This window comes from Heterodontus francisci, chromosome 3 (assembly GCF_036365525.1).
Source record: "Heterodontus francisci isolate sHetFra1 chromosome 3, sHetFra1.hap1, whole genome shotgun sequence".
Classification (NCBI taxonomy): domain Eukaryota; kingdom Metazoa; phylum Chordata; class Chondrichthyes; order Heterodontiformes; family Heterodontidae; genus Heterodontus; species Heterodontus francisci.
In genome coordinates this window covers 36,351,051-36,423,139 of record NC_090373.1, presented here as the reverse complement: position 1 = coordinate 36,423,139, position 72,089 = coordinate 36,351,051, and the positions used below count along the sequence as shown (strand labels likewise).

Below are 72,089 nucleotides of genomic sequence, written 5' to 3'. Positions count from 1 at the left end.
ATCTATTCCATGGTACCCAAGAGAATGCTGAACAGCTTCAATATTTTTCATAATTGGACAAGCCAGGTGCATTCAGAAACCTATTGGTGCTAATTCTGCACAGATAGCCTACTGTACAGGACATGTGTGAGCAGCATGAATTTAATTTCTTATGCAATGCCTGATGATAAATGGGATTATATATTTCATTTTGTTTTAACAACATTGAGTCTCAAGGCTAATGACTCAGATTTGCTCTGTGACTCACTGAAGAGCCATTCAATGTGTCTGTTACTTTATATCCACTTTGCAATAAGTTTTTACAAAAACATGGTCCTCCCAGTATTCCTACAGCTTTCACCCAAAATATTTGCAGTTTTTGCCAAACCTCTCTCACATTAGATAATCTGTGTCTACTGGAAGTGTGTGACTTTTTTTTCTCGCAGGAATTTACTGAAGGAGTAACCCATAATGACAAGATTAGCCATTTAGATATAACACCAAAATAAATTAACCATGGAAAAGCAGGCTAAAAGGTTTGGGCGAATCTATTACCCAATGATTGTGGAGCTGATACTCTGACTCACAATGACAACTGGTTTGTGCACCTGACAATCTGTTGTTACCGCAACTCATTGGGTAACATCCAATTGGATCATGTGACTGGTGAGATGGTTGCGAAATCAGTTTTGGATAGTCTCACCCTGTTCTGGGTATATTTAAAGAAATTTTACTGCAGAATATTGTGCAAAGACACATTTGGTGATGCAATTTAGTATTTGTGTAACCAAACACATTTCAAACTTCAAGTGTATTACTTTAGTGTAAGTTTCCAGGGTGGCCCTGGGGTTCAGTTCATTGGATAAAGGACATGGAGACCAGAGTGAGGGGAAGGGGAGAAAAGATTGCCCCCAATATGTTCAATGGGGATGGGCTGAAAAGTGGCAGCTCTCCACTGCCAGCGTGCCACTTAGGATGGAAGTTATAAGGGGCAAAATCTCAGTGGATCCAGATTTTGTCCCAAATTCTGATACCCTGATGTCAATCTGCCTGTTTACCGCCCTCTCCCATCCCAGAAATGTCAGGCTCCTAGAATTTTGAGTTGAAATTGATCATCATTGCACCCACTTCCTGGATAGAAATGACCAACGACCCTGTGGTCCAAGGATGCATGAAAAATATCCAATGTCACATTGGCTTCAGATGGCTTTCAGGCATCCAGAGTGGATGCCTAAAATGAGCATTAAGCTCCATTCAGCTGCAGCCTAGCAAATGGCCACAGACTAAAAGGTAGGTATATATATATTTACATTTGAGGTAGATCATCAGGAGAGCTCCTCTTAGCTCCACTTCCAAGGGCTTCTGCTGACCTGTGATTGGCTTCTTCATGTTGTCCTCTGCCCCGTCCTTTCCAGGAGGCTACAGAGGTAGACGCAAGTGGACACAAGATTGTGAATTTAAAATTTGAGGCACTGGGGACAAGAAATTCAATGTATGTTAGAGAGGACAGAGGTAACAAGTGAGCAGGACTTACAGCAGGATAAGAAATGGAGAGCCGGGATTTTGATGAGCTGACGTTTACTGAGAGTGGATGTTGGGACACTGGCAAGAAGAGCATTGGGAAGGGTCTGGAAGTTGCAAAGGCTGGGATGACGGTTGTACAGCATAGACTGAGATGCGGTGGGGATAGGAAATGGAAATTAATGGGGTTAAAGGCTGACAAATCCCCAGGGCCTGATAATCTACAATAATAAAAATAAGAAATGCTGGAAATACTCAGCAGGTCTGGCAGCATCTGTGGAGAGAGAAGCAGAGTTAATGTTTCAGGTAAGTGACCCTTCTTCAGAACTGACAAATATTAGAAATGTAAAAGGTTTTAAGCAAGTAAAGCGGGGGTGGGGCAAGAGATAACAAAGGTGAAGGTGTTGATAGGACAGGGTCACAGAGAATAACTGACTAGAAGGTCATGGAACAAAGGCAAATGGTATGTTAATAGTGTGCTGAAAGATAAAGTGTGAATGATTGTAAAGCACAGAGCACTCCAAGCACAAACATAAAAAAACACCTTAAAAAAAAACAGTGGGTAAGCACAGTGGAAACAAACTAATCAAACTGAAAAACCTAAAATAAAATAGCAAAATAAAAAAGGGAAAAAACAGAAAAAATAACTATGCATAAAAAGGGGGACCTGTCATGCTCTGAAATTATTGAACTCAATGTTCAGGCCGGCAGGCTGTAGTGTACCTAATCGGTAAAGAGGTGCTGTTCCTCGAGCTTGCGTTGATGTTCACTGGAACACTGCAGCAATCCCAGGATAGAGATGTGAGCATGAGAGCAGGGGGAGTGTTGAAATGGCCAGCAACTGGAAGTTCAGTGTCATGCTGACGGACTAAGCGGAGGTGTTGTGCAAAGCGTCACCCAATCTGCGTTTGGTCTCCCCAATGTAGAGGAGACCACATTGTGAGCAGCGAATATAGTATACTAAATTGAAAGAAGTACAAGTAAATCGCTGCTTCACCTGAAAGGAGTGTTTGGGGCCTTGGATAATGAGGAGAGAGGAGGTAAATGAGCAGGTATTACACCTCCTGCGATTGCAGGGGAAGGTGCCGTGAGAAGGAGACGAGGTGGTGGGGGTAATGGAGGAAAGAACGAGGCTGTCGCGGAGAGAACGATCCCTTCGGAATGCTGACAGGGGAAGGGAGGGGAAAATTCGTTTGGTCGTGGCATCACGCTGGATGTGGTGGAAGTGGCGGAGGATGATCCTTTGGATGTGGAGGCTGGTGGGGTGGAAAGTGAGGACAAGGGGAACCCTGTCGCGGTTCTGGGAGGGAGAATCACATCCCAGAGTACTAAAGGAAGTGACCCTGGAAATAGTGGATACATTGGTGGTCATCTTCCAAAATTCTATAGACACTGGAACAGTTCCTACAGATTGGAGGGTGGCAACTGTAACCCCACTATTTAAAAAAGGAGGGAAGAGAAAAAAACAGGGAATTACAGACCAGTTAGCCTTACATCAGTAGTGGGGAAAATGCTAGAATCTCTTATAAAGGATGTGATAGCAGAACACCTGGAAAGCATAAACGGGCAAAGTCAGCATGGGTTTACGAAAGGGAAATCATGCTTAACAGATCTACTGGAGTGTTTTGAGGATGTAACTAGTAGAATAGATAAGGGAGAACCAGTGGATGTGGTGTATTTGGATTTTAAGAAGGTTTTTGATAAGGTCCCACACAAGAGGTTAGTGTGCAAGATTAAAGCACATGGGATTGGGGGTAATATACTGGCATGGATTGAGAATTGGTTGACAGACAGGAAACAGAGAGTAGGAATAAACGGGTCTTTTTCCGGGTGGCAGGCAGTGACTAGTGGGGTACTGCAGGGATCAGTGCTTTGGCCCCAGCTATTCACAGTATATATTAATGAATTGGGTGAGGGAACTAAATGTAACATTTCCAAGTTTGCAGAAGACAAAGCTGGGGAGGAAACTGAGCTGTGAGGAGATGCAAAGAGGCTCCAATGTGATTTGGACAAATTGGGTGAGTGAGCAAATGTGTGGCAGATGCTATATAACATGGATAAATGTGAGGTTATAAATGTACTTTATATATACTTTGGTTGTAAAATCAGAAAGGCAGATTATTATCTGAATGGTGATAGATTGGGAAAGGGGGAGGTGCAACAAGACCTGGGTGTCCTTGTACACCAGTCACTGAAAGCAAGCATTCAGGTGCAACAAGCAGTTAGGAAGGTGAATGGTATGTTGGCCGTCATTGCAAGAGGATTTGAGTACAGGAGCAAGGATGTCTTACTGCAGTTATACAGGGCCTTGGTGAGACCACATCTGGAGTATTGTGTGCAGTTTTGGTCTCCTTATCTGAGGAAGAATGTTCTTACAATGGAGGGAGTGCAAAGAAGATTTACTAGGCTGATTCCTGGGATGGCAGGATTGACGTATGAGGAGAGATTGGGTCGACTAGGCCTATATTCACTAGAGTTTAGAAGAATGAGATGGGATCTCATAGAAACCTATAAAATTCTAACAGGACTTGACAGGCTAGATGCAGGGAGGATGTTCCTGATGACTGGGGAGCCCAGAACGAGGGGTCACAGTCTCAGGATATGGGGTATGCCATTTGGAACCGAGATGAGGAGAAATTTCTTCACTCAGAGGATGGTGAACCTGTGGAATTCTCTACCGCAGAAGGCAGTGGAGGCCAAGTCATTAAATATATTCAAGAAGGAGATAGATATATTTCCTAATGCCGAAGAGATCAAGGGATATGGGGAGAAAGCAGGAACAGGGTACTGAATTAGACGATCAGCCACGATCTTTTTTGAATGGCGGAGCAGGCCCGAAGGGCCGAATGGCCTACTCCTGTTCCTATTTTCTATGTTTCTATGTTCAATGTTTCTAAGATGCGAGTTCAGAGCTAAGGCATGGGGGAACTTTAGAAGAAGTTTGGTCCGGTGGGCTAGAGACAGGGACGCAGCAGAGGCAGCTAATTGATGGTCTCAATCTTAGTGACAAAGAACTCATGACCTCCTCACGCTTACTGTCGGAGGTGAAGGTGGAAGAATCAGGGGACAGGGGTTTAAGAAGACAGTTTGCATTCGAGAAAAGAAGCCGTGGGTTATCTTTGCATTCCAGGCTGATCCTGGACTAGTGAGCAGTCTTGGCAGATGAGAGCAGGACCAGATAGTGTTTTATGTGTTCCATCCAGATCTGGGGTTGAATTTTACCGAACCCCCGACCGATGTCGGAGGTCGTGGTGGGGGCGATGGGCTCAGAAAATGCCTCCGGGAGAGGCCCACCACAGGCCTCAATGCGGGGAAGGCCCACACCACATATTACCGCCGGCAGCGAGGCCTCGTGACAGCCCCCCTGCTGCTCAGTGATGGGAGACACATTTAAATATGGTAATCATTGTAAATGAATGAATTAATGAATTACCAGGTGTTGCCGGCCATCCCACTCCGATATTGCGGTCGTCAGCTGGCACTCCTGTGCTGTCTGATTTCCGACCAGTGATGGATGGCAGAACACTGGTAGGGAGGCGGGAGAAGGTAAGTATATCATTGCGGGAGGGGGGAGCGGGGTCAAACTTACCTGATTGATCTCGGGGGTGATGGGAAGGGGTAAAGTTAAAAGTTTCTGACGTTTGGGGGGGGAAGGGTCAAGTACACAAGGTGAGTATTTTGGGCGGGGAGAAGGCAAGGGATGAAATGTAAGTTTATTGGGGAGGTGGGAGAGAGGCTGGGAACATTAATTTAATAATTTGTAATAAAATTTAAAGCAATGTGCCTTCAAAACTTTAAATGAAATATAAGGGCTTGAAGCCCTTTAAAAATGGCGCCAGTGCCTGCGTAGTGGCGCCAGACGCCATTGCCAGGAACGGAGCATCCACCCCCTCCATCGCGTGGGGCGGTCTGCCCCGGCCATGTAAATATGCTGCAGTGTTTAATATCGTGGCAGCTCCCCGGAGCAAATCCCTCATGTGTGCCGCACCCCCCACCACCCACCACCCACCCCCCACCCCAATTTTTGAAGCTGGTCAAATTCAACTCCTGGTGGTAAATGGCTAAACCAGGTGCTCACCATATCCATTTAAGTCTTCGTACCTTAAACATAACGTACCTTAAATTTAAGGGAGCAGAGATGAACATGGTACCAGGGGCACACACAGGGTGAATGAGAGCAATGGGCTTAATCACATGAGGGAATTGAAGGTGGAGGTGAGGGTGTGGTTGAGCAGTTCTGCAGCTGCAGAAGTGTCGTGGCGAATGGAGGGCCAAGGACTAGACAATTAGGATTTTGAAAGTGCAGTTTTAAGTGAATTAGGAGAGAGGTTTTTTAACAGGGCAGACATAGAAGGAAGTGGGGTTGTGAAAGGAAGTGGGATTCGGGTACAGAGTGATATGAGGAAGTGATCAGAGATGGCCTTCTCTGTAATTAACTCAATGGTAGTAGCGGGACTATGTGAGATGTGAAGGTTTAGGGGGTGGCCATGAATATGTGTTGGGGAGTTTTACGGAGGGAGAGATTAAGGGAGGATAAGAGGGCAGTGAACTCTTAGGAGAAAGAGCAAGATGAGTTGAGATGGTGGTTGAAATCACCAAGGATGAGAAGTCGGTCATTGTAAAGGCTGAGGGAGGAAAGCAGTGAAGATATCTCAGTGAGAAAAGTTTTATGGTATTAATATTGGGAATCTGCTGTTCTGTGATTTGGCAATGTATGGTTCAAATTCTAAGTAATGTTATTTTGGCTTTGACATAGTTTTGCCTTTTAAATGTCTCTTTCAGTTATACATTTTGCATAAGAATCATTACTAGTAAAACTTTCAAATTCCCTTCAGCTTGCAATGATTCTTGTAAATGTCTGACAATACGAAAAATATTGCTTAAACGAGACTGCATTTCATTTTTGTGCAATTGGTTTGATGGGAAATGAGATCATGGGGATTACTTTCCATTTCAGCAGAGGTGGAAGACCTGCAGTGCTGAATCGACCACTTGTTGTACACCCCACCTAGTTTTCCTTCACATTCAACCCAGGACCCCAATTTTACCTCCCTTCTGCCTGACCGAGGGAAGTTAAAATTAGGGTTTTCACTGACCTCCTCTGATTCTGCTGTGTCCCGATATTTACCTGCTTTTTTGTCCAGGCAAGCAGAACGTCGGCAGGAAGGAAGCCGTTGCTAAGTGGTAGCACTCTCGTCACTGAATCAGAGGGTTGTGGGCTCGAGTCTTACTTTCAGAGGTGTGAGGGAGACTGGTGAATGTGGACCTGGAGGTAGGTAGAGGGAGATTGTGGGCTCAGAGGTAGATGGAGACTGGAGAATGGGGCTGGGGTATGATGGACGTGAGGTCCAGTATTTCCCACAGAGTTGGGAGCAGCAGCAGCTGGTGAATGGTGGTGGTGCGGAGAGAGGAGCATAAGTATTGGGGTAAGTGAAAACTGGGGACCTTACCGTAGGTAAATAGGGATGGAGACTGAGGGTTCCCCTGGAAGAACCAAGTGGAAAGAAAGGATCTTGAACACAGGGCTATTAGACCATGGCATGCTTCACCATGTAACTATTGAGGCAAACCTGACCGTGGTTTAAAAGGGAATGGGATAAATGTTTAAAGCGGAGGATCACAAAATGATCTTGGGGGAGGTGGGAATGAGAGAGCACCCAGCACTGAGGGCCGAATGGCCTTCTCCTATGCTGTAATTTCTATAGTTCAATGGAAAGTTTCCTTTATCGAGTCGCATGCAGGAATTGGTTTAGAAATATTGGTGCTGATCTGAGCTTAAGACAATGAGCCCTGAGAGAACTGCTCCAAATACAGCCCACGGTCCTATGTGCAATCTTTGGATTTGGTTCAGGTTGGTCAGTACCGGCCACTTTTGACATGTGGGTTTGGATTTTTGTTAGCGAGACAGGAAACAGGATCCCGAGTGTGGTTGCTGCAGTGTTCCAGTGAACATCAATGCAAGCTTGAGGAACAACATCTCATTTACCGATTAGGCACACTACAGCCTGCCGGACTGAACATTGAGTTCAATAATTTCAGAGCATGACGGGCCCCCCAGTTTACTTTTATTTTAAGTTATTTTTTTATTTTTCCTTTTTTTAATATATTTTTTTGTGTGTTTATTTTATTTTATTTCATCTCAGTTTGCTTACCCACTGTTTTTTTTCATGTTTGTACTTGCAGCTGTTCAATTTTCAGTCCATTAACACCCTATCTGTACTAATGCTTTGTCTTTCAACACACCATTAACATATTGATTGCCTTTGCTCCACGACCTTCTGGTCAGCTATTCTGTGACCTTGTCCTATTTACACCTTCTCCTTTGTTATCTCTTGCCCCACCCCCGCTTTACTTGCTTATAACCTTTTACATTTCTAATATTTGTTCGTTCTGATGAAGGGTCACTGACCTGAAACGTTAACTCTGCTTCTCTCTCCACAGATGCTGCCAGACCTGCTGAGTACTTCCAGCATTTCTAGGGTTTTTATTCCCGAGTCAGAAACCCGTCTTTGGTGGGAAGGTGATTCAGATTGCAATTTTCAAATGGGTAAGCCATTAATTGGAATGGAGATGGGTTTCCTGTCTCTTACAGTCAGTGGGGTTGGGAATGGAGGTGAGTCAGATGAAGTGGGGGACTCATGTCAATTTCCACGGCAGCCATCACTGAGGCTGCTGGTTGTCCTGAGGGAGAGATCTGCCTTCCACAGCAACAGAGACTGGCACTAGGAGCAGGGCAGACCTTCGCTTCATCGATGCCCACCTGGATCTAATGCTGGAGGCCGTGAGGGAGAGGATGAAGGTCCTCTTCCCAGAGGATGGCAGAAGGTCACCTTGTCGTGCAGTAGGGGCACCTCTCTGTTCAGTGTTATCCCCCTCCACCCCTTCCTCCTCTCTTACCTCCTGCTCTTCCCCCAATGAGCTGTCTCCACCCAGGGTCTCATTGTCCTCCAGGTCTACACCTCTCTGGAGAGTCATGTTTTGGAGGGCGCAGCAGACCACCACAATGACCAAGACCCTTGCAGGAGGGTACTGGAGGCCACCACCTACTGGTCCAGGTACTGGAATCGTATCTTCAGAAACCCAATGGCTTGCTCAATGGTTGGCCTGCTGAGTAGGTAGCATTGGTTGTTTTGCCTCTGTACTTCTGTCTTGGGCTTCCATAGAGGGGCCAGTAGCCATGTCTTCAAGGGATTTCCCTCATCCCCTTGGATCCAACCACACACTTTGGGGGATGGAGTGACAATCTGAGACAGCCTGGACTGGCGGGGGTGAAGGAGTCATGGCAGCTGCCAGGAAAGCAAGTGCACACATGGAGGAAGCTCTTATTGTGGCCACAGACCAGGTAAGCATTGGGGGAGTGGTAGCTCTTCCTGTTGATGGATCTCACGTGCCGGTCACTGGGTGCCTTGAAGGCCATATCAATGATGCCCTGTATGTGGGGGAATTCAGCAATGGAAGTGAAATCTAATACCCTTTGTGCCTGTGCAGGCCCATCTGTTTCAAAGTGGATGTCGTCCCCTGCCCTCTGGAATATAGCATCCATGACCTGCCTGATGGCATGATGAGCTGCCAACTGTGAGATGACACCCAGGTCCACAGAAGATGCCTGGGATGACCCGGTTGCATATAAATTCAGGACAACGGTGTCATTGATGGCTAAGGGACTGCCATGGGAGATGCAAGGCCTCAGGTCATTGTGGATCAGAGCACAAAGGTCCGAGACCATCTGCCTGGATAGGTGTAGCTTCCTATAGCCCTGGCACACTGTCATTTGCAGGTAGCTGACTCTTGGGCCATAGACCTGATGTCTTGGGAAGTGCCTTCCTTCCCTTGCAGCCCCCTGCTGTGCTCCTCTGGCCTCCTGCTGTCCAGCAGGTTGCATCTGCTGAAGCTCATTCTGGCTGCTCTGTTCAGTGTAAGAGAAGCCTGTTCCCATCTGAACTCCCTCAGCTGGGCTTTGTATATTCACCAGGCCTTCCACTGCCAACCCCAACTGCCCAAGTGATGCCACTGGGCTCATGTTCCTCTCTAGATTTCTGTGACTCACCACTAAGAAAAGTAAGTCTTTCAGCTTCAGCAATGACCACTCTGTGGCGCCTTTGAAGCTGCTGAGCTTAATTTTGTGCCTCAGCATTATTTTAATCAGCCCTTCCCAAAGCCCTCCTGGTCCCCTGCAGTGTTCACATCATGTATACACTGCTGTGTTCCCCACATGGTGTTCTCCCCATTGCCTAACTTTAAAAATCACAAATTGTTGCTGACAAGCCTCTTAAGGAGCTCCACAATGAGCTCAATGGGAATTAATTGGAGATGTGCAAGGTTGCTATTCCCTCCCTCCTAGCCTCCCTTTAATGATGGCTTCACACTGGAGGCGTAGGGTACCAGTGCTAATCTCCGAGAACGTGATTTTTAAATCGCGCTTGCCCCCGCACTCAGCAGACTTTAAAAATCCAGTCCCTGTAGTCCAAGTCTGGAGCAGTTCTGACTGATGACCCTAGCTCATAATTGTCACCTTCACATGGAACTGGAGCCCAAACCTGAGTCTAAAGAGATAGGGAGACAGATGAGACCCATTAAAAACTAGATCAACTGGGAGACCTGACTGCACCTTGTACAGTGTGGGGGATTTATGGTTACATCTTCAAGTTGAACTGTCAGGGAGTTATGGAATGACCACTAGTTACAGACAGGATATTGGCATTTTATATCTGTTACTACCAATTACTTATAGACTATCAGTGAGTTATTGTATTTATGTTGGTTATGAGGGCAATCTGAGTATGATAATGGGTTATTGGAGCAATTTCAATGAGTTACTATTGTTTACTGGTAGAATCAAAGTTCCTTCCTACAAATCAGTCTCCCTTCAACAAAAGCAACTACCGCAATCTCTGGAGTTAAACAGAAAGTGTATTTAAATGATAGGAACAATACCGAGTTTGGTGAGGTTATTCCCCAACTGTATCCATGTAGGAGCGCATGTGGTAAGAAAGTCAATTGAACCGGTAAGATTTTCCCATCCACTATCTTTAATCCTGTGGGTTTCAGTGACCATCCCAATATATTTACACCCGGCAGATGAAGATCAGTGCCTGGAGGGCAAATTTGTAATGATTGACTGCCTCAAAAATGCTCATTAATGGTTCACACATCTGCTCTCTTGACTTTCTCACTACTCTTGGAGAAGTAATCTATCCATGGAGAATCATTTGTTGACTGACTATTGACTGACCACCTTGGCATACTCTGGCTACAATTAGAAACCCCATTGGAGGAAATCATTTCCTTAAATGGGGCCTTGCTGAGAGGGGAGATCAGCCAGACTGTGGTCTTAATTTCTGCCACACACAATTGACACAGTAATGGCTGAACAAATTGCAAGAATGCTGAAGATGCTGGAAATCTGAAACAAAAACAGAAAATGCTGGAAACACTCAGCCAGTTAGGCATTATCTGTGGAGAGAACGAATTAAGTTCTGATGAAGGGCCCACGCCTGGAATGTTAAATCCCTGATGCTGCTGATCTGTTGAGTCTTTCAAACATTTTCTGTTTTTGTTTGTGATGAAATGATCTGTTTTGGTGTGTTTAACAAGTGCTGCAGAAAAAAAAACATCTCAAGAACTATTATTAAAGCCTTTAAAATGTCTGGTGAAAGACAAGTATGAATCAGCAGTCTGAATATGGAGCTGCATTTTGATTGTAAATAAATGTACTGTGATGATTCCATGAATAATTAAAGAGACAAAGATAAACAATTTATTTTTGAATTTATAATTGTATTGAGGTAACCTTTGCTTAGCTGTTTGAAACCGAGTCATATTTGTATTAAAATTTATAATTCACTTAGTGTTATTAAGCCTTAATGTGTTATTTTTATTCATATCATACTCTTTCAGATCAAAGGTATTTGACATTTGAATGAATCTATTGAAAACCAAAACCAGGATTTTTCCCATATAATTGTCACACCAATGCCCTTTGCTTAAATAATAATTTTCTTTAACACGCTGACTGGAGATCTAAATTTATATTTTTTGAAGAAATTTTAAAAAGAACAGATAAAAAAGATGACTTTGCTGGCAGCTTAGTATGGCCACATAATTTTCTCTGTATCCTACATTGCAAGGCCTGTGAGGAGGGAGACATAATGGCTGCTCATATCCCAGCAAGAACCAAGACCCAGGAAGTTTAAGGGAACTACCTGTTCTTTTTTGCAAGAAGAGAAACACTGCTACCATGTTTGAATCACTGGGTGACTGTCATATGACAAGCCCCTCCCTCTCTCTTTCTCTCTCTCTCCATTTCAGTTTGTAAGCTTTGAACTCTGCCTATTGACTGATCACCTTTGCATACTCTGGCTACAATCAGAAACTCCATTGGAGGAAATCATCCACATCGCTATCTCCAAGAGATCCACCGAACTAGTCATCTACCTCTTCAAACTAAAAGCCTCAAGAACACTGAATTCAGCTAGAAGCCAGCCGAATCACTAAACCCCACAGATTGTATACCTCTTTTTACTATGGACTCTAATTCAACCAATCTACCTTTCCCCACTCTGAAACCTATTTGTGTGTGTGTGCAAACCTCGAGTGTGTGTACGTAGTCTATTATTTTCATTAGTTCGGTTTAGGTACAATAAAGTTAACTTCTTTCTTTGTTAATGTCTTTCTTTTTAACTCAAGAAAACCTGTCTGGTTGGTTCTTGTTATGATCATAGCAAGTAAGTAATCAAACACCTACTGAATTGGTCAGTGCATCCACTTTAAGAAAGAGTTAAACCTGTTGTGGTCAAACAAGGTGAAGGAAAAGAGGGAAGCCCTTCGACCCCACCTCACTTGACTGTAACGTAAAAAGAACAGAAAGTTCTGGAAACACTCAGCAGGTTTGGCAGCATCTGTGGAGAGAGAAACAAAGTTAAAGTTTCGAGTCTGTGACCTTTCATCAGAACTGAGAAAAGTTAAAACATTAATTGGTTTTCAGCAAATGAAAAGGGGGAAGTTGGGAAGAAGAAAAAAGGGAAAATCTGTGATGGGATGCAAGTCAGGACAGATTAAATGACAATAGGTTTCATGGTGAAAAGCCAAAGGGAGTGGTAATGGGACAAGTAAAGAAACAAAATATGTGCCTGGATGAGGTGTGAATGGCAGGATAGCAATGGTCCAAACACAAAGTAAAGGGATTAAGGAAGAAGCAAGAGATAAAACAGGGACTGCAAAAAAAATGCTACAAAATGTGGGCAGAGGTTATGATGTAAAATTGTTGAACTCAGTGAGGGGTCCAGAAGGCTGTAATGTGCCCAGTCAAATGATGAGGTGCTGTTCCTTGAGCTCGTGTTGAGCTTCATTGGACAGAAAGGACAGAAAGGTCAGAGTGGGAGCAAGGAGGAGAATTGAAATGACACGCGACAGGAAGCTCATGGTCATGTTTGACTGAAAGGAGGTGATCCACAAAGTGGTTACCCAGTGTGAGTTTTCTCTCACCAATGTAGAGGAGACCACATCATGAGTAGTGAATACAATATGCTAAACTGAAAGAAGTACAAGTAAATCACTGCTTCACCTGGAAGGAGTGTTTGGGGCCTCAGACAGTAAGAAGGCAAAAGGGCAGGTGTTACATCTCCTGTGCTTGCATGGAAAGGTGCTCTAGGGAGTGACTGAGGAGTGCACCAGGTTGTAGTGGAGAGAGCTGTCCCTTCAGAATGCTGATAGGGGAGGAGAGTGGAAGAAGTGTTTGGTGGTAGTTTAACACTGGAGGTGGCGAAAATGGTGGAGGATGATCCATTGAATATGTTTCTGGTGGGATGGAAGGTGATGACAAGGGGAACTCTATCATGGTTCTGGGAGGAAGGGGAAGCGGTGAGAGCAGAAGTGCATGAAATAGAACACACACAGTCGAGGGCCTTGTCAACAATGGTGGGGTGAATCCTCGGTTGAAGAGAACCCACAAGCATTAGTGTGGAAGGTTGCATCATTCAAACAGGTGCAATGGAGACAGAGCAATTGGGAAAATGGAACAGGAACCGGGATGTGAGAAAGTGTAGTCAAGGTAGCTGTTGGAGTCCGTGTGTTTGTAGCGAATATTGGTTAATAATCTATCCCTAGGGATGATACAGAGAATTCAAGGAAGGGAAGAGTCGAAGATGGATCATGTGAAGGTGAGAGAAGGGTGGAAGTTGGAAGCAAAGTCAATGAAATTGTCCAGTTCAGGATGAGAATAGCAAGCGGCACTGATACAGCAATAAATTCTGGCCTTGCCAATGATGCCCACATCCCGAGGACAAATAAATTTTAAAATACAAAGCCACCGAAAGAAATCTATCTAGAAAGCCTAGAGGAGTATAAAAAATGCAGGGGTCAAGCAAAAAAGGAAATTAGTAAAGCAAAGAGAGGACATGAAAATTTATTGGCAGGTAAAATCAAGGAAAACCCAAAGATGTTTTTATCAGTATGTTAAAAGCAAGAGAATAACTAAGGAAAGGGCCTATCAAAGATGTGCAAGGGAACTTACACGTGGATGCAGAAGATGTGGGCAGGGTTCTTAATGAGTTTTTTGTCTCTTTCTTCACAAAGGAGAGGGTTGATGCAGACATTGTAGTAAAAGACGAGTGTGAAATATTAGATATGATTAGCATAATGAGGTCGGCAAACGTTACACCATTATTTAAAAAGAGTTCGAGGGTTAGGCCAAATAATTATAGGCCGGACAGTCTGACCTTGATGGTGGGTAAATTATTAGAATCAATTCTGAGGGACAGGATAAACTGCTACTTAGAAAGGTACGGATTGATCAGGGATAATCAGCATGGATTTGTTAAGGGAAGGTCATGTCTTACTAACTTGATTGAGTTTTTTGAGGAAGTAACAAAGGGGATTGAAGGGGGTAGTCCAGTGGATGTGGTCTACATGGATTTTAGTAAGGCATTTCACCAAATCCCACATAGCAGACTGGTCAGTATAATATAAGCCCATGGTATACAGGGGAATGTGGCAGGTTGGATCCAGGAGTGGCTCGGTGACATGAAATAAAGGATAGTAGTCGACGGATGTTTTTGTGAATGGAAAGCTGTTTCCAGTGCCGTTCCACAGGGCTCAATGTTGGGACCCTTGCTGTTTGTGGTATATATTAATGATTTGGACTTAAATGTGGGAGGCATGATTGCGAAATTTGCTGACGACACAAAAATTGATCGTGTAGTTGATATACGATAGCCGTAGACTCCAGAATGATATCAGTGGTTTGGTTGAGTGGGCGGAAAGGTGGCAATTGGAATTCAATCCAGAGAAGTGTGAGGTAATGCATTTGGGGAGGGTAAATAAAGCGAGGGAATACACAATAAACGGGAGGATATTGAGAGGGGTAGAAGAATTGAGAGACCTTGGAATGTATGGCAGGACAGGTGGATAGAGTGGTGAAGCAGGCATATGGAATGTTTTCATTTATTAGCCAAGGTATAGAATACAAAAGCAAGGATGTAATGCTGGAACTGTATAAAACACTGGTTAGTCCACAGTTGGAGTATTGCATACAGTTCTGGTCACCACATTACAGAAAGGACATAATTGCTGTGGAGAGAGTACAGAGGAGATTTACAAGAATGTTACCAGGACTTGAAAGTTACAGCTATGAGGAAAGATTGGATAGGTTGGGGTTGTTTTCCTTAGAACAGAGGAGGCTGAGGGGTGAATTAATTGAGGTGCACAAAATTATGAGGGGCCTAGAAAGAGTAGGACCTGTTTCCCCTAGCGGAGAGATCAATTACCAGGAGGCACAGATTTAAGATGATTGGTAGAAGGATTAGAGGGTACATGAGGAAAAACTTTTTCACCCAGAGGGTGGTGGGTGTCTGGAATTCACTGCCCGGATCGGTGGTGGAAGCAAAAACCCTCAACTCATTTAAAAGGTACCTGGACATGCACCTGAAGTGCTGTAACCTGCAAGGCTACGGACCAGTTGCTGGAAGGTGGGATTACATTGGGCGGCTACATTTTTTGGCCGGCGCAGACACGATGGGCTGAATGGCCTCCTTCTGTGTTGTAATTTTTCTATGGTTTCTATGATTTCTACCTTTCCAGGGGTCTCAAATACCGGAACTGGTTTCCATTGTTTGATATTATTACCATTAGTCATAAATTTACTATATAAGATTACGATGATTTGTCAATACACTTTAAGATGTTAATCCATGCAAATGTAAAGAAGGTCATAAGAACTAGGAGCAGGAGTAGGCCGTCCGGCCCCTCGAGCCTGCTCCGCCATTCAATAAGATCATGGCTGATCTTTTCGTGGACTCAGATCCACTTACCCGCGCTCTCACCGTATCCCTTAATTCCTTAATTGTTCAAAAAGATATCTACCTTAGCTTTAAAAACGTTTACTGAAGAAGCGTCAACTACTTCACTGGGCAAGGAATTCCATAGATTAACAACCCTCTGGGTGAAGAAGTTCCTTCTTAATTCAGTCCTAAATCTGCTCCCTCTAATCTTGAGGCTATGCCCTCTTGTCCTGGCTTCACCTGCCAGTGGAAACATCCTCTCTACTTGTATCTTATCTATTCCCTTCATACTTTTATATGTTTCTATAAGATCCCCCCTCATTCTTCTGAATTCCAATGAATATAATCCCAATCTACTCAGTCTCTCCTCATAAGCCAACCCCCTCAACTCCGAAATCAACCTAGTGAACCTCCTCTGCACCCTCTCCAGTGTCAAGTCTTTCTCAAGTAAGGAGACCAAAACTGCACACAGTACTCCAGGTGCGGCCTCACCAGTACCTTATACAGCTGCAACATAACCTCTCTGCTTTTAAACTCAATCCTTTTAGCAATGAAGGACAAAATTCCATTTGTCTTCCTAATTACTTGCTGTACTGCAGACTAACCTTCTGCGATTCATGCACAAGGACACCCAGGTCCCTCTGCATAGCAGCATGCTGTAATTTTTTACCATTCAAATAATAATCCTTTTTACTGTTACTCCTACCGAAATGAATGACTTCACATTTATTAACATTGTATTCCATCTGCCAGACCTTTGCCCACTCACTCAATGTATCTATGTTCCTCTGCAAAGTTTCACAATCATCTGCACACTTTGCTCTGCAACTCATCTTAGTGTCATCTGCAAACTTTGACACCCTACACGTGGTCCCCAACTCCAAATCATCTATATAAATTGTAAATAATTGCGATCCCAACACCGATCCCTGAGGCACACCACTAGTGACTGATTGCCCACCAGAATAGCACTCATTTATCCCCACTCTCTGCTTCCTGTTAGTCAACCAATCCTCTATCCATGCTAATACTTTACCCCTAACACCATGCATCCTTATCTTATGCAGCAGCCTCTTGTGCGACACCTTGTCGAAGGCCTTTTGGAAATCTAGGTACACCACATCCACTGGGTCCCCATTGTCCACCTTGCTCGTAATGTCATCATAGAATTCCAAAAGATTTGTCAAGCATGACCTGCCCTTCATGAACCCATGCTGCGTCTGCCCAACGGGACAATTTCTATCGAGATGCCCTGCTATTTCTTCCTTGATAATAGACTCAAGCATCTTCCCCACTACAGAGGTTAAGCTAACCGGTCTATAATTCCCCATCTTTTGTCTACCTCCCTTTTTAAACAGAGGCGTCACATCTGCTGTTTTCCAATCTGCTGGGACTACCCCAGAGTCCAGCGAATTTTGGAAAATTACCGCCAGTGCACCTGCTATTTCTCCCGCCATCTCTTTTAGTACCCTGGGATGCATTCCATCAGGGCCAGGAGACTTATCAATCCTTTGCTCCATTAGCTTGCCCAACACTACCTCTTCCGTAATAATGATTGTTTCCAGGTCCTCACCTACGTTCGTGTCTTTGTCAATTACTGGCATGTTATTAATGTCCTCCACTGTGAAGACTGATACAAAATACCTGTTCAATGCCTCGGCCATTTCATCATATCCCATGACTAAATTCCCCTTCTCATCCTCTAAAGGACCAACGTTTCCTTTAGCCAGTTAAAGACAATTTGCTTCAGCTGAATGTGCTGTGTCTGCCCTGTTCTGGGCATTAGACTGAGAGGAATTGGGCCATCCATATCCTTTCAAAGATCATGTTCAGGAACAATGAACAAAGCAGTGTAGGGAAAAACATTTTGTTGTTTTCAGGCTATTTCTGATCTGATTTTCTCTACCTTTTGTTTTTTGTTTTTTTCTGTCATTGCACATAGTTCTCATTGACCTTTGTGTTTAACACTTTATTTCGTTTCTCACAGGATAATTGTAGCCATCAATAGTAAACCGCCTATGGAAGTTGCTGTGAAGAAGAGGAGCTCCTTGAATGGATGGCAGGTGGATTATGACATACAAGATCTGCTCTGGACCTTTTCACCATTCCCCATAATGAAGAACTGCAGATTAGTCTTGTTTTATTCTTCTGCCTATGTGTAAATTTCATACTTGACAATAAATCTGGTAAATTTTAGTCTGAATCCTACAGTTTGACAGTGTGAAATCTATCACATTCCACAGAAGACAGAAGAGTCTAGTGGATAGCTCGTGTGGTGTCTGATGCATCATGCCATAATAAAAATGCCACTGTAATTTTGTGACACGCTGTGCCATTTACCGCATGCATAAGCTATAGGTCATGGGAAATCCAGTCTGTTCATGGCAACTACCTTTTTTTTGTCAACACAGGATTGAAACTTTGAGATGCAGCCACAATTTTGAAAGGCAGAATAATGCATAAGAGTATAGGACAATGCAGCACGGATGCCAATATCTAAATAGATGTCAATGCATTGCGGAGAGAAGGGGAGCAAACTGGAATTTCTGTAGGTGATAATTACAGCCAAATGTTTAATGCATTAAGATAAATGGGCTAACACCTTGCATGAAATAGCAGACAAGGCTGTTAATTGTTTGCTATTAGCTTCATATTAATTTCTAGCCTCAAATAAACTATTAAAACCTAGGTTTTTATGCTGAATGAATTTTTGAAGATATATCTTATTACGACCAGGTGAGGAGGGGGTCAAAAGGCCCCCCTCTTGTCCCTCTCCTTGTTTGATCGCAACAAGGTTTATTCCTGTGCATGTGAATTAACAGTGGATGTGTTTGTTTACCAATTCAGTGTGTGTATAACCCTTTATGTGCTATGATCATAAAAGAACTAATCGGACAGATTTTCTTGAGTTTAAACAAGAAAGAGGTTAATTTATTGTATTTAAAATTAAAACCTGATCTAAATGAAAATAATAAACTACGCTCCAACTTTCACACACACACACACTCACACGAGAATCACACACACACAAATAAATTACAGAATGATGAAGAATAGTTTGGCTCGATTAGAGTCCAGAACAAATAAAAACAATATATAGTCTGTGGGGTCTGGTAATTCAGTTGTCTTCCAGCTGAAGTCGTGATCCTGAAGTTCCTGGCTGGTGGAAGAGCACTTGCAGCTGGTCCACCTGGTTCAGGGTTTTCTTGGAAACAGTGACGTATGTGGCTTTCTCCCCTGGGGTCTCTGTCTGTAGCGATGATAGGCTTAGGCAGGATTTGACGCTTGCAGTATACCTGGAAGGGGGGGGGGGGTGCGGTGGAAGAGAGAGAAATAGACAGCTCCACTGGGGTCCTGCACTGATCAGCACACAAAGCTTGTCTGTTATGTGTAACAGAAACTTCAAGTTTGTCCACAGGCTGGGAAGATTGTTACATGATTCTTTCAGTGTATTCTTTTGTTCACTTTAATGAGATCCAAAGTCTAAGAAACATAAAACTCTCTCAGCCAGCGGAAAAGCCCCTGGGAAGGACAGCATTACCCCTGAAATAATCAAGAGTGCCAAGCCTGCTATACTCTCAGCACTACATGAACTGCTTTGACTGTGCTGGGACGAGGGAACAGTACCACAGGACATGCGCGATGCCAATATCATCACCCTCTATAAAAACAAAGGTGACCGCGGTGACTGCAACAACTACCGTGGAATCTCCCTGCTCAGCATAGTGGGGAAAGTCTTTGCTCGAGTCGTGCTGAACAGGCTCCAGAAGCTGGCCGAGCGCGTCTACCCTGAGGCACAGTGTGGCTTTCGTGCAGAGAGATCGACCGTTGACATGCTGTTCTCCCTTCGTCAGATACAGGAAAAATGCCGTGAACAACGATGTAGATGCCCCTCTACGTTGCTTTCATTGATCTCACCAAAGCCTCTGACCTCGTCAGCAGACATGGTCTCTTCAGACTACTAGAAAAGATCGGATGTCCACCAAAGCTACTAAGTATCATCACCTCATTCCATGACAATATGAAAGGCACAATTCAACATGGTGGCTCCTCATCAGAGCCCTTTCCTATCCTGAGTGGCGTGAAACAGGGCTGTGTTCTCGCACCCACACTTTTTGGGATTTTCTTCTCCCTGCTGCTTTCACATGCGTTCAAGTCCTCTGAAGAAGGAATTTTCCTCCACACAAGATCAGGGGGCAGGTTGTTCAACCTTGCCCATCTAAGAGCGAAGTCCAAAGTACGGAAAGTCCTCATCAGGGAACTCCTCTTTGCTGACGATGCTGCTTTAACATCTCACACTGAAGAGTGCCTGCAGAGTCTCATCGACAGGTTTGCATCTGCCTGCAATGAATTTGGCCTAACCATCAGCTTCAAGAAAACGAACATCATGGGTCAGGACGTCAGAAATGCTCCATCCATCAATATTGGCGACTACGCTCTGGAAGTGGTTCAAGAGTTCACCTACCTAGGCTCAACTATCACCAGTAACCTGTCTCTAGATGCAGAAATCAACAAGCGCATGGGTAAGGCTTCCACTGCTTTGTCCAGACTGGCCAAGAGAGTGTGGGAAAATGGCACACTGACACGGAACACAAAAGTCCAAGTGTATCAAGCCTGTGTCCTCAGTACCTTGCTCTATGGCGGCGAGGCCTGGACAATGTATGCCAGCCAAGAGCGACGTCTCAATTCATTCCATCTTCGCTGCCTCCGGAGGACCGTATCTCCAACACAGAAGTCCTCGAGGCGGCCAACATCCCCAGCTTATACACACTACTGAGTCAGCGGCGCTTGAGATGGCTTGGCCATGTGAGCCGCATGGAAGATGGCAGGATCCCCAAAGACACATTGTACAGCGAGCTCGCCACTGGTATCAGACCCACCGGCCGTCCACGTCTCCGCTTTAAAGACGTCTGCAAACGCGACATGAAATCCTGTGACATTGATCACAAGTCGTGGGAGTCAATTGCCAGCGTTCGCCAGAGCTGGCGGGCAGCCAGAAAGGCAGGGCTAAATTGTGGCGAGTCGAAGAGACTTAGTAGTTGGCAGGAAAAAAGACAGAGGCGCAAGGGGAGAGCCAACTGTGCAACAGCCCCGACAAACAAATTTCTCTGCAGCACCTGTGGAAGAGCCTGTCACTCCAGAATTGGCCTTTATAGTCACTCCAGGCGCTGCTTCACAAACCACTGACCACCTCCAGGCGCGTATCCATTGTCTCTCGAGATAAGGAGGCCCAAAAGAAGGAAAGAAATTCTTTTGATCACTTTAATGAGATCCAAAGTCTAAGAAACATAAAACTCTCTCAGGCCTTTCTTTTTCCTTTTTAAAGTGTGACATTTCAAAGGCCATTTGGAGTTTGATCGACTGTGAGATACAAGCTTATTTTACATATCCTTGCAGTTCTCCTCTGATATTGCTCACAGCAAATTGTAGGATACAAATACAGAAGGATTATAACATGTAATAGAATGTATCATGGTGGCATAGGTTTGGAGACTTTGGTCCCAAATGAAGAAATGAATGTGAAACTAATGAAATTATGTGTAGAAATTCTATACAAATTGCAATGAAATATGATCATTATTATTTTTATTTAGTGAATGCAAATCCCTGGAGCCAAGCGATAGTCTCCTCATTTGCTGAATTTAAAGTAATTAGTCCACCACTTAGTCTGTAGAGGGGACACTGCTCGGTAATGTGCAGCATTGTTTGTGTGTCTCTCCAAAGATGCACAAAGGGTTTGTACTGAGGTCCCAGCAGTGGAGGTTGACTGTGCAGGGGCTCTGGCTTGTCCTGAACCTGTTTATTCATGGTAGTTCAAAGCCTGCCATTTGAAAGATGGGGTTTGTCACAAGGAACTTGTTAGTACCTTCCCATGTTTCACATTCCTTGATCCAAAGGATGTCTGCTGGTCGATCTTGCTCAGGAAGGTTGCTCCAAATGGGGCACTGAGATGGAAGGTGGGCAGTAGGTTTATTGAACATGTCATAATGGAACGGTTAGCGAGGTGCAGCATGGATGGTTTTAGTCAGCTTGTGGGTTTTCGTCAGTCGGCGGATGTGTGGGCAAGTGATGTTTGTGAGGATAGGAAGCCAGGGGAGGGGTGTTGAGCGGAGGGTTCCAGTTATCATGTGCATTGAAATATGAAGAGTTTACATCTTATTCTTTTCTTTTGGGCCTCCTTATCTCGAGAGACAATGAATACGCGCCTGGAGGTGGTCAGTGGTTTGTGAAGCAGCGCCTGGAGTGGCTATAAAGGCCAATTCTGGAGTGACAGGCTCTTCCACAGGTGCTGCAGAGAAATTTGTTTGTTGGGGCTGTTGCACAGTTGGCTCTCCCCTTGCGCCTCTGTCTTTTTTCCTGCCAACTACTAAGTCTCTTCGACTCGCCACAATTTAGCCCTGTCTTTATGGCTGCCCGCCAGCTCTGGCGAATGCTGGCAACTGACTCCCACGACTTGTGATCAATGTCACACGATTTCATGTCGCGTTTGCAGACGTCTTTATAACGGAGACATGGACGGCCGGTGGGTCTGATACCAGTGGCGAGCTCGCTGTACAATGTGTCTTTGGGGATCCTGCCATCTTCCATGCGGCTCACATGGCCAAGCCATCTCAAGCGCCGCTGACTCAGTAGTGTGTATAAGCTGGGGGTGTTGGCCGCTTCAAGGACTTCTGTGTTGGAGATATAGTCCTGCCACCTGATGCCAAGTATTCTCCGAAGGCAGCGAAGATGGAATGAATTGAGACGTCGCTCTTGGCTGGCATACGTTGTCCAGGCCTCGCTGCCGTAGAGCAAGGTACTGAGGACACAGGCCTGATACACTCGGACTTTTGTGTTCCGTGTCAGTGCGCCATTTTCCCACACTCTCTTGGCCAGTCTGGACATAGCAGTGGAAGCCTTACCCATGCGCTTGTTGATTTCTGCATCTAGAGACAGGTTACTGGTGATAGTTGAGCCTAGGTAGGTGAACTCTTGAACCACTTCCAGAGCGTGGTCGCCAATATTGATGGATGGAGCATTTCTGACATCCTGCCCCATGATGTTCGTTTTCTTGAGGCTGATGGTTAGGCCAAATTCATTGCAGGCAGACGCAAACCTGTCGATGAGACTCTGCAGGCATTCTTCAGTGTGAGATGTTAAAGCAGCATCGTCAGCAAAGAGGAGTTCTCTGATGAGGACTTTCCGTACTTTGGACTTCGCTCTTAGACGGGCAAGGTTGAACAACCTGCCCCCTGATCTTGTGTGGAGGAAAATTCCTTCTTCAGAGGATTTGAACGCATGTGAAAGCAGCAGGGAGAAGAAAATCCCAAAAAGTGTGGGTGCGAGAACACAGCCCTGTTTCACACCACTCAGGATAGGAAAGGGCTCTGATGAGGAGCCACCATGTTGAATTGTGCCTTTCATATTGTCATGGAATGAGGTGATGATACTTAGTAGCTTTGGTGGACATCCGATCTTTTCTAGTAGTCTGAAGAGACCACGTCTGCTGACGAGGTCAAAGGCTTTGGTGAGATCAATGAAAGCAATGTAGAGGGGCATCTGTTGTTCACGGCATTTCTCCTGTATCTGACGAAGGGAGAACAGCATGTCAATAGTCGATCTCTCTGCACGAAAGCCACACTGTGCCTCAGGGTAGACGCGCTCGGCCAGCTTCTGGAGCCTGTTCAGAGCGACTCGAGCAAAGACTTTCCCCACTATGCTGAGCAGGGAGATTCCACGGTAGTTGTTGCAGTCACCGCGGTCACCTTTGTTTTTATAGAGGGTGATGATGTTGATGAAATATGAAGAGTTTACATCTTATTAAAGTGTTGGAAATAAATGGAATGTGAATTGGTAATAAATGAGTTAACAAAAAACAGATTACATTTTACTTTTAAGGGAAGTTACCTACATAGTATTTTATGTCATTTTTATCAAGTTATGGTGTAATCTGCATATGTCTTTCAGCTGAGATGTAAAACCGAAGACCTGTCTGTGCTCTCAAGTGGCACAATTTCAAAGAAGAGCAGGACAAGTTGATTTATCTGTTGAGACAAGGCACAACTGCTAACCAACAATAGTTTTGTTTTACATATATATGAGTGAACAGTGTATGGTTCTCCCAATTTTCTTACATACCTTGGCTATGACAAACAATAAAGATGCCCCTTTTTACTCCCCAAAAGTAAACTTGCTTTTGCACATAGTTGAGCTGGTTCAGACTCTTGTCATGTCAGTAATTTCATGTTGTTGCCTGCTGGAACGGAGCTCACTCTCTGGGGTCGCTTTAACCAAACCCACCTAATGGGAAATGGATGGGATTGATCAGCTGCCTCTTTATACCCCATCCAATTTTACTTTCCATTTGAAAAGTATAATCGAGTAGGGTGGAGAATTATCTTGAATAGATACCAGCCTTTGATATTGGAGCTGGAGGCTTCCACTTATTTGGGCCAACACAATGAAATGTCACTCCCCTCCCCACCTCCCTCAGGTGGCATAAGGAAACCATCTTCTTACAATGGCATGAGACGCTGACCTTACCTCATCTACTCATTAAAACTCCCAAATCACAATTGTTAAGATGAGATCCAGGCGGGTGGCCTGGCGTCAAGAAAGAATGCTGCATACGAACCCTGGGGAAATAACTCCATAAGAGCTGAATCCAGTGTTAGAGATATTCCAAGTTTTAAAACTCTAGCTCAGGCAACCCAGGCAAAGTCCAATTCTCTGGTGGAGAAAGATGAGTCAGTCTGTCAGTGGGACCCACCAGGAGAACTCAAAACAATGATTGATAAAAAGGCAATTCATTTTGGCAGTAGAGGAAAAGCAACAGCTTCAGTGACCAAATGTTGACAGAAGAAATGGTTCTGATACTGGAGCAGAGGAAACGATATCTTGCAAAAACTCTCAATCGGTGTTTGTGAGACTGGGGGATGGTGATAATGTAGCACCTGCTGAATAGAATCTCGATGAGTCTGGTAAATTGCTCCTGCATATTGCAGCACTTTTATACACAGGTGGCAGGGACCAGGTTTTTTTTAAAATTGCATTTTTATAGCACTTTTTACGACTAACAATTTTTATAGCACTTTTTACGACTAACAGAAGACTCGAAGCACTTTATAACCGACGGAATACTTTTGAAGTGTAGTCGACATTGTACAATCCCACCAATGATTGACTGAGTGGGAAGTAAATCTGGGCAAAAATTATTTGATATAATTTTTATATAAAACTTTACCCCATATTCTTCCCTGATTGTTTTTGGAAAATACCTCCATAGCTCATGGCATCAATGAAAAGGAAGGGTGGTTCACAGAATGAAACAGGTTTTTGCATAATCTTTGGTTTAGTATCAGGTAATGGTTGACATACGGTTGCATGTCAGAACTCGTTTCCACGCCCTGTACTCGAGGGCCGTTCCCTGTTTACGTCGTTGCTAAATCTTTCAGTTTGCAGCCCGCCACTGAAAACACTGAGACAGCAAGGTTGAACTGGTTGTTTTAACACCCTGAAAAGAGAGTTAGGTAAACTGTAACCAAATCATTAGGGCCGTGCTCCCAAAGCTGCTGCACAAAGTAAGTAGATATTTCAACTAACTTACTCTTTTAAACCTTTCACCTGCTAGTTCTGGTCATGTTGCTAATAGGCCGGCAGTGGTCAATTACTTATTTTCTGACTATTTTTGTGATTAAATGACAGTTCACCTTTTGATCCATTTCAAACCAAAATTCATCTATTTAATTTGCAAAATGGCGTACGGAATTGAAATACCAATTTAAAAAAAAGAGTATAATAGGTGTGTCAGAGCAGATACTCGGGTCAATTCAGCTAGTCTAAGCAAACAGCTCCAGTTCCTTTGCAGCTCCGAGTGTGGGCGGAGAGCAAGCCATTTCTTGTGTTGCGCTTCAGCTCAGCTTAAACAGTATGGCATTATTACAGATAATTGTTCAAAAATATCTTTTGATAACAATGGTTTTAGTATGAGAGGTCTTTGCCGTGTAACCAGTTTATAACAAAGCCACAGACAGTATTACTTTATTTGCAATTTTTGCTAAATCAGGATTACTTTTTTTTGTTTGACAGCACTTTTTTGTTCCCGAGCCCTACCTCCGCAGTCCTGCTGTGGCCAGCTGTATCCCAGTGATCTGTAAGAGGCTGAAAGTTGGTACACTTGTTGATTGATGTACATTCAACATAGAATCCTCTCGCTGAAACTCCACATATGCTTCAAACAGGTACTGAAATTTCAAACCTGCTTTAACAAGAGAGTTTTTAAACACCTGAGAGCAGGCAAGTTTGTTAGGTTGGGTGTGAAAGTTGGTGCTTAATAATTGTCACTTCACTGTAATAATTTATTTCTGGTAAAACCAGAGGAAAAAAGTTCATTGTTATAAAGAATTTTATAAGGGTTTTCATTATAAGAGGTTTCCACTGTACATGCTTCTCTTTAGTATTCCCTGCTGTTTAGAATCATCATACTTTTTTTTTCTTCCCCCAGTAGGTACAAACTTCAATCCTGGCTAACATTTAATATTAAATTCTGCCAACATGAACTTATCTTCCTGTATCTCTTCCTTGGGTGATGAATTCAAATCTAAGGATTATGTTGAACCTCACTATAAGGAATGGTACCGTATAGCTATCGATACATTAGCAGATGGAGGTATTTCTGCCTATGAAGAATTTATCGCAAAGGAAGGACTGAGTGAGTTCCTGGCTGAGGAAGAGCTTCATTTCATTAAGGACAACGTGAGAAAATTGTCTCCATCTATCACTGCCGATACTTCGGAAGATGATAAAGATGGCGCCTCCTCTGGCACCTACTGGCCTGTTCAGTCTGATACAGAGGCTCCAGATTTAGACTTGGGATGGCCTTGTGTTGTAAGAGGCTTGGAGACACAAACCAACATTGAACTACGTTTTCATCCACCTCGTGATAACTTACCTACAATCAAGGAGATAGTCAGGAAACTAATAAAGAATGGACGGCAGGTATGAGCATAATTTAATTGTAAAATAAATATTACACCCAAATTAAGGGATATGTTCCTTTGGAAGCAAGAACTGATAGCTGTGACAAGGTTAGTGCTAAGATAATGGGCTTTGGCTGAAACATTCCAAACTTAGCAGTAAGGGTTTCAATGGAGTAAATAAGAATAAACTGTTTCCATTGGCCGATAACCAGAAGAGACAGATTTAAGATCATTGGCAGAAGGAGGTTTTTTGAGGCAGCAAGTTGTTATAACCTGAAATGCACTGCCTGAAAGGGTGGTGGAAGCAGATTTAATAGTAACATTCAAAAGAGAATTGGAAATATTGTATATTTTTGAGGAAAGATTTGCAGGACCCTGGGAGGGGGGGGGGGAGCGGAAATAAGAGAGTGGGACTAAGAGCTGGGGCAGGCACAATGGGCTGAATAGCCTCCTTCTCTGCTGTATCATTCTTTCCAAGATTCCAACTGCAGATTAGCCCAAATCACATCTGAATCTTTGGCTCAGATTTGCAATTTTTATAAAAAGGAACAAAATTGCACAGTTGTTGTGATTGGTGTCTTTGCAGTCATGACAAGCAGCTCCACATGTGAAACGTTTGAGGGCCGATGTTCATTCCCCAGCAGGAAGCTGGTGGAGAGCTGGTGACAACCCTGCTCGGGAGTCTTTCTTGGAGTCCTGGCAGGTTTAGCTGCCAGGCCTCACTTGAATGCTGCCGCTCAGCCATTTCCGGTGGAAAGTGGCAGCTGGCTGGGGGAGGGGGGGGGAGGCGAAGCTCAGGTGGCCTTCAGGCAACCGCCAGCAGCAAGGGGAGCAGCGGGGATGTTGTTGCAAAGGTCTTGCTGTTTGTAAAGTCAACCAGGGTGAGCACCTCACTCGGGACCAGGTTAAAATTCCATCATGATCCTGGATATGTCATAAAACCTCTTAGTTTGCATTTATTATTGAGGCTGCTATCGAAGTCCTGCAGGTTCCTCATCTGCCACTAAACAACACAGTAGATCATGACTTTGTGCGAAACAGCTAATAGCGAGTCAGCAGCTCATTTTAAATCCCTCCCAATTTTAATCTCCGATGATGTCAATGGAACAAATGCAGCCATTCTGTTTTAACTGCTCCCCTGCCCATTTTCCACTGACAGGGGAGAGTTAAAATTGCACTGCCAGTTATGAGGCACAGCTGTAAGGATTGTTTAATTTTAATCTTTTAAATAAATGGTCCTACTTATACCTTGATATCCTTCTCCTGATGGAGAGCTGAGAGTGGGTGCTTAACATAGCAAACAGAACATTCTCCTCAGCTGATGATTGTAATGTCCCTTGTGAGGATGAGCGAGGAGGTCTTCAAAGGGTGAAACAGGATATCAAGATGTGTGAATAGACAACGTGAAGAAAGGGACTGTAACTCCACTTTCTTCACATTTCCTACCTCAGCGACTCTGTACCTTGGCTGGATAGCTACCCGTACCTACCCTATACCCAACTACCCGAAAACCAATCTGCATCTAGGACCTGGTCCTTCACCACACCCAAACCCTGCCACAACCACAATCTGCCGACCTATTATTCTATCTCAATCATTCCCTTACCCAGCACACCCATGACCAATAATAGCAGCTTGTATCATCTTGCCATCTTCCTTTCACATAACACCTCATCATGCATCACCTCCATATCCAAAAGCAAACAGAAAGGAACAAGGATAAACAAGTAGCAAGGAAGAGAATAAAAACACACGCAGCAGAGGCAGACAAAAAAAGCAGCAACAGGGACAATACAGAGACAAGTAAGGGACAGACAACAACAAAACCTTGCATTCATATAGCACCTTAAATGTAGTGAAACGTCCCAAGACACCCAGGTGAAATCCTGTGATTTTACATGATGACTGGAGTTCCACTAACCTTATTTAAAAAAAAATTAGCCTCCCTAAATGGCTGGAGGCCTGTGTTAATGAAGACAGAGACCAGATTGTAGCCATTTTTGTCTGGGCAGAAAACTATGTGTTTGGGGGCTGGCAGAAGTAAGGCTGGCAGTGTTTCAGCTGGTGAGGGCACTCAGCAATGCTGCGCGCATTCCCAAATCCCATTCCCCTCTTCCATGAACCTCGACAGGAGCTGCCCACAAGGAAGACAGTAAGTCGCTATCCCGCACTTGCTGTTACTGGGAGGTGGAGAAGTATTTCACTAATAGCGAATAAAAGTAAAAAGTGATGTTGCTCCAAAGTGTAGTGTTGGCCAAATAGGAATGTAGAAAATAGGAGCAGGAGTAGGCCATTCAGCCCCTTGAGTCTGTTCCATGGTTTTTTAAAAAGACATTACTGAATGCAATTCTTTTCATTATTATTTATTTCCTTGTGTACTCTTGTCAGGATTTAAGTTAAAGTACATCAATACCTGATGCCTTACTGTACAAATACCACAAGAGGGGAGTTGTAAGCAGTGCAGTATCTGCACCACCTGATCTCTTCAGTATTATTCACCACCTCTCTTTCTTCTGGACACCCATACAGATGATAGTGCCTTGTAACCAGTATATAAATATTACCTTAATGGAGGCCAAGCCAACAGTAGTTGACATCTGTACTTGCTTCCCTTTTTTAAAAAGTGGCGTCGATCAGGACTAGAAGAAGTCCAGTTTTTAAAAAGAATTCTGCCAGTTGTGATGCCAAACAAATTGCCCTCACACTTCAACTGTGTAAGCAAGTATTTCATGAGGGTCCGTTTGAATCTTATGCCACAGTGCCTGTCCTGTATCACTACACTCGGCCACATTTCTTCCTCTCCTGCCTTGATCCAACAGCTGAATAACACAATTCAGGAATGAATGCAGCTGAATACCACCACTCGCATCTTGTTTGAAAAGAAGTCTGATTCTTTGTGGGATAAAGCCAAATGCCTATTTTCTACAGATTCTACTAGAATGGTAGTAGAGGTACTGCAAATAGACTGAATGATCCTTGACTAGGGAGGGAGGAGTCTAATCAACAATTCCCATGCTGCTTATTAACCAGAGACTCCTGCTGTAAAGTGAGGATAGAATCAGGCTTGGCTGTGATGTGTCCCTCCCTCCTCTGCACAACAAAAAGAGATGTCAATATTCATACATGGGTTTTGAGCAAGGTGGCAAAGGTGACTTTGCCTTAGCATCAGCTTCACATTTAGACAGAAAGGTGGAAAATTGAAAGGGTTTTTTCTCCCACCAAATTTTCTGCCCTCTTTTGAAAGTCTTAACTGGGAAGGGGATCCATTGTTTTGGAGTCTCTGGTGCCTCGCTCCAACTCTAGTCTTCATCTGGAGCCTTAATGGTGATTTTCTGCAGGCTGTTCAGACATCACAGCCAAACCAAATCCGGATCTCCCTTAATGTCCACACATCCAACAGGGGTTACTGGTTGATGATCAGGAGTAGGAACCTTGGCCGGTTTTTCTAATGCAGGAGCATTAAGACTAATGCTTCCTCGGCTGGGATCAGTTAATTCAACACATAGCAAGGATGGAACTTGTGACCTGTAAGGCTCAGCTAGTCACTGGATAAACTCGCTGAATCATCCTTGGAATGGATATTTTCAAAAAAAGTAATTAAAAAGTGGAATTCTGAACCAATCTATTAATATTGGAATTTGAATACTTACACTCATTTTCTAGTCTGGAGTTGCTTCTGAATGTGGGAGGAGGTATGGCCAAAGAATTGTTTGCTTATCTGCTTCTCGGGATGTAAATGATGCTGACATCAGATGGTTTGAGGTGGCCCAGCATTGACGTGTAAGGACCCCCAAAGTAAGTTTGCAGTGTCCTTTTCTTGGGCCTTGAGGCCTTCTCCGGCAGTAGATAGAAGGCCCTGAGGGTGGCTGCCATGCACACAACTCCAGACACCTGTGTTGTGACAATCAATTTGCAGAGCCAGGCCCTGCCTGGAAATGGGCCTCCACCTTTTATGTGACTTTTGCCATTCTTGAGACTCAATGCACCAAATTTGAGCACATTACAACTTGGAAAGGCATAGCACTCTTTTTTTTTTATATATTCATTCATAGGATGTGGGTGTCACTGGCTAGGCCAGCATTTATTGGTCATCTCTAATTGCCCTTGAGGTGGTGGTAGGCCACTTTCTTGAACTGCTGCAGTCCATTTGGTGTAGGTACACCCACAGTGCTGTTAGGAAGGGAATTCCAGGATTTTGACTCCGTGACAATGAAAAACTGTTCATATTCTAGGTCAGGATGGTGTGTGACTTGGAGTGGAACTTGCAGATGGTGATGTTCCCATGTGTGCATGCTGTTCTCGTCCTTCTAGGTGGTAGAGGGCATGGGCTTGGAAGGTGCTGTTGAAGGAGCCTTGGCGAGTTGCTGCAGTACATCTTGTTGATGGTATACGCTGCACCCACTGTGCAACGGTGTTGGAGGGAGTGAATGTTTAAAGTGGTGGATGTGGTGCCAACCAAGCGGGCTGCTTTGTCCTGGATACTGTCGAGCTTCTTGTTGGAGCTGCACTCATCCGGGCAAGTGTAGAGTATTCCATTACATTCCAGGCTTGTGCCCTTTAGATGGAGGAGTTTGGGTATCCATGGGTTGAGTCACTCACCTTAGAATACCCAACATCTGATCTGCTGCTGTAGTCACTGTGTTTATGTGGCTGGTCCAATTAATAGTGAAGCCCAGGGTGTTGATGGTGGGTGATTTGGCAATGGTCATGCAGTTGAATCTCAAAGGGAGAGGTTAGATTTTCTCTAGTTGGAGATGGTCATTGCCTGGCACTTGCGTGGCGCGAATGTTGCTTGCCATTTCTGCTCTCGACCTCTGTAAGGGGAGGCACGGGGAAAAATACTGTGAGTGAGGCCTCAAAAGGGTTAGTATTTGAAAAGAAAATACTAAAAAAATATGGGGAAAAAGCAGGAAATTGGCATGATGTAGATAGCTCCTGCTGAAAAATTAGCACAGGCTCAATGGACTGAATGGCCTCTTTCAGTGCTGTAATTCCGAAGATCCTAGGAATACACAGGTTCCACTAGCGTTTTCTCTATAGTTCAAACCGCTTTGTTTTTGGTGTACGGACAACTCCACTTTTATTTTAATAGTAAAATTGAAGTAGCCATTTGACTGCAGCCCTGTCTACCCATCAGTTAGATCAGGTTGGAACTCTGCCAAATGTTATCACACTTTGCATCAGGTTGCACTGTAGTGCTGTTATATCCCACGCCCTATTTTCCAGTGTTGGTGATCTCATTGAGAGAAGACCCTATGTGAACATTAGGTCCAAAGTTCTGTGTAGACGTAGTGTCCTGCTTTTGTAAAGCTGCACTGTATTGTGTTATAATGGACTGGATTTTACCGGGCTCCGTGGGGGGTGGTGGGGTGCCTGAAGATGGGTCCGGAAGAGGCCCACCATGGACCTTGACCCCGGGAAGGCCTGGCCTGATCCTCCCAGCAGCAGCAAGGCTCTGTGGCGGCACCCCGGGGCTGCTGGGCGACGGGATCTCAATTACAACATTCAAATGAATAAATTTACATAAACTTACCTGCAATCTTGAGGGGCTGCCGCGATCTTCGGTGCGGTGGCCGTCACTCCCGTGCTATCAATTCCGCGTCCGGGGAAAGGCGGCGTGGGGAGGGGGTCAAGCACACATCATGGGTGTAGGGGATGGCGGAAAGGGTTGAACTTCAAACTTTGTGCAGTCTTTGCGGGTTTGGGGGGGAGGTCAGATGTGAAAGGTAAGTGTTCTGGGCGGGGGAGGGCAAATAGCTATTATTGGGTGTGAACAAGGGGCATTAGAGAATTATTTAATTAACTTTAGGGGGCATGTGTTTAAAAATTTAAATTAGGCAGCAGGGCTGGCTGTCCTTTGAAAAATGGTGCCAGTGCTTCTGCACAGGCAGCTGACGCCATTGACCCTGGCACGAGATTTGGGGGGGGGGGGGGCAGGCCGGGCTGGGCCACCCCAGCTGTTTAAATGAGCCACCACGCTTGAGATCGCAGTGGCTCTTTGGCATGTGCGGGCTGCCATATTTTGAGCTCAGCGGCAGGCTTTTAAAATTCAGCCCAATGGGTCTCCACATCTTAACGTGATAAATAGAAATAGGCCTGTTCTTAGGCTGAGAATTTTCTGACTTCCTCTCACTTCACCATAAATGGGGTTTCGGGCATAGCATTAACAAATGAAATGCACAGAACGCGATCCAACACACTGTGCACAAGCCTGTCCACATTTTGCAGTGGTGGATATTGCGGCCTCTGAATCTGCCTTGGAAAAGTATGATGTTTAATTAACATTTATATCAGACTCCCACAGTGTAATTGGGAACCCGATTTAAGATTGACTGCTGCTGCTGCACAGGTTTCCCAGAGCTCGGGAAACTCGGCCGTTAAAGGGAGGTGAGTGCTGTTGGCTCCATAAGATGTATTTTTTCCAGCACTCCTTATTTCTCTTCAAGGATGCCTTCAGCCTCTCCCACCCCGATTGCCAACCTATCACTGGCTCCAATTGGTGACCTGTCACCAGCCCCGGTTGCCAAACTACCACCAGCTCTGATCGCGAACCTCGCCCAGCTCCGCTTGCTGACCTCCCCCATACAATCTCTCACCTCTCTTTCCCTCCGATTGCTGACGACCATCCCTGTCTCCCATCCATCATCCAGTTTATCTATTCAGCTGGCTGCTGGGTGGCAGATGGACCTACAAACTATTAATGATGTCCTGCCTCTAATATCAGTATCCATGGCCTTGTGGGGTTTTTAAGGGCATTTTGGATCTCATCACACCCTCCCTGCCTCCCTGTAAATATTAGGCATTATGGCCTCACCAGTAACATCGTCCTACAGCTTGCTTGCATTTTTAATTTTTCCTGCATTACATAACAATGAAACCACACAGAACCTTGGATAAATTCCATCATGTATTCCAAAAGAGCATTTTTCTGCAAAGGTGATCTAGGACAAGACAGTTCCAGTGCCAAAGACTAACTCATTCCCTTTATTTTAAATTTCAAACAGGTCATTGCTATTGTTATGGACATTTTCACTGACGTGGACATCTTCAGGGAAGTGCTCGAGGCTGCAGCAAGAGGAGTTCCAGTCTACATAGTGCTTGATGACTCTAACTTCAATCACTTTACCAGTATGTGTGAGAAACAAGGAGTTGACCTTCAGAGGCTGATGGTAAGACTTTCTTGATTCAGAGGTCCGAAATCCTTCCTCACCTAAAGTGAATATAGCCTAGAAATAAGTTGGTGCCTGGTTTTGGAATTGCAGTTGTGAAGTATGCCCGAAACATGCATCTTCTAGATGGTATAGGTTACAGATTTGGGAGATGCTATAGATGCTATGCATTGCAGCCCTGGTATTCCAGTGGGGGCGGGATGGACACGTGCACTTTGATAGTGAGTGAGGTACCGATCAAAGGGGCTGCCAATCTTTTTGATTGTTGTTACACCTGTATCCATCCAGATAATTGGAGAACATATCATCAAATTCTTGACCTGTGCTTTGTAGTTGGTGGACAGGCTTTGGGAAGTCAGGAGGTGAGCCACTCATCACAGAATATCCACCCTCTGACCTGTTCTTAGCCCTGCATTTATGTGGCCAGTCCAGTTAGGTTTCTGCTCAAATGGCTAGGTCATTGATGGTGGGAAATTTGGTAGTGGTAATGTTAATTGAATGTGAATAGACGGTGGTTATTCACTCTCTTGTGAGAGATAGTCATTGCCTGGCACCTGTGTAGCATTTATGTTAAAAGCCCTAAGTCTGGACCTTGTCTTGGTATTGCTGCATGCAGATACAAACTGTTTAGTTATCTGATGAGTTGCAAAAAGGAGGGAAGGTTATTAATGAAGGAGTAAATGCCACCCAGTACATTTATAATATTGCATTGTTTGTGGGCTTGCAGTGGGTCATAGACACGTGCCAACATCCACTCAGAGAGAATTCTATTATGGGAGGTCAGCTAAGATGGCGCAGTGGTTAGCACCGCAGCCTCACAGTTCCAGCGACCCGGGTTCAATTCTGGGTACTGCCTGTGTGGAGTTTGCAAGTTCTCCCTGTGACCACGTGGGTTTCCGCCGGGTGCTCCGGTTTCCTCCCACAGCCAAAAGACTTGCAGGTTGATAGGTAAATTGACCATTATAAATTGCCCCTAGTGTAGGTAGGTGGTAGGGGAATATAGGGACAGGTGAGGATGTGGTAGGAACATGGGATTAGTGTAGGATTAGTATAAATGGGTGGTTGATGGTCGGCACAGACTCGGTGGGTCGAAGGGCCTGTTTCAGTGCTGTATCTCTAAATAAATAAATAAATAAATAAAATAAAAATTAAGCAGCTGAAGATGGTTGGGCCTGAGACTCTGAGGAACTCCTGCAGCAATGTCCTGGGGCTGAGGTGATTACCCTCAACAACCACAACCATCTTCCTTTGTGTTAGGTATGGCTCCAGCCAGTGGAGAGTTTTCCCCTGATTCCCATTGACTTAAGTTTTTCTAGAACTCCTTGATGCCACACTTGGTTGAAGTCTGCTTGATATTAAGAACAATCACACCACCTCACCTCTGTAATTCAGTTCCTTTGACCATGTTTGGACCTAGGCTGCAGTGAAGTCAGGAGCCGAGTGATCTTGGCAGAACCCAGTCTGAGCATCAGTGAGCAGGTTATTGCTGAGTAAGTGCCACTTGATAGCATTGTCGATGACACCTTCCATCACTTTGCTGATGCTTGAGAAAATACTGATGGGTTGAGAGTATAGTGTTACAACCAGGTGAGAAAGGGGTCCAGGGGTCCCTCTCAGCCTTCAGCTGGTCTTACCTTAACAGGGTTTAATATTAAACACTGTGTTTTTAGCTCCCCCTTGGTGAATCTTTGTTCACTGCTTTCCAATTATAAGGCAAAGAAACCAGCCAAACAGGTTTTCTTAAATTTCAACCTTTCTTCTTTAAACCTATTAAACTTAAACTCTAATTCGGTTAACACCTACAGATACATGACGCGCCCACGCTAGCATGCACACGCGATACACCCATGCTGATAGAGAGAGAAAAGAGCAGAAGAAATAAAGTGGAAAAGTTTGAGGCAATATCTGAAGATGGTTTTGTTACTGTTCTTAGAGCTCGCTATAGAGTCCTTGATTGTAGGTAGATTTTGTTTTTCATTGGGGCCCAGTATTTTTAAACCTTGTTCAATGTCGGAGGCTTTTCTCGCTTGAGGTTTAGCCCAGGTTCAGTGGGTTTGGAGTTCTGTGAGAAAGAGGGAGAACCAAACAGGAACGGTCTTCTCATTCCAGGAGCAAAAAGTCTCAGTCTCTCTCTCTCAAACTGTCTGTACAATTTAAAAAAAAAACTCAGGTTGCCCAGCAGGTTAGTCATGTGACTAGCTGGTTTGATCATGTCTGTTTGTGGATTCGGCCATCTTAGCGGTCATCCTGGAATGTGAGCTTCCTCACCTTCAATGTCTGGTGATCAAAGTCCATTGTGGGTTGAATGTGTCAAGGCCTGGTCCTTTGTCTCCACAAGCACTGTATGTTAGTATGTAAATATTTTTTCCAGCCATGGCTAATCTGTTTAACAAGTTATTTCCTCACTCCAACACAGTTTAAAATCAATGTTCAAATGACAAAATTAATATGCCTCATTCTTGGCAGGTGGGGGTCTGCATGACAATACTGATGGGGCAGTAAATGGCTGGATTGGATTTGTCCTTTTTTGTGGACAGAGCATACCTGGGCAAATTTCCACATTATTGGGTAGATGCCAGTACTGTAAATGTATTGAAACAGCTTGGCTAGGGGTGTGGCTAGTTCTAGAGCATAGGCCTTTGGCACTAAAGCTGGGATATTTTCTGGGCCCATTGAATTTGTTGTGTCCAGTGCAGTCAGACAATCCTTGTCATGTGGAGTGAAACAAATTGACTGAAGATTGACATCCGTGAAGGTGGGGATCTTAGGAGGAGGTCAAGAAGGAATATTCACTCGGCACTTCTGCCTGAGGATGGTTGCAAACGCTTCAGCCTCATCATTTGCACTCACATGCTGAGCTCCTTCATCATTGAGGAGGGGGATGTTTATGGAGCTTCCACCTCCCATTGTTTTTTTTAATCATCCACCATCATTCGTGACTGGATGTGGCAGGGCTGCAGAGTTTTGACATGATTGGTTGGTTGTGGCAGTGCTTACTTGTATCTATAGATGCTGGTTTTGCTGTTTAACTTGTAGTTTTGTGTTGTAGCTCTACCTTATTTTCAGACATGCCTGACACTGCTGAAACATGTCCAGGAGGCATGGGCAAAGGCAATAGTTGACTAACCAAAAAAACAGACCAGCTTTCAATTGTCCCTTTTGAGTTTCAGTGTTTTGATTGTTCTTTTGTTCAGTTAAAATAAGAAAATGTGCTCATTCTATCAGAGTGGAAACACGCCCTCAAACAACTTTAACATGGATAAGTCAGCAAATTCTATGCTAGTGCTAATAATGCATATGCATTATATTTACAGTATGGAAGCCAAAGCTGTTAATCAACAACTTTTCTGCACATTGTAATCAGAGTAGACTGCTAAACATGTTGGATAAATTGTAAGGTACATTTAAACTTGGAAGGCACAATAAAAGCAATCTGAGTAATGTATTTTATTTCATACATTGCTATCACAAACTACGATAAAGTGGTGAAAGTGAAACACAGTCTCAGGCAGCAAACCACGCAGCTTTATGCTGTGTTGTTAATATGATAACAACATAGGAGATACTGTAATTGAAAGTGGTTTAATTCCAGGAATAATGACCTCATCAGGATGAGGGTTTGTTTTCTGCCAGAGTTGGCATCATCATGTGCTTTGTTGGCTGGATGGTAAAGGTTTTAGGCGGCTAATTGTAAGAACTGCATTGCTAGCTCACATATTACTTCCCAGACCTTGTCCCCATTCACAATAACAAAATGATGTATAGTAGTAAATCTCTTGTATTGATTATGGGTAGTCCAGGGCCCGGAGTGTGGCTTCCAGTGTTTACTGTGGTCCTGCTCCAACATAACATTTCAACATACAATGTAACCTGCTACACAGGTCTTCCCTGTGCCATAATAGACCAAACTTACTAAAGCAATTTGTCCTGTGATGAGTGTGAAGTAATTTTATTTTCGCATTTATTCATTCTTGAGATGTGGGCGTTGCAGGCAAGGCTAGTATTTGTTGCCCATCCCTAATTGCCCTTGAGAAGGTGGTGGTGAGCCACTTCCTTGAATCACTGCAGCCGGTCGTGGCAGTTTTGATATAACTGAGTTACTTGTCAGATTGCGCGAATGGCAAAACCATGAACACTTGTCTGAAAGCAAAGAAAAAGGAAATAAAATAGGAGCAGAGGTTACAATTTGAAATTGTTGAACTCAATGTTGAGTCCGCAAGGCTGTAAAGTGGCTAACCGAAAATGAGAGGCTGTTCCTCAAGCTTATTTTGAGCTTCATTGGAACACTGCAGGAAGCCAAGGACAGGTAGTTCAGAGTGGGAGCAAGGTGGAGAATTAAAATGACGGGTGGCCAGAAGCTCAGGGGCACGTTTGCAGAATGAACTGTTAGATCAGACCGCATTGTGAATACAGCATACCAAATTGAAAGAACTGCAAGTAAATCGCAGTTTCACTTGGAAGGAGTGCTTAGGGCCTTGGACGGTGAGAAGGCAAAAGGGCAGATTTTGCACCTCCTGTTCTCGCATGGAAAGGTGTCGTTGGAAAGGGAGGGGATGATTGGGGTTGACAGAAGATGGATACAGGGTGTTGCAGAGAGAACAGCCCCTTCAGAATACTGACAGGAGATGGGAGGGAAAGACGTGTGGCATCACGCTGGAGCTGGTGGAAATGGGAGAGGATGATCCATTGAATACGGATTCTGGTGGGGTGGAAAGTAAGCACAAGGGGAACCCAATCATGGTTCTGGGAGGGAGGGGAACGGCTGAGAGCAGAAGTGCGGGAAATGGGACAGACCTGTTCAAGGACCCTGCTAACCGCAATGTGGGGGAGTCCTCTGTTGAGGAAATAGACAACCTGCCTTCAGAATTCAATGCTCTTGTTATCATTTTGATGAATCTACGCTGCATCCCTCCAAGACCAATATATCGGTCTTGAGATGTGGTGCACAAAAATGAATGCAATACTGCCTGGAAAGATAGGAAGAGAAATAGGCAAGTCAGCCCCTTGTGCCTGTTCAGCCATTCAACTAGATCAGTGCTGATCTGTACCTTAATTCTATCTACCTGCTTTGGTCCATAACCCTAATACCCTTGCTTTCGTAAGGAAGGTTGCATCATTGGACCAGATGTGATGGAGAAATTAGAAAATGGAGTAGAATCATTGCAGGAAGCACGGTGTGAGGAAGAGTGGTCAGGGTAGCTGTGAGTCAGTGGGCTTATAGCGAATATTGGAATTATTTGGGGAGTTCACTAATAATGAATATTAGGGAATGCCCATAGATGTTATCTATATGCACTTCCAGAAGGCATTCAATAAGGTTCCACTAAACAATTTATTTGCAAAAATTAGAGTGCATTATATTGGAGGAGGCCTTTTACCTTGGATATTGATTTGAAGGTATGAGACAGAGTGGTGTTAAGGGGAATGTGCTCTGATTGGTGGGATGTGACATGTAGTGTTCTGGATCTATTCTTGGTCCTCACCTTTTCACCTTGTTTATTAATAGTTTGGCTGAAGGAATAGTGAGTCATATATCCAAGTTTGCAACTAAATTAGGAGGAACAGTAAATACTGCAGATTGGAGCAGGAAGTTGCACAGGGGTATAAACAGTTAACTGGGCTGGATTTTCTGGCACTGGCAGGGCTCCCAGCACCAGGATGAAAAGGCAGGGGGAACAGCACCTCGGCCTTTCCGAGCATGCCCCCCCCACCCACCCTGGCGCGATCTTGGTTTGTTCAGCACTTAAGCGGTTGGCGTCGGGAACCCCGTCCCTTTAAAGATGGGGATCCTGCCTCCAAGGACTGCTGGCCAATCAGAGGCTCGGCAGTATCGGCAGCATCATCGGGAGCGGTGGCCACTGCCGGCACTGCAGAGGTCTCGGGGCCCAGGTCCAGCGCTGGAGCCCCAGACCTCAGTTAAGTGAAGTGCTGTTGCAGGGGCCAGTCCGGAAAGCCCTGGCGAGAGGGGATGGCGGGTGGGTGTGTAGTGCAGGGCGAGGATGGTCCAGGGAGGTTGCGTTTTTCCAGGTGGGGTTCCTCTGTGGGCCGCAGATTGCCCAAGGAAGAGGGACCACCCTCACCGCACCCCCCCCCCCAAGCCCACAGGGAGGGTGCCTTGTATTACTGGGTGACTTTCCCCCCACTTAAGGGCCTCAATGGCCTCTGGGAGGGAAGGCTGTCATTGGCCTATCCCTCACCTGGCAAAATCGCCTGGAAACGGGGAGGCGACAGGCCCTGTGGCCCTTGCTTCCCGTTGCAATTCTATGGGCCCCTGCCTCGGAGGGGGGGGCTTTAAAATCCAGCCCAAAATTATGGACAAAATTATGATGGATGGCGTTCAATGTGGGAAAGTGAGAGCTCATCCACTTAGGACCCAAGAAATGTAAATCAGAGTATTTTCTAAATGGTAGAAATTAGGAACTATAGGGGAGCAGAGTGATTTGGTAGTCCAAGAGTACAAATCATTAAAAGCCAGTAAAGAGGTCCAAAAGCAATCACAAAGGCTAATGGAATGTTTGCATTTATCTCAAGAGGGCTATAATAAAAAGGGGCCAAGTTACATTACAATTATGTAAAGCTCTAATTAGCCTGCATCTGGAGTACTACGTTCAGTTCTGGGCATGCACCTCAGGAAGGATATATTGGGGTTAAAGGGGATATAGTGCAGATTCACTAGGATTATAATGGAGCAAAAAGGGTTAAATTATGAAGGCACATTGCTTAGACTGGATTTGTTTTCCCATGATTGCATAAGATTAAGATCTAATGAGATGCTTCAACTGATTAAAGGATTTGATCGGGTAGGTAGAAACTATTTCCTTTGGTAGATGAATCCAGAACAAGGCATATTCTTAACATTAGAGTTAGCCCGTTCAGGGGTGATGTCAGGAGGCACTTTATTCATGGTAGTGGAAATCTGGAACTCTTATGCCAAAAAGCTGTTGAGACTAGCTCAACTGAAAATTTCAAAACTGATAGATTTTTGCTGGGGGCAAGAGTATTGGGGTTATGGAATCAAAGCGGGTAGATGGATTTAAGATACTGATCAGCCCTGATCTAACTGAAGGCCAGAACAGGCACAAGGGGCTGAATTACCTACTTCTGTTCCGGTGTTTTTGTGCAGTACTGCATTCATTTTTGTTTGCACCTCTCCTCAGGCTGAATGTATTGGTCTTGGAGGGATGCAGTGTAGATTCATCAAAATGATAACAGACTAAGCAGTTTAAATTCTGAAGGCAGGTTGGCATAAACTTCCCTTGAGTACAGAAGATTGACAGGTGATGTGATTGAGGTGTTTGAAATGTTAGAGATTTGATAGGGTAGTTATATCTATATCTCTTTGGCCTCCTTATCTCGAGAGACAATGGGTAAGCGCCTGGAGGTGGTCAGTGGTGTGTGGAGCAGCGCCTGGAGTGGCTGTAAAGGCCAATTCTAGAGTGACAGGCTCTTCCACAGGTGCTGCAGAGAAATTTGTTTGTCGGGGCTGTTACACAGTTGGCTCTCCCCTTGTGCTTTTGTCTTTTTTCCTGCCAACTGCTAAGTCTCTTCGACTCGCCACACTTTAGCCCTGTCTTTATGGCTGCCTGCCAGCTCTGGCGAACGCTGGCAACTGACTCCCACGACTTGTGATCAATGTCACAGGACTTCATGTCGCGTTTGCAGACGTCTTTAAAGCGGAGACATGGACGGCCGGTGGGTCTGATACCAGTGGCGAGCTCGCTGTACAATGTGTCTTTGGGGATCCTGCCATCTTCCATGCGGCTCACATGGCCAAGCCATCTCAAGCGCCGCTGATACAGTAGTGTGTATAAGCTGGGGATGTTGGCCGCCGTGAGGACTTCTGTGTTGGAGATACAGTCCTGCCACCTGATGCCAAGTATTCTCCGGAGGCAGCGAAGATGGAATGAATTGAGACGTCGCTCTTGGCTGACATACATTGTCCAGGCCTCGCTGCCATAGAGCAAGGTACTGAGGACACAGGCTTGATACACTCGGACTTTTGTGTTCTGTGTCAGTGTGCCATTTTCCCACACTCTCTTGGCCAGTCTGGACATAGCAGTGGAAGCCTTTCCCATGCGCTTGTTGATTTCTGCATCTAGAGACAGGTTACTGGTGATAGTTGAGCCTAGGTAGGTGAACTCTTGAACCACTTCCAGAGCGTGGTCGCCAATATTAATGAATGGAGTATTTCTGACGTCCTGCCCCATGATGTTCGTTTTCTTGAGGCTGATGGTTAGGCCAAATTCATTGCAGGCAGCTGCAAACCTGCCTATGAGACTCTGCAGGCACTCTTCAGTGTGAGATGTTAAAGCAGCATCGTCAGCAAAGAGGAGTTCCCTGATGAGGACTTTCCGTACTTTGGACTTCGCTCTTAGATGGGCAAGGTTGAACAACCTGTCCCCTGATCTTGTGTGGAGGAAATTTCCTCCTTCTGAAGACTTGAACGCATGTGAGAGCAGAAGGGAGAATAAAATCCCAAAAAGTGTGGGTGCGAGAACACAGCCCTGTTTCACACCACTCAGGATAGGAAAGGGCTCTGATGAGGTGCCGCCATGTTGAATTGTGCCTTTCATATCGTCATGGAATGAGGTGATAATACTTAGTAGCTTTGGTGGGCATCCAATCTTTTCTAGTAGTCTGAAGAGACCATGTCTGCTGACGAGGTCAAAGGCTTTGGTGAGATCAATGAGAGCAATGTAGAGGGGCATTTACATCGTTGTTCACGGCATTTCTCCTGTATCTGACGAAAGGAGAACAGCATGTCAATGGTCGATCTCTCTGCACGAAAGCCACACTGTGCCTCAGGGTAGACGCACTCGGCCAGCTTCTGGAGCCTGTTTAGAGCGACTCGAGCAAAGACTTTCCCCACTATGCTGAGCAGGGAGATTCCACGGTAGTTGTTGCAGTCACCGCGGTCACCTTTGTTTTTATAGAGGGTGATGATATTACGGATAAACAAATTCATGTGGTGGGTTTATCAAGAACAAAGGGATACAATCTGAAAATTAGAGCTAATCTGTGCAAGAACAAAGTCAGGAAGCACTTTTTCTCACAACCGTTAGCGGCAATCTGAAACTCTCCTCAAAGTCAGTAGATGCTTGGAGAAAAGGAGCTTTTAAAGATAATGGATTTTTGTTAGGTAAGGGTATCGCGTAATATGGAGCAATTGTAGGAAAATGGAGATGAGGTGCAAATTAGCAATGACCTTACTGAACAGCAGAGCAGGCCCAAGGAGCAGAATGGCCTACTTCTGTTCTTAATGTTCCTATGTTCCTATTTTTAGCTGTATAAGCTGCCCTTTGTGAGAAAGGAACATGGTGGTAGAGTGGAGACAGAAAAATAATGTTTCAGCAACTTGATTTGGTTTGATTTGTGGTCATGGCTGTTTTGAAATTGCAAAGTTTGAAAATAAATGTGATTTGATTTAATAGTGTTTCACTGGTTGTTTGCAAACAGATTCAAATTCCCGGCGGCACCAAGTGCCACAACGGGTAGGCAGCCAGGACCAGCACTGCATAGGGGGGAAAAAGGGGGAGTGCAGGACATTGTCGGCCTACAGTGCTGTGCACTCTGCATGGGTGGACTGGGTCTCAGGTGGTCTGCTAGGTAGGACTGGGTCTCGGGCGGGAGTGCCAGGGGAGCAGGGTCTCGGGCGGGAGTGCCGGGGGAGCAGGGTCTCAGGCGGGAGTGCCGGGGGAGCAGGGTCTCGGGCGGGAGTGCCGGGGGAGCAGGGTCTCGGGCGGGGGAGCAGGGTCTCTGGCGGGAGTACCAGCTGAGCAGGATCTGTGCTGGTGGAAGGTGCAGGTGAGTCATGGGACGGTGCATCCTCTGACTGCAGATCCTCCCTAGAGGTGGAATTATGTCCCCTTCTGCTGGAGTCTCTTGCGGACGCTGACCTGCATAAGAGAACACAAACATATGTGAGTTAGTCTGTGCAAATCTCGTCATGCCAACCATGCAGGGTGTCTCCATAAATGATCTAGATGTCGATGGAAGACAATCCTCACTCTCTTGCGCGGAGACTCCAGTCTCGCCATCAGATTTTGACCAGCTGCCCTGGGGCCCCACCACTTCAAGTGCATCCTCTTCCGTCGTTGAGAGAGGCCAAAGATCTGGGATGCCTCTGCCAATCTGGGTTGTCTCCCTGCTGTTATGGGCCCTCTTGTCCTGCAAGTGGAAAGATGGAGATAGTCATACTTTGCAGAGAGATCAACATGATAGTTCTGCTAGTGTCAATCCATTGTCCTCTACAGGGGTATTCTATATAGCTCATCCTCCTGTCCAGGGAGGTGAAGAGGGTGAACTGTGACCAAAATGAAGCCATGCATCTGTCAGGATGAGATGACGCCTAACCCCCTCGGCCAGTATAATTGTAATGCCTCCCTCTCCATGTCCCACTTTCACCTGCATAGCTACATGCAAACCCTAAAAAGGAGAGGTATGGAGCAGTTACCTTGGCAAAACGAAGGAGGTCATTGACCCTCTTGCGGCACTGTACCCATGCTCGGGGAGTGGGGGTTGGGGCGATCGCATAGCTGCTGATCTCGTCTGCGATCTCCATCCAGACTTTCTTGGTCAGGCAGGAGGAGCTGTTGACGTCGATGGGGAAGAGAACTTCCCAATTTCCCTTGCTGCCTGAAGGAGAATCTCCAAGGAGGCATTACTAAACTATGGGGCCACCCTGTGTCTTGCCTCTGCCATCTGTGTGGTCTGTCTCCAGGGGTAGGTGTGTCTGGAGTCACAACTGCAATGGCTTCACCAGCGAGCACTTCAAATGAGTCCAAGGCAGCAATGCAAGCAGGGCTGGCAGGGTGTTCGATATGGTGCCAGCACCTGCTCCAGAGTCATCCGATGCCACGCGATTGGCTGGAAATGCAAATGATCCCATCCCTGATAGCTTCCATTATTGCAATTGGCCGCCGCCCACTTGTCTAGCAGGAATGGGGCACATTTCAGCCCTTGAGTGCAGCTGGCCACTCAGAGCACTGGATAACTGAGTTTACACTGATATACCTTAATGAGACTTTAAAGTACAAATCTCATTCATATAAAATCTGTAATAATAATTGCCAATCACTTCATAAACTTTTTTAAGGTGCAAGTAACTTTGTTCCTCCCTCCTTAAAAACTCTTATTCGTAGTTATTTACATCATGCTCTTGGAGAGTGGTAGAGTGGAATTCTGTCCAACCTACAGCAATGGGAATCAACTATATCCCAAATCCCAGGGATGGGATCATTTGCATTTCTGGAGCAGATACATCACCCCTGTAAAGGTGAATTAGCAATGTGAGCCCTGATCTTCTGACAGGAAAAGAGAGCAGGTTAAGCCACTCCATAGAAGCCCTTGCCAGGCCAAAATAAAAATGGTCCCAAGGGATTTGGCTGCACAGGAGCTAGGCTTCAACCTAAGACAAAGGCTGCAGAGGGAAGTAGAATCAGTGGCAAAGCTAGAGAGTTTGTGGCGGGAACCAAAGATGATGATTTCAGTCTTTCCAGTGTTTAACTGGAGGAAATTGCAATTCATCTAAGACCAGATGTGAGACAACAAGGCTGACAGCACAGAGGCAATAGAAGGGTTGATCAAGGTGTTGATGAGATAGTTGGGTGGAGTCTGTGTACACAAGGGAGCTGACCCCATGCCTTTGGCTGATATTGTCAAGACACAGCATGTAGCTGAGGAATAGGAAGAGCACAAACATAGCTCGGGGATGGAGATGCCAAGAGAGGCAGAGGGGGAAGCTGTAAGGTTATTGGAGGGGATTCAAGCTTGGGATAACAGCAGGAGAGTAAGAAGGAAGGGTTGTGGGAGAAATGGGGGGTGGTGCTGGGATGGATGGGGCAAGTACCTAAGGGGAGAGAAATAAAAGACAGCATAACTGGATGACAGAAAGTGGAGGAGACAGGAGAGAAAGGCTTGAGAGGGACCAAGAGGAAAAAAAGCTCGGAGTAATAGGCTTAGCTACCAAAATGTGAACACAATAAACACAGCGGGCTTCAGGTTACAAAGATATGGTAGGGATTATGAGAAGCATGTCCCTCTTGTAAACAGGGAGGAGACAATTTGAGAGGGTCTTGAGTTAAATACTGGGCTTCAGTGGTGGGATGAAGTTATCTATTAGTAAGCTTGGAGCATTGGCAAACCAATGTCCAAGTTCAGAGATGGTCATGGAGAGGAAATGAATGCAGGTTGCATTGTTGGAAGCTGTGTAGTGGACACAGAGAGCTGAGAAGGTGCAAACATGCTACATGTACAGTACACCATTGCTATAACCAGTGGCATCAACAGGTGCTCTTTTCCCTAGAATGTAAAATGCCCAGTTATCAAAAGTGAGCTGCCGCTTGCCCCTGTTTTTCTGCCTGTTGGCAGGCTCAGGTTTCCATCCATACTGGCCAGGAATGCAGTTTTCTCAGTGCTGATCCATAGATGTATTTTCCAGCAATTAGGGAAGTCTCATGGCTAGAAAATGGAACGCTCAAGTATTTTTAAGCAACTGCACATGCACAGTTTACAGATAGGCCTAGAGGGAGACATACTAGTGAAACCAAAACAAGAGGTATGATTAATTGTTTAGAAGATCAAGAGAAACTGCAAAGTGATATTGAAAAGATGGGGAGGTAGACTGAGTTCAATGAGGTATATTTTGGTAAAAGAAACAGCAGAAGTTATATTCTGAATGGAAGTAGTCTCAGTGCTGTGGAAGAGCAGAAGACTTGGGCACAGCTTTTCCAGCAATGTCATCATTCAATATTAGATTGGATAGGAACATAGGAACAGGAGTGGGTCCTTACAGCCCTTCGAACCTGTTCTGGCACACAATTAGTTCAGGACTGATGTGCTGTTTCTTAGCTCCAGCTATTCTCCTTGGCTCCATAACCCTTATTACCTTCATCTAACAAATGTCTATCAATCTCAGTTTTGAAATGTTCAATTGACCCCCAGCCTCAATATCCTTTTGGGAGTGGGAGTTCCAGATTTCCACTACCCTTTGTGTGAGGAAGTCCTTCCTGACTTCACCCCTGAATGTCCGAGCATTAGTTTAATGTTATACCACCTCGTACTAGGCTCTCACACCAGAAGAAATAGTTTCCCTCTGTCTACTATTTTCTCACATGGAGGGAAAACACGGATACAGACTGGCTGGACCAGATGGGCCATTTCTGTATTGTAACTTCTAACTTGTATGCATGTTGCTCTCAGTGCTCGGAAATCTACCCCAAGGCATAAATCGAGGGGAATTCCAGCTGCTAAGACAAAGAAAACTACTTCTAATTTGAACAGTCCTGCATAATATGAAGGTAATCAGTTTCTGAAGTGACTTACAACACAAAAATCCCATAATTTGCATATGTTCTTGACTGCTGGATAATCTCACTCGGAGTCAGAGACGCATTTAGAACAGCCAGTGTTAGGAATGTAAATAAGGCACTTGGTCATCAAATTGGTGTCGTCATATTGTTGGAGCTGTTAGAGAGAATGATCTGTACATTTAATGCATACTGTGTTTCATTGCTGGAACAATGACGACGAGAAAGAATTTATGAAACTCATCCCAGTTGTGTGTTTTGGAACTAGTTGATTGCATAGTGTATTTTTATTGTGAGAAAGTTGAGCTGCTCATTTCAGCAAATCTCAAACGGGGCCAAGTATGCAAGACATTTTGCCTTTCGAGCCATTCATGAAGCCACAGATATCCTGATAAACCAAGGGTTGCATGTTAGACCCTGCCAGTAAAATGAAATCTCAGAAAATTTACCCCAATATCTACACCTGTAAAACAAAGTTCCTCTCATACAGGGAGTGATAACTTCCCCTCCCTTAACTCCATCACTATCTTGCAGCACAGTAAATGATACTAACAACTGGATAAACTTTGCATCTCAGCAGAATACCTGGACAGAGATGACTTGTTTGCCTTGGATGGCAGCCTGCATCCTTGTCAGCAATGTGGATTCCTTTCAGTAAAGAGGAATCAAGTCAGCAGAGCACTTCCTCAAGATGCAATTTAGTGTCACTTGGCCACAGGTCTTTCATCAAAACACATCAAACATAAGGACTCGATGCAATTTACAGCTGCACAAAGACAGCACAAAGCCTCTCTCAAGGTCCTGGCACTTGAATGAACTCACTTGGTCTGTAATGTAAGATCCCAATTTGATATTAGTTTGTATAGTGATTAGCAACCAAGAGGTCATAGCTCACAATCTATCATCGCAAGTTATGAAACTAAATTCAATGCACTGCTAATTTGTGGACTGGAACAAGAAAGAATGATGAGAAAACATGCCCCAGACTGTCATAGAAACCCAAGTAATTTTCTAATGTTGTACAGGACTGAGAATCGACCCATTCTGCCCTCCACCTGACTCTAGTCCCATTTAACATGGTTGATTTCCAGTGAGCCAAAATAAAAATAACAAAAATAAAACAGACCTATTGGTAATGTTCCAGACATCATATCAATCTTAAAATAGTACAACGCAGAAAGAAGCCATTCAGCCCATTGTGCTGATGCCGAAGAAAGAGCTCTCCAGTTAGCTTGATTCCCCTGCTCTTTCCCCTTGGCCTGCAAATGCTTCCTCTTTATTTATATACATTCCCTTTTGAAAGTTATTATATGCTGTGTTAATAAAATTCTCCTTATCTTTCTTCATTCTTTTGCCAGTTTCCTTATCTCTGTGTCCTCTGGTTCCCAGTCTTTCTGCCACTGGGAACAGTTTCTCCTTCTTTACTCTGTCAAAACCCTTTGATTTTTAACACCTCTATTAAATGTTGCCTTGACCTTCTCTGCTCCAAGGAGAACAAACCCAGGTTCTGTAGTGTTTCCACACAACTGAAGTCCAGCATCCCTGGTACATCCTAGTAAATCTCTTCTCTTCGAAGACCTTGACATCCTTCCTAAAGTGTGGTGCCAGAATTGGACTTAATACTCCAAATGGGACTTAACCACTGATTTTTATAAAGGTTAAGTATAATTTCCTTGCTTTTGTACTCCACGCCTCTGTTTATAAAGACAAGGATCCGGTATGCTCTTTTTTTTAAACAGCCTTCTCAACTTGTCCTGCCACCTTCAATGATTTGTGTACATACACCCCCAGTCTCTCTCTCTCTGAAAATCGTAGCATTTTGTGTATATGGCTGTTCTCATTCTTCTTACCAAATTGAATCACTTCACACTTCTCTGCATTAAATTTCATCTGCCATGTGCCTGTCCATTTTACCAGTCTGTCTGTGTCCTCCTGAAATCTGCTGCTATCCTCACTGTTTACAACATTTCTGTGTCATCTGCAGACTTTGAGATCATGCCCTGTGAATCCAAAGCGTAACTAACATATACCAAAAAGAGCGGTGGTGTTACAACCAGGTGAGAAAGGGGTTTAGGGGTCCCTCTCAGCCTTTACCTTGTCTTGCCATAAAAGGGTTTAATTTTAAACACACCGTGTTTTTAGCTCCCCCTGGGTGAATCCTTGTTGGCTGCTTTCCAATTATAAGGCAAAGAAACCAGCACAAACATGATTTCTTAAGTTTAAAGAAAAAAGTTGAAATTTATTAAACTTAAACTCTAATTCTGTTAATGCCAATGGATACACGACGCGCCCCGCTAGCATGCAGATAAAGACAGAAAAGAGCAAAAGAAAAATAAAGTGGGAAAGTTTGAGGCAATATCTGGAGAGGTTTTGTTACGGTTCTTTGAGGTCACTGTAGAGTCCTTGATTGTAGGTAGATCTTGCTTTTCGTTGGGGGCTCGGTATTCTTCTTAAACCTTGTTTACAGTAGGAGACTTTCCTCCATTGGGGTCCATGTGTCTTCAGTGGATTCAGAAGCTTGTGAGAAAGAGATGGGAGCAGACGGGAGAGATCTCAGTCCAGGAGCAAACAGTCTTTCTCAGTTCAAACTCTCTGTGGCTCAAACTATTTGTACAATTCAGGAAAACCAGGTTGCCAAGCAGCCTTTTCACGTATATAGTAAATGGCAGAACCCTTAGGAGTATTGACCAGCAGAGAGATCTGGGCGTACAGGTCCAGAGGTCACTCAAAGTGGCAATGCAGGTGGATAAGGTAGTCAAGAAGGCATATGGCATGCTTGCCTTCATCGGTCGGGGCAGAGAGTATAAAAATTGGCAAGTCGTGCTGCAGCTGTTCAAAACCTTAGTTAGGCCACACTTAGAATATTGCATGCAATTCTGGTCACCACACTACCAGAAGGACGTGGAGGCTTTGGAGAGGGTACAGAAGAGGTTTACCAGGATGTTGCCTGGTCTGGAGGGCATTAGTTATGAGGAGAGGTTGGATAAACTGATTGTTTTCACTGGAATAACGGAGGTGGAGGGGCGACATGATAGAGGTTTACAAAGTTATGAGCGGCATGGACAGAGTGGATAGTCAGAAGCTTTTTCCCAGGGTGGAAGAGTCAGTTACTAGGGGACATAGGTTTAAGGTGCGAGGGGCAAAATTTATAGGGGATGTGCGAGGCAAGTTTTTTACAAAGAGGGTGGTGAGTGCCTGGAACTTGCTGCCGGGGGAGGTGGTGGAAGCAGGTATGATAGCGATATTTAAGAGGCATCTTGACAAATACATGAATAGGATGGGAATAGAGGGATACGGTCCCCGGAAGTGCAAAAGATTTTAGTTTACACAGGCATCAAGATCGGCGCAGGCTTGGAGAGCCAAATGGCCTGTTCCTGTGCTGTACTGTTCTTTGTGACCAGCTGGTCTGACCACGTCTGCTTGTGGATTCGACTATCCCAGCAGTCATCCTGAAATTTGAGCTCCCTGGCCTTCAATGTCTGGTGCTGAAAGGCCATATTAGGATAAGCATGACAGGCGGTCTTAATACCGAGCAGCTAAATTTGCTGAGGATGCCAACTTCGGTGATGCGATGAGTAGGGGAAATGGGCAGGTACAAAAAATAATTGTAAAGGTTTATGGAATGTTAGCTTTTATCTCAAGGAGGCTGGAATACACAAGAGTGGAAATAATGCTACAGTTGTAAACAGCTCTGGTTAGACCACATTTGGAGTATTACATTCGGTTCTGGGCATTGCATCTCAGATAGGGAGGAGCTGCGTACAGTCACCAGAATGATCCTGGGGTTTAAAGGGTTAAATTGAGACCTCTTTAAATAGACAAGGCTTGTATTCCCTTAAGGATAGAAGATTAAGGAGTGATCTAATTGAGGTGTTTACAATGATTAAATGAATTGATAGGGTAGGTCGAAAGAAACTATTTCCTCCGGTGGGGCTATCCAGAATAAGAGGGCACAGCCTTAAAATTAGAGTGAGGCCGTTCAGGGGTGATGTCGGACTAATTCACACAATGGGTAGTGGAAATCTGGAACTGTGTCCCCGACGAACAGTTTAGGCTAGGTCAATTGAAAACTGCAAATCTGAAATTGATAGATCTTTGTTAGGCAAGGTTATTAAAGCTTATAGAACTAATTTGGGCAGATTGAGTTAAAATACAGATCAACCGTGATCCAATTATATGCTGGGAGGCTGTATGGGGTATTCCTGTTATGTCCCTATGCTCCATCTCCCTCCAGTCAGGATACCTGGTTCAATGAGGATTGGAGAAGGGGATGTCAGACATAGCATCAGACATATCTTAGAATAAAGCACGAACCTAGTGAAGCTACAGTACAGGGCTACCTGCACGCTAAACATTAAAAGCAGCAGGCTATAGACAGAGTTGAGCAGTGTCAGGCAAACCCAGCACCTGCCAAGATTGAGGCATACCGGTTTTTGCCACATGAACATTAAAACTTAAAAATTGCAAGTTCCTGACTGGATGTACATTTGCATATTAACAGACGGTGTTGAAACAATGGAGACCCAGTAGTTGCTTCCCCAGTACACAAGTGGTTGGACCAGTTTTAGTCACATGACTAACTGTTGCAGAGGTTTGAACTGAGAGTTTTAAATTGGACAAAACAGTACTTGAGATCAGAAAGCTCCTGACTCCTGGTTTGAGAAGACCTCTCCTCTCCTGCCTGCTCATCTCTCAGGGAACTGAGAGCATTGAAGGCATGTAAACTCAGAGAAAAAAATCTCCTACCTGAACAAGAATACTGGGCCCCAACGAAACGCAAGACCACATCTTCAGTCAAGGACTACAGCGAGCTTGAGAAACAGTAACAAGATATTTCCTCAAACTGTTCTACTTATCTTTTCTTCTGCTCTTTTCTGCCCCTTTTTGCATGTGTATCGCATGTGCATGCTGGCGTGGGCATGTCGTATATACGTTGGTGTTAACAGTATCAGAGTTTAAAGTTTAATAAATTTCATCTTTCTGCTTTAAACCAAAGAAAGCCTGTTTGTGATCATTTTTTTGCCTTATAAGTGGAAAACTGTGAACAAGGATTCACAAAAAAAGGGAGCTCAAAACAGTGTGTTGACAATTAAACTCTGTTACAATAAGACCAGGTAAAGACAGCAAAAGACCCCTAGACATATTTCTCACCTGGTCATAACAGCAGTCACACAAACAATGAACCAGGGTTAATCTCTGCAGCCTCATCATATCCAGTTGTGAATGATGGTGGACAATCAAGCAACTAATGTAAGAAGGAAGCGGAAAAACTGGAGTCAATGGGAATTGGGGAAACTCTCCGCTGGTTGGAGGCATACCTAGCACAAAAGAAGATGGTTGTGGTTGTTGGAGGTCAATCATCTCTGCCTCAGGACATCACTGCAGGCGTTCCTCAGGGTAGTGTCCTAGGCCCAACCATCTTCAGCTGCTTCATCAATGACCGTCCCTCCATCATAAGGCCAGAAGTGGGGCTGTTCACTGATGAATTGGTGAACATCAAATAGGGAGAGATAGAGGAGCAGATATGTAGGCTAATCACAGAGGGATGTAAAAATAATAGGGTAATAATAGTAGGGGATTTCAACTGCCCCAATATTAACTGGGATAGTCTTAGTGCAAAAAGGCTTAAAAGGGGTGGAATTCTTAAAGTGCATACAGGAGAGCTTTTTGAACCAGCACATAGAAAGTCCTACAAGAGAAGGGGCGGTACTGGACCGAGTCCTATGGAATGAAGCCAGACAAGCGGTAGAAGTGTCACTGGGGGTGGTAGAGGCAGGAACCCTCAAAACATTTAAGAATTATTGAGATGAGCACTTGAAACGCCATATCATACAAGGTTACGGGCCAAGTGCTGGAAAATGGGATTTGAATAGATAGGTGCTTGATGGCCAGCACAGACATGATGGGCTGAAGGGCCTGTTTCTGTGCTGTATAACTCTCTGACTAGCTGTGTAGATGAGGGTAAAGCAGTTGATGTAGTCTACATGAACTTCAGTAAGGCTTTTGATAAGGTCCCATGTGGGAGATTGGTTAAGAAGGTAAGGGCCCATGGGATCCACGGCAATTTGCCAAATTGGATCCAAAATTGGCTTAGTGGTAGGAGGCAGAGGGTGATGGTCAAGGGTTGTTTTTGCGATTGGAAGCCTGTGACCAGTGGTGTACCGCAGGGATCGGTGCTGGGACTTGCTGTTTGCAGTGTACATTAATGATTTAGACGTGAATATAGGAGGTATGATCAGTAAGTTCGCAGATGACACGAAAATTGGTGGTGTCGTAAATAGTGAGGAGGAAAGCCTTAGATTACAGAGCGATATAGATGGTTTGATAAGATGGGCGGAGCAGTGGCAAGTGGAATTTAAGAAGTGTGAGGTGATGCATTTTGAGAGGACTAACAGGGCAAGAGAATATACAATGCATGGTAGGACCCTAGGAAGTACAGAAGGTCAGAGGGACCTTGGTGTACTTGTCCATTGATCACTGAAGGCAGCAGCACAGGTAGATAAGGTGGTTAGGAAGGCATATTGGATACTTGCCTTTTATTAGCCGAGGCATAGAATATAAGAGCAGGGAGGTTATGATGGAGCTGTATAAAACACTAGTTAGGCCACAGCTGGAGTACTGTGTACAGTTCTGGTCGCCACACTATAGGAAGGATGTATTTGCTGTAGATTGGGTGCAGAGGAGATTCACCAAAATGTTGCCTGGGCTGGAGCATTTCAGCTATGAAGAGAGACTGGATAGGCTAGGGTTGTTTTCCTTAGAGCAGAGAAGGCTGAGGGGGGTACCTGATTGAGGTATACAAAATTCTGAGGGGCATAGATAGGGTAGATCGGAAGAAGCTTTTTCCCTTAGCGAAGGGATCAATAACCAGAGGGCATAAATTTAAGGTAAAGGGCAGGAGGTTTAGAGGGGATGTTGTCACCCAGAGGGTGGTTGGAATCTGGAACACACTGACTGAAGGGGTGGTAGAGGCAGGAACCCTCAACATTTAAGAAGTATTTAGATGAGCATTTGAAATGCCATAGCATACAAGGCTACGGATCAAGTGCTGGAAAATGGGATTAGAATAAATGGGTGTTTATGGCCGACACGGACACGATGGGCCGAAAGGCCTGTTTCTGTGCTGTATGACTCTATGATCATCTCTTTTTTTTTTCAACTATGGTGGATCCTTGTGTGTGACTGCAAGAGACGAGGCTGAGCCAGGGCAAATAGAAATGCTGAGTGAATGATTGCATTGATCTAGCAGGGTCCCTACCATCATTGATGCCTGCATCTCGTCAATTAACATTGAGAAGCAGCTGAGTTCTGTCAGAACAAAGACTATGAAACTGTCTCAACACTGGTGCTGAAAACCTGTGCAGCAGAGCTAACCCCTCGGATTGAGCTGTTCCCATGCAGCTATGACACTGGCATACTCAGCTGTGTCTCAGTGTGCAGCTCTGTCGCCTCAGAGTCAGAGAGTTGTGGCTCAAGCTCCACTCCAGAGACTTGAGCACAAACTCCAGGCTAACGCCCCAGTACAGTACTGAGGGGGTGCTGCAGTCTTGGAAGTGCCGTCTTTCTGATGAAATGTTAAGCAGAGGTCCTGTCTGCCCTCTCAGGTGGGCGTAGAATGTGCATGGCACTGGGCTGAATTTTACAGACTTCTGACGTCAGGCACCATGGCGGGTGGGTTGGTGAGGCCATAAAATGCCTCTTGGCCACCATGCACCCTGACAGCGGGAGGGCCCGGCCCGATATTGGTGACGAGGCCTCGTGGCGACCCCCCCCCCCCCCCCCACCCCCCCCAAACGCCCTCGCCGACAGGAAGCGCCATTTAAATAAATTAAATCAATGAATTATTTACACTTATACTCCTGCCGTCCGTCCCTGTGCGATCTTTGTGCCGCTGGCTGGCACTACCACGCCTTCGGATCCCTGTCCAGGGAAACGAGGTGAAACACTGGTTGGGAGAGGGGAGGAGGTCAGTTTCCTACTGCGGGAGGATGTGGGGGTGGCGGGGTCAAAATAATATCATTGGTGTAGGAGATGGTGGAACGGGTTTTAGTTAAAGTTTATGCACTTTGTGGGGGGGGGAAGGACAGGTGGTCAAGATAAGTGTTTTGCGGGGGAGAGGGCAAGTAATTAATTTTATGGTTATTTTGGGGGGGGGTGGGAGAGGGGCAAAATTAATGTATTTAATTTTTTAAAATTAGGTTTTTCTTTAAATTGAACAGTAGGGCTCGAAGCGCTTTAAAAATGGCGTCAGCGCCTGCACACAGGCAGCTGACGCCATTACTGGAGATGGACTGCCCGTCCCCTCCACATCATCGGCTATTTCAATGAGCTGCCGCGCTTAGGATCGCGGCGACTCCACAACATGCGACCGGTGCGGACGGGCCACCATTGTTTTTGCCCACCGCCGATTTCAGCGGCGGTAGTATAAATTTCAGCCCACTATTTTGAATAGACTAACCTGGTGATTCATGTTGCTGTGCTTGCTGCACAACCGAAAAACGCTCCCTTTGCTTTTTCCTGTCATTTGCTAATCCAGAACCAGTGGGTTGGTTTTTGACTTTGTGTTATGGTGCGAAATAAGGGATTAGGAACCTCTTTCATACCCACCTGATATGGTTTCCCTTTAAAATCAATGGGAATGAAAATCAGGTCGGCTGTAAAACATGCTGCCGTTTTTTTTCCTTGCCATTTTGCAATAACTGCCCAAGAGAAATTTTACTCTTTGTGTGCCTAGACTTCCATAAGGCATTTGACAAAGTTCTCCTGATTTTATTAGTAAAGCTCAAAGCTGTAGAGATTCCAATCTCTGAGAATGAATAAGAAACTGGTTGAAAGGTAGAATGCAATAAGTAATTACTCGTGGTGTTCGGCCGCAGTGCGGAAAATATTGAGTGGGATGAGCTCTGCTATTTCTCATTTACATCGATAAACTAATCTCAGAGGCCAGAATCTTCCGGATTGGTAACATTTTAGAGTGTTGGAATCACTTCCGGGTCCCGACCCTGCTTATATCAGCCGTGCTGTGGCACGATCTTGCAGGAAGCGGCCAATTAACAGGCAACCTCCACATTTGCCGTCCAATTAGGAACAGCGGGCTGGAGATGGGGGTGGCAGTGTGATGGAGAGCGTGTATTTAAAGGGCATCAGAAGCCTGCACAGTGTACCCACCCACCTCGGCCCCAGTAATGATTAACTGCCTCAAAAATGCCCGTTAATGGTTCACACATCTGCTCCCTTGACTCTCTCACTACTCTCAGAGAAGTAATCTATTCATGGAGAATCATTTGTTTTGGGCCCTTTTAATCTGACTCGGGCTTCCAGCTGATTTATGCTGAGGTCAGTTCCAGAGGGAAAGCACAGTGGCTAATATTTTCTTGTATTCACTAGGAAAAGAATCATTTAATATACTTTCTCGGGCTCATCTCATTCTACTTTGTTCCTGGCACTTCATCTATCTTTTGACCTTCTGACTAAAATACTAACTTACTGTTGTGTTTTATATCTCCAGTTATAGATTTTACAAATCTGTCTTTGATCCTCTGTTCATCCTGTTATCAGGTTTCTGTATGTTCTGTATTCTTCCCAGTGAACTCCTTCACCTTTCTCCCTACAGGATTTATATATGTTATTCTTCCTTCTTATTTGGATCTGATTAGTTTTTATTTCATTTGGTCCTGTCCTGGGCCTTGCTGTTTTACTCCTTTGTTGACCTGAATGCCTGTTAATTGCAGGCGATGATGATTCCCAGCTGTCAATTCACCTCCTCGGAGCTGACGAGGCTCCTAACGCTGAGTGAGACCCGTTCGATGTTTAGAAAATTTCATTGCACTGGAGAAATCAGGAGATAATTGTACATTTAATTACCTGAAATGCATGGAGGTGGGGACATGTTGGGGAGTTGACCCAATGCTTCTCTTTCGGAATTTCCACAGCCCCCCCAAGCTCCACAGCCGCTTTCACAGGGCTTGGAAAACACGGGCCAGAAACTCAATGCAAAATAGTCAAATATGCTGCTGATAACATTGCAGAGCTTTTTGTGTTACATATTGGGAATTCAGGTGCAGAGGTCAAACTGATTTTTGGCACCCAAAATTTTCTGCCTGATTTTTAAAATTTTCTTTATTCATTAACAGGATGAGGACATCGCTGGCAAAGCTAAAATTTATACACATTTCTAATTGCCCTTGAGATGATCATAGAGTCATAGAGTTATACAGCACAGAAACAGGTCCTTTGGCCCATCATGTCCATGCTGACTATCAAGCACTTATCTATTCTAATCCCATTTTCCAGCACTTGGCCCAGAGCCTTGTATGCTATGGCGTTTCAAGTGCTCATCCAAATGTTAATTAGGGTTCCTGCCTCTACCACCCCTTCAGTCAGTGTGTTCCAGATTCCAACCACCCTCTGGGTGAAAAAATTTCTCCTCACATCCCCTCAAAACCTCCTGCCCCTTATCTTAAATCTATGCCCCCTGATTATTGACACCTCCGCTAAGGGAAACAGTTTCTTGCTATCTTTTCTTCCTATTTACCCTATGCCTCTCATTTTGTATACCTCAATCAGGTCCCCCCTCAGCCTTCTCTGCCCTAAGGAAAACAACCCCAGCCTATCCAGTCTCTCTTCACAGCTGAAATGCTCCAGCCCGGGCATCATCCTGGTGAATCTCCTCTGCACCCTCTCTAGTACAATCACATCTTTCCTATAGTGTGGCGACCAGAACTGTACACAGTACTCCAGCTGTGACCTAACTAGTGTTTTATACAGCTGCATCATAACCTCCCTGCTCTTATATTCTGTGCCTCGGCTAATAATGGTAAGTATCCCATATGCCTTCCTAATCACCTTATCTACCTGTGTTGCTGCCTTCAGTGATCTATGGACAAGTACGCCAAGGTCGCTCTGACCCTCTGTACTCCCTAGGGTCCTACCATCCATTGTATATTCCCTTGCCTTGTTAGTCCTCCCAAAATGCATCACCTCACACTTCTCAGGATTAAACTCCATTTGCCACTGCTCTGCCCATCTTACCAGCCCACCTATATCATCCTGTAATCTTAAGGCTTTCCTCCTCACTATTTACGACACCACCAATTTTCTTGTCATCTGCGAATTTACTGATCACACCTCCTATGTTCACATCTAAATCGTTAATGTACACTACAAACAGCAAGGGCCCCAGCACTGGTCACAGGCTTCCAATCGCAAAAACAACCTTCGACCATCACCCTCCTGCCACTAAGCCAATTTTGGATCCAATTTCCCAAATTGCCCTGGATCTCATGGGCTTTTACCTTCTTGACCAATCTCCCATGCGGGACCTTATCAAAAGTCTTGCTGAAGTCCATGCTGATAGTGAACTTCCTTTTTTAACTGCTGAATAGTACCTGGTGATGGTACTGTTAGGGAGGGAGTTCCAGGATTTTGACCCAGCAACAATGATGGAATGGCAATATTTTTCCAAGTCAGGATGGTGTGTGACTTGGAAAGGAACTTGGAGGTGGTGGTGTCGCCATGCGCCTGCTGCCTTTAACCTTCTAGGTGATAGAGGTCACATGTTTGGTATGTGCTGTGGAAGAAGCCTTGGTGAGTTACTGCAGTGCATCTTGTAGATAGTGCGCACTGCAGCCACGATGTGCCAGCAGTGGATGGAGTGAATGTTTAAGGTGGTGGAAGGGGTGCCAATCAAGCAGGCTGCTTTGTTCTGGATGGTGTTGAGGTTTTTGAGTTCATTTGGAGCTGAATTCTTCCAGGAAAGTGTAGTGTATTCCATCACACTCCTGACCTGTGCTTGTAGATGGGGTTTGGGGAGTAAGGAGGTGAATCATTTGCTGCAGAATTCTCAGCCTCTGACCTGCGCTCTTAGCCACTGTATTTGTGGCTGGTTCAGTTAAATGTATCGTCAATGGTGATTCTCAGGATGTTGATGTGGGGAATTCAATTATGATAATGCCATCGATTATCAAGGGGAGATGGAGATTCTCTCTCTTTTGCTATGGTTCTTGCCTTGCACTTGTGTGGTGTGGATGTAGCTTTCCACTTTATCAGCCCAAGCCTGAATGTTGTCCAGGTCTTCATACATGCGTAGACTGCTTCATTACCTGAGGAGTTGCAAATGGAACTGAACACAGTGCAATCATAAGCGAATGTGCTCTTATGATGGACGAAAGGTCATTGGTGAAGCAGCTGAAGATGATTAAGCCAAGGACAGTACCCTGAGGAACACCTACACCGATGTTCTGGGACTGAGATGGTTGGCCTCCGACAACCATTTTCCTTTGTGCCAGGTATGACTCTAGCCAGTGGAGACTTCTAGTCGAATCCTACTGACTTCAATTTTGCATGGGCTCCTTGATGCCACACTCGCTCAAATGCTGCCTTGATGCCAAGGCCAGTCATTCGCACCTCACCTCTGGAATTCAGCTCTTTTGTCCATGTTTGGACCAAGACTCTTGTCATGCAGACCCCCAGCTGCCAAGAATGAGGCATATTAATTTTTTCATATGAACATTGATCTTAAACTGTTGCTGAAATGAAGAAATTACTTGTTTGTAGATCTCCAGACACTGGGCTGGAAGCATATTTACATACTAAGATACTGCTTGTGGAGATAAAGGATTATTCCCTGCTCAAGTTAACCCAAATGGATTTTGATCACCCAACATTGAAGCGCATTCCAGGCCCTGCTGATGATGCAATCCACAGAGCCAGGACTGGTTAAACCAGCTGGTCAAATGACTAACTGGCTGGTTCAGGTTTTTTGAACTAGCCACAGGACAGTTTGAATTCAGAAGGCAGTTTGAAACTGAAGCTGGAACGAGGGAAGCCTCTTGCTCGCTCTCTCGCTTTCTCCCAAGCCACCAGACCCATGGAAGACAAGTCAACCTTGAGAGAAAAGACTCCTACATCGGAACAAGTTGAAGTGTGAACTGGACCCCAACGAATACCAGAAACCAAAGACTCCACATTGAACTTAAAGGACTGTAACTACCAGGTATTGCCTCAAACTTTTTCCCTTCATTCCTTCTACTTTTTCTGTCTCTATCTGCGTGTTTGTTTATCGCGTATGTATGCTAGTTTGGTCGCGTCGCATATTCGTAGTCGTTAACCGGATTAGAGTTTAAGATTAATAAACTTCTACCTTTCTTGCTTAAATCTAAGGAAACCTGTTTGATTTATTTGCTTTACAACCGGAGCAGTGAACAAGGATTCACTGAGGGGGAGCTAAAAACACGGTGTTTTAAAATTAAACCCTGTTACGGTTAAACCAGGCAAAGGCTGATCAGGAACCCCTAGACTCCTCCCATCTGGTCATAACACTGTATTGAGGTCTGGAGCCGAGTGGTCCTGGCAGAATCCAAACTGAGCATCGGTCAGCAGGTATTGGTGAGTAAGTGCCCCTTGATGGCACTGTCGATGACACCTTCCATCACTTTGCTGATGATTGACAGTTAACTGATGGAGTGAAAATTGGCCGGATTGGATTTGTCCAGCTTTTTGTACACAGGCCATCTCTGGGCAATTTTGCACTTTGTTGGGTAGATGCCAGTTTTGTAGCTGTATTGGAACAGCTTGGTTAAAGGCACAGCTAATTCTGGAGCACAAGTCTTCAGTATTGCAGTAGGATGTTGTTGGGGCTTTTGGCCTTTGCTGCATCTAATGCACTCAGCCATTTCTTGATATTACATGGAATGAATTGAATTGGCTGAAGACTGGCATCTGTGATGGTGGGGACCTCAGGACGAGGCCGAGATGGATCATACACTTGGCAGTTCAGACTGAAGATCATTGCAAGTTCTTCAGCCTTGTCTCTTGCACTGATGTGCTGGGCTCCCCCATTGTTGAGGATGAGGATATTTGTGGAGCCTCCTCCTCCTGTTAGTTGTTTAATCATCCACCACCATTCACGACTGGATGTGGCAAGATTGCAGAGCTTTTATCTGATCCGTTGGTTGTGGGATTTCTTAGCTCAATCTATAGCATGCTGCTTCTGTTGTTTAGCATGCACGTAGTCCTATGTTGTAGCTTCACCATATTGGCATCTCCTTGTCAGATGCTTCTGGTGCTGCTCATGGCATGCTCTCCTGCACTCCTCACTGAGCCAGGGTTGGTTCCCTGGCTTGATTGTGATGGTGGGGTGAAGGATATGCCAGGCCATGAGGTTACAGATTGTGGTGGAATACAATTCTGCTGCTGCTGATGGCCCACAGTGCCTCATGGATTCCTAGTTTTGAGCTTCAAGATCTGTTCTAATTTAGCATGGTGGTTATGTTGCACAACACATTGGAGGGTGTCTTCAATGTAAAGACAGAATTTCATGTCCACCAGGATTGTGTGGCGGTCACTGTCTCCAATTTTATCATGGACAAATGGATCTGTGATTGATTGACTGGTGAGGACAATATCAAGAAGGTCTTTCCCTTGTGTTGGTCCTCTACCTACTGCAAGCCCCAGTCTGACAGTTATGTCGTTCAGCTATGTTCTCAGCCAGTTTGGTCAGTAGTGGTGCTACTGAGACGCTCTTAGTGACTGATGTTGAAGTTTCCCACCTGGAGTACATTCTTTGTTGCGTTCAGTGTTTGTTCCAAATGGTGTTCAACATGGAGGAGTACTGATTCATCAGCTGAGGGGGAGGTGGGGGTTGGTGGTAGGTGATAATCAATAAGAGATTTCCTTGCCTATGTTTGACCTGATGCTATTTGATTTCATGGGTTGCAGAGTCAATTTTGAGGACTCCCAGAGCTGTATATCACTGTCACCACCTCTGCTGGGTCTGTCCTACCAGTGGGCTAGGATACATACCCAGGAATGATGAGGGAGTTACCTGGGACATAGTCTGTAAGGTATGATTCTGTCAGTATGACTATGTCAGGCTGTTGCTTGACTAGTCTGTGGGACAGCTTTCCCATATGTTAGTGAGGAGGACTTTGCAGGGTTGACAGGGCAGAGTGTAGCATTGTCATTTCCAAATCCGATGTCTAGATTGATGCAAGGTGACCTGTCTGTTTTGTTGTTGTTTTTTTTTATAGTAGTTTGATATAACTGAGTGGCTTTCCAGGCCAGTAAAAAGGGCAGTTAAGTGTTAACCATATTGCTGTGGGTCTTGAGTCATATATAGACCAGACTGGGTGAAATTGGCCGATATTCTTCCCTAAAGGAGATGAGTGAACCAGTTACTGATTCTGGCTTTTTTCATTCCATATTTATTTAACTAACTGAATTTATTTAACTAAACTGTTGTGGTGGGATTTGAACTTGCGTGTCCAGATTATCAATGCAGGCTTCTGGATTGCTAATAAATAAACAAAATACTGTGGATGTCTCTAATAAAAACAGGAAATGCTGGAAATACTCAGCAGGTCTGGCAATATCTGTGGAGAGAGAAACAGAGTTAACATTTCAGGTCGATCACCCTTTGTCAGAACTGGAAAAAGATGCAGCTGGTTTACTGCAAGTGCCAAGGCAGGGAAATGGGAGAGGGGAGGAAAGAACAAGCAATTCAGGGAAAGTTCACTAGCCTGATTTCTGGGATGAAGGGGTTGCTTTGAGGAAAAGTTAAGCAGATTGGGCCTATACTCATTGGAGTTTGAAAGAATGAGAGGTGATCTTATTGAAACATATAAGATTCTGAGAGGGCTTGACAGAGTAGATGCTAGATTCTCCCTTGTGGGGGAAAAATAAGGGGTCACCGTTTAAGATGGAGATGAGGAGGAATTTCTTCTCTGAGGGGCGTTGATCTTCGGAATTCTCTACCCAAGAGAGCAGTGGAGGCTGGGTCATTGAATATATTCAAGACTGAGTTGGAGAGATTTTTGATCTACGAGGAAGTCAAGGGTTATGGAGTGCTAGCAGGAAAGTGGAGTTAAGGACACAGTCAGATCAGCCATGATCTTATTGAACGGCAGAGTAGGCTCGAGGGGCCAAATGGCCTACTCCTGCTCCTATTTCTTATGCTATGTTCTTGTATAACAAAAGAGAATGCCTATGATAGGGTAGAAGGCAGGAGAGATTAAATGGAAAAAGGAGAATGGTGCAAGGCAAAAGGAGATAGTAATGGGACAAGTAAAGAAACTAAGGATGGGTCTAGAGGAGGTGTAAATGGGGAAATAGCAGAATCATCACCAAGCTGCCATCTAAAATAATGGAGTCAGAGGTTATGATCTGAAATTGTTGAACTCAATCTTGAGTCAGGAAGGGGGTAAAAGTGCCTGATTGAAAGATGATATGCTGATCCTCGAGTTTACCTTGAATCTCATCGGAACAGTGTAGGAGACTGAGGTCAGAGTGGGAATGGGACAGAGAATTAAAATGGCAAGCATCCAGAAGCTCAGGGTCATACTTGTGGACCGAATGGAGGTGTGTTCAGCAAAGCAATCATAGATGATGAAACGTAGAAGAGGTTAAATGACAAGTACCCAGTCATAGGCCTTCCTTTTTATTCTTTCCCCACTCCTCCATTTTCCTGCCTCTGCACTTATTTAAAACTTGTTATATGTCTAACTCCTTTCATCTCTGACATAAGGTGATCAAACTGAAACTTTGGAAGGAAATGTAATCACAAAAAATAAGCAGGTTTGGGTTGGGAGTGGCGGGGGGGGGGGGGGGGGGGGGGGTGGGGGGGGGGATTCAAGTGTGAAAAATCAGAATTCCGTCACAAACCTGCCTCCAAACCCCCACTTTAATGGTGGTGGGATGGTGGACAACTGATCAACCAGCTGCCAGGAGGCGGGCTGGCACTTTAAATATTGTAATGGGACTGTGAGTCTCATTGTTATTCAGCTTTTAGAATTGAACTGTGAACATCCAGGTTTCCTGAGCCTCGGGAAACCTGGCAGCTAAACCCAGGCAAGAATTGTCGGATCCAGGAGGTAAGTGCCTTTCCACCTATCTGTTGGATCCAGCTTGCTTGGCCCCACTGACCTTACTGACCTCCCCACTGAGCTACCCCCCCAACCTCCCCACAGAAACCTCCAACCTCCTCCCAACGCCTCTAATTACCACCGCAACCGCATCCCCTTCACCCACCCCCCCCCCCCCCACTCCACCCGGTGCTGATATCTCAGAGGGTTGTGAGGCTAGAGAAGGTTACAGAGATATGGAGGGATTTGAAAAAAGGATGATAAATCTTTAAAATCAAGGTGTTTCCAGACCAGGAGCCAGTGTAGGTCAGCGAGTTTAGGCATGATTGATGAATGGGACTTGATACCAGTTAGGATATGGGCAGCAGAGTTTTAGATGACTTCAAGTTTATGGAGGATGGAAGATGGGAGACCAGCCAGGAGTGTTTCGGATTGATCAAATTTGTTTAGAATATTATCGGTTCGAATCATTGTGAAATAATGCCGAAATTAAAATAAATGTTTATTTCCTTCAATTCATTTACTCATAGAATAAAGGAGGTTCTTTAATGATGTACGATGATTCACAAATAGACGTAATCAATGTACTCACAGATACTTAAATGATGGATATGAATGTAATTATTTATTCAAATATTTCGCAGGTTTAATGGCAAGACTAGTGTCCAGTTTCATTTCATTATTTTGCTATCCTATGTCCAGTACTGCTAGCTTGAAACAACTTCTTCTAATTACAACCAACCTTTTAACAGAAAATTAGAATTCGGACAGTCAAGGGATTAGAGTACCTTTGCAGATCAGGAAGCAAGTTCCATGGAAGGATGATGGAGAAATTTCTTCTCGTTGACTGTAAGACAGTGGTGTATGGAACGTACAGGTAACTATCTATTTCAGTAAGTACTTTCTAGATAAACAACACTTGTGGGTAGAACTGATAAATTCAATAAAGAATTCAGGAGAAACATCTTTACCCAGAAAGTGGTTAGAATGTGGAACTCGCTACCACAGTAGAATAGTTGAAACGAATAGCATAGATGCAGTTAAGAGCAAGCTAGATAAGTCCATGAGGGAGAAAGGGACAGAAGGATGTGCCAGTAGGATTAGATGAAGTAAGTTGGAAGGAGGCTCATCTTGGAGCAGAAACACTGGCACAGACCAGTTGGGCCAATTGGCCTGTTCCTGTGCTGTAAATTTCATGCCATTCTATGCAATATGTATGTACTGCTATTAATAGTTAATATTGGTAACAAAGTATTAGCCAGTGATGTTGCTTAAGCAACCTTATTCCAGTAAAATACCCCACATCCTTGCCTTTGTTACACAGATTAAGAAATAGCTGAACATATGTTTATTCGGCTGTTAGTACAATTTCAGAGTACATATGCTATCCTTAAGCAACAACAACAGCTCTGTTTATACAGTGCCTTTAATATAATAAAACATCCCAAGACTCTTCACATCAGCGTGATAAAGCAAGATTTGACACCCAGCCACATAAGGAGATATTAGGGCAGGTGACCAAAAGCTTGGTCAAAAAGGTACGTTTTATGGGGCACCTTAAAGGAGTAAAGACAGGTGGCGAGGCTTAGGGAGGGAACTCCAGAGTTTGGGGCTTAGGCAGCTGAAGGCACGGTCACCAACGATGGAGCGATTAAAATCAGGGATACTTGAGAGGCTAGACTTAGAGGAGCACAGATATCTCAGAGGGTTGTCAAGGCAGGCCTGGAGAAGGTTCAGAGATAGAGAGGGGAGAAGCCATTGAAGGATTTGTAAACCAGGATGAGTTTGTAAAATCGTGGCATTGCTTGACCAGGAGTCACTGAGGTGATGGGTGAACCGGACTTGGCACAAATAAGGATATGGGCAGTAGAGTTTTGGATGAGATCAAGTTTACAGAGGATAGAATGTGGGAGGCCCACCAGGAGTGCATTGGAATCATTGGGCTGGATTTTACCAAGCCCACAATGTTGGGCTCTGTGGCTGGGGGGGGGGAGTGGGGGTGGGTTGCGGAAGATGGTTGCAGTAAAGGCCCGCCATGGACCTCGATGCTGGGAGGGCCTGGCGAGGCTCCTTGGCGGCACCCCTGCCGCTGGTCGACGGGACCTCAATTTCAATATTTAAATTAATGAGATGGATAAATTTAAATCAACTTAGCTTGAATCTTCTGGGCCTCCTGCAATCTTCAGTGTGGTGGCCGTCACTCCCGCACCTTCAATTCCCCATCTGGGGAAAGCAGGCGTGTCACTGGTGAGGAGGGGGGAGGAGCTAAGATTTTTACTGCGGGTGGGGGGTACAGGGTCAAATAAGCATCAGTGTAGGGGATGGTAGGAAGGGGTGAACTTTCAACTTTTGTGCAGTCTCGGGGGGTGGAAATAGGTCAGAATTCAAAGCAAAGTGTTTTGGGGGGAAAGAGCAAATACCTACTGTCATTTTTATTGGGGCGCTGGAAAGGGGTGTTACAATTTTATTTGCCGGCAGAGCTGGTTGACTGCCCCCTCCACATGATTGGGGGTTGTGCTGCCCCGATTATTTAAATGAGCCGCTGTGCGGGAGATCGCGGCGGCTCTTCCGTGCTGGCTGCCATTTTTTGAGTTCACCACTGGAAGCCCTTTAAATCTAGTGGTGACAAAGACATGAATGAGGGTTTCAGCAGCAGATGAACTAAGGCAGGAGTGGAGTCAGGCGATGTTACGGAGATGGAAATAGTGGTCTTAGTAATGACACAGATATGTGGTTGGAAGTTCATCCCAGGGTCATATATGATGCCAAGTTTGTGAACAGTCTGGTTCAGCCTCAGATTGTTGCCTGGAAGAGTGATAGAGTTGATGGCTAGGGAATGGAGTTAGTAGTGGGGACTGAAGACAATGGCTTCAGTCTTCCCAATGTTAAATTGGAGGAAATTTCTGCTCATCCAGTACTGGATGTCAGACAATCAGTCTGATAATGTAGAGATGGGGGAGACGGTGGCTTAGTGGTAATGTTGCTGGGTTAATACTCTAGGGACACAGGTTCAAATCCCACCTCGGCAGCCGTTGAAATTTAAATTCAATTCATTAAAATCTAGAATTGAAAGCTAGTCTCAGTAATGGTGCCATGAAACTATCATCGATTGTTGTTTAAAACCCATCTGGTTCACGAATGTCCTTTAGGGAAAGAAATCTGCTGTTCTTATCTGGTCTGGCCTCCATGTGACTCCAGACCCACGAAAATGTGGTTGACTCTTAACTGCCCTCTTAAATGGCCTTGTAAGCCACTCAGGTCAAGGGCAATTAGGGATGGGCAACAAGTGCTGACCTTGCCAGTGATGCCCACATCCCAAGAAAGAATTTAAAAAAGAAAAAGACAATGAAGGAGTCAAGAGAGGTGGTGGGGAGGTTAAACTGGGTGTCATCGGCTTACATGTGAAAACTGGCGCTGTTTTTGGATGATGTCACTGAAAGGCAACATGTAGAACAGGAGGGGACCAAGAATAAATCCTTGGGGGACACTCGAGGTAACTGAAGAGAAATCCATAGGTGATTCTCTGGCCATAATTACATAGGTGGCTAGCAGTTTAGTGGGAATAGTGTCGAGAGCAGGAGGCGGGCCTGCAACAACTTGAGCTTTGCCTTCAAGATATGTGATATTTGCGCTAGGCAGCAGGTCATGAACATACAACTCACTCTCCACCATTCGAGATTTATTTTGAGCGCAACTGTACTACTAAAGCAAGAATGAAGTGTGGCATCTCATTTCTGAAGAATTCTTGAACAAGTTTCCTTTGGAAGTTCAATTGGCTAGTTATATATCTTTTTGCAACTAAGTAAATGAATTATTTATTTTCAGTTTCATGTGGTCCTTCGAGAAGATAAATCTTAGTATGGTACAAGTGATCACTGGCCATCTAGTAGAATCCTATGATGAAGAATTTCGGACACTCTATGGTCGATCAGATATCCCCAGTATATTTGCAACAGAAAACTCCAAATTATTCACTGTAAGAAAACAACCATCTATGTGGCAAAATGGCCTTAACACTAGTATGTGTCAGCATTCAGCATCTTCATTTGCTTCATCCTGTAACCAACACCAGCCATTCAGTAGACAGAATCCCAAGAGGCATACACTTGAAACATTGTATCAAAAGCTTCATGGAAGGCAAAACATGCATCAAAATGAGTGGAACAACATTAATAATAAATTGAATCCACGAATTTCACATATTAGACCTCCGATTATAAGTGGTTTGGACCCAGGAAGCAGAATCAATTGTCTACAGACTTATGAGAGAAACGATTACTGGAAGAGACATAGTTATGCTGGGGAGCAGCCAGAAACATCACCGTATCTTTTGCTGAATAGATCAGTAAACCACAGACCCATATTTCAACGAAGTGACCTTAATTTGCTTGAAGAAAGTGAAAGTATTGCTTCTTCATCTAGAGGTGAATTTAGGTCTAGCACCATTAGAAATGCCCTTCAGCGTCTGAAGCATAGCAGAATAACACCAAACTTTGAAAGGAGCTCAAATATTCGGAATACATATCATGGACATAAAACTCTGAACCAGCCGTCCACCCACAAGCTGCCAATCCTAGAAAATATGAAAAAGACAGGCTTACGAAACTGGAGAATTGAAACCTACCTAAATGATAAATCTGGACCTCCAACAAATTCTATTGCTGACCCATTTGATAATGCTACTCTGAACACAATGGACAGGTTTGAAAATCCAGTAGGCCTCAGGATGCAAGGACATTCAGAATTAATGAGCAGAACAGAAATTAAAACCAATCCCAATTTGTCACATTCCCTTCTGTATTCTTCATCAAGTTACAGGACCCCTGTAATGGATCAGACTGATGGCATCAGCCATTACTGTGAGTCAACGGCTTCAACTATTGGTGCAACGTCAGAGCCAACAACTCCCCAAAATGGATCAGTGTGCAGTATTGGATATTCACTGTTTAATACAGATAAACAGAATTCAACAGATGAATTGAAAACTCCAACTCAGGCAGGTGTTGAACAGATATCAACTGAGTCATTTTTTCACAATGACACTGAGCTGAATCAAAGTCCTAATATCCAACATCAGCAGAATTACAGTCAGAGATTCCAGACAGTTCTGACTGATCAAAACTCAGTGCCAGATTACAAAGCCAGCCAATCGGGACACTACACACTACCTAAAGTGAAACATAATTCCTTTTCAGGCAAGGCTTTGTCAGTCCACTCCCTAACTGATACAAACGGAAATGAATCTCCCAAGATTTGGCATTTGGGGAAAGACAACAAAAATTCTGAGCAACATTCAAATTTCTTTAGAAAAAGCTCAGAGAAAATCAAATCTCTGCTCAACATCTCTCATGATAAAAGAGATAATGCGCCTAGAAGTAGAGGGTCAGCCTCACCCAATAACATGGCTAGCAGTTCTGATACTTTGACCTCTGAGAACGATCATCAGGAAAGGAGAAAAATTGCAAAGTACACATGGAATGACCAAATAGATAAGACAGCAAACATATCTTCAAATTCCACAAACACTCCAAAATTTGCTCGAGCCAGCAAGCAAGGACAATTGGAGGCTCATTTGCTTGGGAAGGATGACAGGATTCAGGGAGATGCATCAGCTCCAAGATTTGCCACAGAACAACAACCGAACATGGGTAACAGAGAACAGAAACTGAGTTCCAGTTCCTCTTCTCTTGTGAAGAACCAAAAACCCGAAGAGATGAAAAACAAGATTGATACCACAAAAACAAGCTACCAGCTTAATGACCGGAGAGTTTATAGTCGTTTTGAAAGTGCATATATGAAGCAAGGCAATAACTTGCAACCAGAAGAAACGGAGCCAACTGCATTACCAGCAAATTTGACTGATAACTCTTTGAGCAGTAATCAGCCACACCATAGTTCAAAATTCTTCTCGTTTCAAGGGAATCGTGCACACCAGGAACCCTCCCATAATGAAAATAAGTTGGGAAAATTTATGCAAAAGTTTGTGGGGTCATTCAAACATAAAAAATAAGGAGCTATAGCCTTGAAATTACTTTATGGGATAATACTTTGAGTGCAATCCTCTGAAATTCCTCGTGCCACTATTTTAACATGTTAACAAGTTTAATATAATACGTGCATTGAAATAGTGCTAAGAATACACTAAGCAGCAGTGCACCATGATCCCATGTAATTTCAAGGCCTATGTGTAAAGTGCAATGATGATGTGTAAGATAAATTCTTTTGTTTTGACTGGTTCTATGTTTTTATATTGCTTTAAAATAATCAACTTGAGAAGTTCAGGATTATCAAATTTAGTTTTCTAGACACAGAGTGCGGAATAATCGTACTACATATTGTGCTAGACGGGTGAACCCCTCTAAATACCGCTTGTCTTTTCTACATTCAAAACCCCTATCTTTCTCATGATCCACTGCTTTTTGTACTTCTACAATGCCTTGTATTATACGTTAGTATTAATGGAATGTGCAGTCATAGAAAATTCTATTCTTGAAAAGTTGAAAATGTTTATTTTTGGGACAGGACTAATACTAGAATTTTCAATGAGTACCAACCACTGAAACTTTTAAATATGTTCTTGCATAAATGTTTCTGACTTGTTTCCTGTAAAATAGTAATAACCCAAGACACAGATAAGATAGAAGTATTTTTGAATTACAGTTGCCATCTGTTCCATATTTTGTACAGTGGAATTTGTGAAAACTGGGGTTGATATATTAAAATTTGGGGATTTAAAAAAAAAATTAAAATCATAAATGTCTTGGCATCATTTAATACAAATCTGAACAACTTTTTGCTTCCCAGTGTTGGCAGATGTAAGCTTTTGGTTTTGTTTCCGATCCCTCCAAATTTCTATTCTCTCCTGAAGGTGCTGTTTCAGCCTGGGATATAGTTCTTTGTGTTCTGGCTGCCCTCAAGTCACTGACCCATACTAAGGTACAGTTCTATGGGTTTTGGATGCTCTCAAATACTTTGCCAAAATAACAATTCTTCAAGTGTGAGTGACTGACGACAGGCTAACTGAACATGAGTGGATATTGCTGCTATACCTAATCTCATCTTCATCCAAAATCCAGCAAAAGAAGTTGGATAGTGTTCCAGAGAAGAACCCTAATATTTGCCAGTTAGGAACCAATACCATGCACATGTTCTGCAATCTCTGTGGTACAAGATTAGAAACATTAAAGGAAAACTTTCCACTTCTTGAAGTCATGAAGATTTACTAGAATACATTGGTGCAAGTTAAACTAGGTTTAATAGCTATCAAAGACACAAATCACACAGATCATCTCAGCCAATTTTGAAAAAGGAAAAAGGTGAGCAAATTTGTCTTGGTGAGATCTCCATATCCTGTTGGTGCGAGTGTTTAATACAAGACTCCGTTCCAGGAGCAGCCAGATATAAGAGGGAATTTTACACTCTCCCCCGCTGCGGATTTGGAGGTGGGAAGAGCATAAAATCCAGTGTGATGGGGGCGGGGCTCCCTGCATCATTCTGCCTCTGGCAAAGTTTAGCCCCGCCTCTAATTGAGGCCCTTAACTGAGCAATTAACCCCAATTAAGGGCCTCTTCCCGCCGCAGCCGCAATTAGCCGTGCGGCAGGTGACCCTGTTGCCACACAGGAAGCACAGCACGAAAAACCGTGTGGGCTGCTACATGGCTCCAGGGGGAGTGGGGGGTGGGGGGGTAGTGGAGTTCTTCGTTAAAAGGCACTTAGTGCCTGAACGAGAGACCTGGCATCGGGAAAGTTGGGGGGAGAGGGAATCCGCTGAGAGCCATCACCTGTCCTTGCTACTGACTCCCCTCCTCCACCACGACCACTCCCACCCTGACCTACCTGACGCCTGGGTCCAATGACACTCCTTGGCCTCCGCTTGGTGCTCCTCCAGCAGAAGCCTCCACCTCCATGGTGGCGCTGCAGCTGCCGACCTCTGATTAGTCGGCAGCTCTCCAAAGGAGGAGCTTCTGGCAACAAGAGGATAACCAGGGAAAGAGTAGGGCTCATGAGGGACCAAAGTGGC

At 44.6% G+C, this 72,089-nt stretch overlaps 1 protein-coding gene across 2 annotated transcripts; it reads left to right on the top strand.

The window, feature by feature from the left end:
• Nucleotides 1-24,584: 24,584 nt before the first annotated feature.
• fam83b (family with sequence similarity 83 member B) lies at nucleotides 24,585-70,791 on the top strand. Of its 2 annotated transcripts, none has more exons than XM_068017346.1 (6): nucleotides 24,585-24,736; nucleotides 25,845-25,996; nucleotides 26,260-26,753; nucleotides 33,739-33,903; nucleotides 64,822-64,946; nucleotides 67,895-70,791. In XM_068017346.1, exons 3-6 carry the CDS (start codon nucleotides 26,310-26,312, stop codon nucleotides 70,077-70,079), a joined length of 2,919 nt encoding a protein of 972 aa, XP_067873447.1. In that variant the 5' UTR covers nucleotides 24,585-24,736; nucleotides 25,845-25,996; nucleotides 26,260-26,309; the 3' UTR covers nucleotides 70,080-70,791. The 2 variants fall into 2 exon arrangements, with proteins under 2 accessions (XP_067873447.1, XP_067873438.1); XM_068017337.1 differs by lacking the exon at nucleotides 24,585-24,736 and adding an exon at nucleotides 25,082-25,336.
• The last annotated feature ends 1,298 nt before the right edge of the window (nucleotides 70,792-72,089 follow it).

Bases quoted from the DNA above. Each gene is read 5' to 3' on its own strand.
- fam83b (XM_068017346.1), top strand. From the start codon at position 26,310: ATGAACTTATCTTCCTGTATCTCTTCCTTGGGTGATGAATTCAAATCT. The intron at 26,754-33,738 runs GTATGAGCATAA...AATTTCAAACAG, and splicing joins TAATAAAGAATGGACGGCAG to GTCATTGCTATTGTTATGGA. The intron at 64,947-67,894 runs GTAACTATCTAT...ATTTATTTTCAG, and splicing joins GTGGTGTATGGAACGTACAG to TTTCATGTGGTCCTTCGAGA.